Source organism: Leuciscus leuciscus (assembly GCF_965113295.1).
Source record: "Leuciscus leuciscus genome assembly, chromosome: 1".
NCBI lineage: Eukaryota > Metazoa > Chordata > Actinopteri > Cypriniformes > Leuciscidae > Leuciscus > Leuciscus leuciscus.
Window position 1 is genome coordinate 73,743,749 of NC_138725.1, and position 72,089 is coordinate 73,815,837.

At 38.8% G+C, this 72,089-nt stretch overlaps 2 protein-coding genes and 2 long non-coding RNA genes across 6 annotated transcripts in view; 2 read left to right on the forward strand and 2 right to left on the reverse strand.

Annotated features, from left to right (window-relative positions):
• The first annotated feature begins 568 nt into the window (after window positions 1–568).
• On the forward strand, window positions 569–34,112 carry radil2a (Ras association and DIL domains 2a). 2 transcript variants are annotated; one of them, XM_082185051.1, is made up of 16 exons: window positions 569–1,055; window positions 2,432–2,740; window positions 3,198–3,433; window positions 4,784–5,112; window positions 9,470–10,144; window positions 11,236–11,273; window positions 12,562–12,737; window positions 12,913–13,025; window positions 17,777–17,996; window positions 18,495–18,667; window positions 25,736–25,880; window positions 26,550–26,794; window positions 27,524–27,872; window positions 30,109–30,236; window positions 31,675–31,814; window positions 33,004–34,112. In XM_082185051.1, exons 1-16 carry the CDS (start codon window positions 928–930, stop codon window positions 33,089–33,091), a joined length of 3,492 nt encoding a protein of 1,163 aa, XP_082041177.1. In that variant the 5' UTR covers window positions 569–927; the 3' UTR covers window positions 33,092–34,112. The 2 variants fall into 2 exon arrangements, with proteins under 2 accessions (XP_082041177.1, XP_082041178.1); XM_082185052.1 differs by having other exon boundaries at window positions 571–1,055; window positions 26,550–26,728; window positions 33,004–34,110.
• Window positions 34,113–56,047: 21,935 nt separating this feature from the next.
• LOC309512968 lies at window positions 56,048–57,209 on the reverse strand. Its single transcript, XR_014211234.1, has 2 exons — window positions 56,651–57,209; window positions 56,048–56,588 (listed from the first exon to the last, which is right to left on the reverse strand). It is a non-coding gene; the product is annotated as an uncharacterized lncRNA (long non-coding RNA).
• An 87-nt stretch (window positions 57,210–57,296) lies between these two features.
• The window catches only part of LOC309499923 (uncharacterized protein), a 389,370-nt gene continuing 374,577 nt past the window's right edge, over window positions 57,297–72,089 (reverse strand). Inside the window, exon 27 of the mRNA XM_082171466.1 lies at window positions 57,297–57,899. Within this exon, the coding sequence (XP_082027592.1) occupies window positions 57,310–57,899 (590 nt within the window). The 3' untranslated portion in view covers window positions 57,297–57,309. The remainder of the gene's footprint in view (window positions 57,900–72,089) is intronic.
• On the forward strand, window positions 57,906–59,176 carry LOC309512620. 2 transcript variants are annotated; one of them, XR_014211107.1, is made up of 2 exons: window positions 57,906–58,943; window positions 59,019–59,176. It is a non-coding gene; the product is annotated as an uncharacterized lncRNA (long non-coding RNA). The 2 variants fall into 2 exon arrangements; XR_014211108.1 differs by having other exon boundaries at window positions 57,906–58,922.

The following is a 72,089-nucleotide window of genomic DNA, read 5'->3' on the forward strand; positions in this document are numbered from 1 at the left end:
TGGCTTGAGAACAAGTCCATCAGGCTCATATTATTGCCTAGAGTCCAGATTTGTGCCCTAAAGTGAATTTTTGGTCTCACATTAAACTGAATTTTCAACTAACGTTACTCATCTGTTTGAAAACATTGAAGAACAACATTGCCTCTAATTCCTGTAAAAAGCTGTGTGCAAATGGACCCTCATGGCTTACACATTTAAAGAAAACAAAGGAGAATGATATTTCGTGCTAAGTTACTTTATGTAGCCTACAGTATTTGTGCAATTCATGTTAATTTCCTGACCAGTGATTTGAGATTAAGTCATTAAAATACCAGTAAATATTTCTTATTTTTTTTGGCTTGGCTCTTTTTTCCCACTACAACTACACCCTCTTGAACACAGGAGTGTGTGTTGTGTTCAAACTGATGATTCCTCCTCGTGCGTCCAGTCACATAACCCAATATTCATGAGCTAAACCCACACCATAGTAGGATTCGACTTCCGGTTAGAGTTCCCAAACGCCCTCATGACGTCAGTATAGTATAGTAGCGCTTAACTTTTCAAACGGGACCCAAACACACACACACACGGGACAGGACACACTCAACACGGGCATTGGAGCGGACAGAAACGCTGTGGTTTACTGTATCGGATTATCTTTCGTTTTAATGTCTAATTAAAGAGGACTTCTTCAAACCGGACTGCAACAATATTTAATGTTTTTTTCATAAACGTCGCAATGGAATATATTTATAGAAGCGTTCACAGGACATGAGGAAGGACGTCTGGTGATGTTCAGCGCTTAAAGTTTCTAGTAGAGCGACTTCTAGGCGCAACATGTGTTTCACTGACGCGGGTTATTCTGACAGCGCGCGCCGCAGTCAGATATAGCTTTGGGAAATTATCTTGGCATTTGTAATAATACATGATATTTGTGCACATGTTAAAATGATCTCGGAGGAGAGAAGCAATCACATCTCTAAGCAAGCTCTCGGCTTCCCTGTTGGGTTATTGATCCGCTCGCCCAAGAGACGCCTGGCGATGCTGACCAGAAAGCCGAGCAACGGATCTCTACAGTGAGTTATTAATATACTCTCGTGCGTTGATTGCATTCATTTACTTATAACACAAATAAAGAAAAAAGTGACTTCTAAAGTATGTATGGGGATTAAATCACACTTAAACATGTATGTGACAATCATGGCATTAGATAAGAAAATAACAAATCAAGTGCCATTTATTTTTTATTATTTTATTGATTATTTATTTCACAAAAAGACATTTGTTAGAATTCAATTATGAAACACACAGATATAGTCTAGAGAATGCATTGTCTCTGGTCCTTGACTTGGAAAACACTGCTGTAAAGTTATAGAAATTACTGTACATTTGAGACCTGGCACTATATGTGCTTCCTTCTGTAATAACAGATCAAAAATACATACACCATTACAAAAATAGCCATCTTTTGGTATAAGAATTGAAACATACACGTGTACTACCAGTCATACTCATATTAAAATATTTACATATGAGGAAAAACATAATCAATATGATTGATCAGAATGTCACATTGGCTTATGTAACAAAAAAAACCTACAGAATCTCACATAAAATAATGCCTTATAATAATACGATTATTATATAATAATAATAATTTAATTTGTTAACGTTACTTTAGGAATTATTTAGCATGAGCTACAAACAATGTACAACTGGATTTTTAATAATTAACATCAACATATGTTTATAGATGCTGTAAATATTTATTGCTCATAGTTCATATTAACTAATGTTAACAAATGAGACATTATTGTAAAGTGTTACCAATTATTTTTTAATACTTATTCATATTTAATATTTATACTTATTTTTCTTAATTGTATATTTCTTTAATGTAATATTAATATCTATGTATAGTTTTTGTCTTTATAAAGTATTTATTCCTTTGTTTGTCAGGAATAATACAAGTTTAAAGCAAACATCTAAAAAAATATGTTATTACTAAAATACATGAATTAGCTGATGAGTCCAAAAAAAAAATCTCATAGATACTTTAATAAAACAATATTTATTGTCCGATTTTTATCAAGTGTTATAATTCATCCAATCTTGTACAGTAGCTACTAGTGATAAAGTGAGCATCTGTCATTCATGTTACATTATAACCAACAACCTAGAGATAACATTGATTCAAGTTTAAATTGACATGCAACTTAACTGTAAACATCATACGAATAGTCTCAAACATTAATATATATTACATTTCTAACAGTATTAAACACTTCCAGCTCTTTTTCTCAAGCAGTGAACTGTCTTCTTACCAGGGGTTTGTATTTGATCTGCCGCCTGTTAAACTCAATCTGCCATTGTTGCGTCTAAAGTCGACTGTGTGCAGATGTGCACATCTTTACAGTGATGTTAACCGTGTGTGTGTGTGTGTGTGTGGCAGGTCCAGCGCGTCTGACAGCACGGCTCAGTCTGTGGAGAGCACCGGAGTCAGGCAGCCGGCCAAGAGCAAGATACGCCGACACAACAACAAACTGACCACGGTCTTCAACCGGAGTCCTATTCTGCCAAACGGGCGACAGGAGGGCGGGACCCTGGAATCGGACGACCCTGCAGAGCTGTCCAGTCAGAGGACCGTCCCAGGGATACTCAAGATATTTGGCAGTGACATTTGTCAGGGGACCCACTATAAGAGCGTTCTGGCCACCGGTCACTCCAGTGCCAAAGAGCTGGTCAGAGAGGCTCTGGAGAGGTGAGGATGAAGGGCCGGATGAGTCGGTGTGTGCGATTGGATGTCGCATCACTGCACTCTTAAAAATAAAAGGGCCATTTTGGGTTCCTCAAAGAATCTTTCACTGAACAGTTCTTAAAAGGACTATTTTTAATAATCTAAATCTACCATGAAGAACCTTTGCAGAATGGAAGAGTTCCATGGATGTTAAAGATTCTTCATGGAAGCATAAAAGACCATAAAGAACCTTTGTTTTTAAGAGTGTATGCGTCGATGTAGTGATGCGCTTAACTGTTTTTAATTTTTTTACCAATACACTGAAACAGAAATTAAAGTTTTCATTTAGCTAAAGAAATCGAAAGGCTACATTAATCGTGATACATTTGAAAACAACCTCATGTCACTGGTCGCTTCCATTGTTCCCTGACTCGTTGTTAGTCCAGCCAGTGAGTTCAACTACTGTTCTCCGCTCACACAGGTACTGCTTGGAAAAGGAAGACTCCAGTGCATATGTGCTCTGCGATGTGATTGGCCGAACTGGGTTGGACCACGAATGGAAGACTGAGTGCATTCGGGTTGTCGGCGACCATGAGAAGCCCCTCGTGTTGCAGTCGCTCTGGAAACCCAAAGAGGGATTCTCCAGGCGCTTCGAGATCCAGAGAAGAGCAAGCGTGGAGGCGCAAAGTGCCAAGGATACAGACACCATCACTGCAGGTACTGCGGCAATATCAGTTTGGCTGAGTGAGTGTGAGTGGTACTTTCAATAGTTTGAAGGCCCCTTTACATCAAGGACGATAAATAGGGCTGCACGATTTGGGGGGGAAATCTAATAATAATGTTTAAAGCGACTCAAATCTAGAACAGATGCAGAGAGGGAATTTATGTGGAGCAGCATTTCAAGTGTAAAAGAACACAGTGGCACGTTTCATGCGAAAACACACTGCGTAAATATTTATTTAATTAAATCACAGCAGTTTGTTAATCATCATTCATATCATGATTTTAGTTGTATTTAGATTAATCCTTAGATTAGCCCTAACGTTAACTATAACTATAAAGTTTTAATAAACATTGTAATTCTGTGAATATACGACTATAATGATAACAAACACAGAGAAACAATATTGTTGGAATCACTTTCAGACTGATTTTTGCCAAGACATTGTCAGCCAATCAGAATCAACCTGACTTTAACGAGCTTGAGCTTTTAAAGACGGCATAACAGCACCACACTCACAATAAACGAAATGGTATTGTGTACTGGTGTGGACGCTAACATAGCTATCATCATAGTTATCGGCATTGGTGTGATTTAGAGATGTTTTGACTAGCTGACCTTTGATCTATGTTCCAGTTGACACAATTTAGGAATGTTTTAACAGTCTGAGGTGCCTCGTAGCTTATCCCAACAAAAGCTCGTCAGCAAGAAGCTTAGTGAAATTGCTCTCTCTGAAGTATGTTTTATTGGGATAGTCCTATCAGCACTCACACTGCGCTTTCCCACCGCGCTCCGGCCCGCCAACATCGAAATGGCCGCTTGTTTTTCTTTTCTGAGCGTGTTTCCTGCACTCTTGAGGGTGTTTTTTGGCGCGGGGCTGTGCTGTTCCACAGGGTTCTCTTGAGAATCGGTGACGGGGGGGAAGCTGTGTGTTCTGGCAGAACAATGTAGACGACCGCCCATTTCCACAGCTGATAACGCCCAGAGTGCCTATGGGTGTGAAAGCCTGACCTCTGAGAACCTTTCACAGCACTTCAATGCTGTTTATGTTTACGTCACTTCCATCCAACCAAAGAGTCATCTAATAGCCGAGCATCTGAAAGAAATGTACAGCTATATTTAGAAGAATGTATGCAAGCATTATCTCAAAGCATTTAATAGTATTTGCCTCATCATTTTAGGCAGTTATGACATTGCTCATGCAGTAATGAGTCTGACTAAGCCATAATCAGTGCTATTATCCTCTTCAGCAAATATGCTCCATCTTTTGTCTTTATGACACTGTGAGAATGTACGCATTGTTTCTGTGCAAATCATAGTTTTTAATTTTTGATTTGATCCCCCAGGCCTCAATGCGCTGGCCCGAAAGCTGCAGCACGGCCGTTCGCGGGTCACCTCCCTGTTCGTGGATGGGACGAATGAAGGGGTGGATGCTCTGGGTATCTGGAGGAGCTTGAGTGAAATGGATGTCTCCACTATGGGAAAAGAAGCCAGTGAGACCCATAATGCACCTCAGCAGGAGGATCCAGAGGCAGAGGCTGATAAAGAGGCTCACCGCCTCAACGCAGAGAAAGAGGAGACGGAGAGCAGCGATGACAACAACACCCAGTACTCCATCCACCTGCCCTTTGATTTCCCATATTTCCTTCTGCTGCAAGGATACAGCCACAGACAGGTACGACACTGGCTCTTTGGACCCTCGGTGATGTTGTTATTTGGATTAGGGTGCTAGTTATGGTTCTGAAACTGTAGGTAATGCCGGGTTCAGACTACACAATATCTTTGTCTGTTACGATAGTAACTGTGTCGGATTATGCGATTTTGACTCCTAAATTCTTGTTGTGTCTTCGACAAGATACATGTCAACTACACATTGCTTCCCGACCAATCATCTCTTGCCATCTTTAATGATGTGCATGATGTCTAGAGAAGGCGGAACTAGCGACTGACTTCTGGAAACAAGAGCCTAAAGCAAACAATGTTTGTACTAGCCTAATGCTAATTCCAGTACTCACCGGGTTGCTGAAGCGCCTCCACTATCGTTCGCCAGTATTTATCTTTTTTCACTCTCTTGTGGTTGTCCCTCAAGGAAACACCATAGAGGTAGGAATATTGTTGACATACTGTTGACATAAGTCCACCTAGCAGCACCAATACCAATCTCTCTTTCGTTTCGCCATGTTTGAAAGGTTGTGGAGGGCCACATTTTTTTTTAAACATGCTAGGTTTTTAGTCGTGACGTCGTGAAGCATATGCAGCGCCACTACACGAGATAAAACTATCAATTCTTGCGTCCCCACAGCCATTGTCGTTTATGAATCACCATGAAACCCTACATCAAACATTGTGCTAAAATATCATGTAGTCTGAACCCGGCATAAGACTAGCACAACTTTTTCTGGTACTGGTACTCTTATTAAGGATTTATTTCTGTAACCTTAAACCTAAAGAATCGAACTTTGGAACGCAGCTCTTCCCACACAGTTGGCATTATGGACATTGGTGATTTATCCAATCATGTGGCTCAATGTAATTTGCCACGTTGAAATGACGTGATCCGCAGTGTTTTGCTAAACGTTGGAAAGAATCCTCATGTTCGTCTGCTGCCGCATCCGTAGATACGCTAGTGGCGTAGTGTTGGATGCTAATGCAATCAATTAGGGTCAATTTCGAACCAAATAGGCATACAAGGGCTAGTGACCAGAATATCATAGAGTATAGGCTCTTTTTATTAGAGCCAGTAAGCAACTACATTACATTTTTTCTAAACTGAGGTTTGTGGCTTGTTTTTTCAACAACGACTCAAGTGTAAAGACCCTTGAAGAATAATTGTTTGGCAGCAGAGAATGGGAGAATGAGGATTTATTTTTGTGACAAAAGTCATTGTGTCTATTGTTTTTGTACACCATTGAACCATTTCAGTGTTATTAGCCTTGATATCTTTGCAGCAGCAGTCTGAGATGCTACATATGTTTCATATAATGGTCAAAAATCCCAATATTTGTCAAAACAATGATTCTAATGCTCTATGTGTATTCTGCTAGTACAAACCTAACAAAGTGTTGCTGTTTTATTGTAAATTAATCAAAGAAAGCACAGTATCCCTGACAGCAGATCTCAAACCTTACATAAGACATTGGCACATTCATCCCTTGTTGTTGACAGTGGTGTAAAGTCTTGACTTAAGCACAGTTTAATCTGGAGCCACTCACTGTGGAGAGAGTGTGTGGTGTGTGTGGTAGTTTTCTATAGGATTAGCCCAGGTCAGAGCAACATGATTTGGACAGGCAGGCGGACATATGGACGGCAGATGATCCATGTGTCTCAGGGCATCCTGGGACTGGCCATCAGTGAGTGAGGAGCTAAACTGGAGCTCTGCTCAACATGAGCTCTCACACAGGTGGAGAAGATTTGAAGAAACCACAACACGCCGAAGTGCGTGAGACACACATTAAGAACACACACAGAATCCCAAAAGCCCTTAATAAACCCAGAGATCCAACAGATTAAAGGCAACAGTGAAGGGAAAATAGTGTTAGGCCTGTTTCGCACATCAAATGTCCACATTTTGAGTTATTTTTGTGAATTGTTTTTGCATGAAAAGTGTGCTTGTGCCATTTGATTCCATCACAGAACCAAGATACCACGACAAATCAATATGATCTATTAAGTTACAAAAAAATGTGTAGTTCATACAACAACAAAAAAGGACAAAAGGTGTCAAAACCGACTACAGTAGTTTTCTAGTGTTTGTAGAACATTTTAAACATCTCTGTGGAAAACTGTGTGGAAAAGCCACACATGTTTTCAGAGACAGGAAATCTGCTACCCGGCTATTCCTCACAGTCAGTGTTGCTGAGTACGCATTGTCAAGGGTGTGTGAGTTTTTGCATGTACACACTAAACTGGAAAACTGCAACCTTAGAACATAACCACATTTTTTAGCCTTTTCAATGCGAAATATTCACAGTTGAAACAGAATGTTCAATGATAATCCATCTACAGTTGATTGGATTGTGAAAAGTGGGCATTACATACCAGAACAGAGACTGATATCATCCAGATAAAAATTAGCAGAGGCACAAAAAAGTTGATAAAAAATTATGAAGACAAACATTTAATTTGCTTTCTGAAAACATGCATGGGAGAGAGGAATAAACAAGCTTGCGGTTATAGCAGTAATTATATGAGTATTGTCTCGTTAAAATGCTGAACTATAATCAGGAGTAGAAATTCCAGTGCCTTGAGGATACGAGCAGCACTGCAGTTTACTGTAGGTAATAATCAGCATTGTTTACTAAGCCTGCGGTCAGTCAAGGCAGAAACACAACTCACTCTGCCACGCAGTACAGTTTCTCTTTATTGTTTTTGCTCTTTGTCCCTTGAGTCTCTACATTTTTAGCTGGAAATGTCATGCACAATGTCTTTTCTCCCACTATTGAGAGCAACAGTCGGGTTCTGGAGAGTAAATACTTCATTCATTTTATCCATAGGGAAATAGATTTTTAATGCTTACTTATAAACCGTTAAAGACAGCCCTACTGTGAGATATGAGGTTATTAATCTATGGTATTTGTTTCAGTTGAAGCTGCCAGCCCGCATAAATTCAATTACTTTTTTTTAAATAATCACTTTCAGCAGCAGAATTAGTGGTGAAAAACTACATTACCCATAATGCTGTGGGGAAAGTTCCACCAATCGGAGAGTCGACACAAACAAAACGCACAAAAAGAGCGCTTTAGCTCCGCCTACTCCCATGAAGCACTGCGAATGACTTTAGTGGGATTGTAGTTCTTTCCCTCACTAAGGCCGTTAAGTACACAGTCTTGTACCTCTGAGTTTGTGTCTAATTTTCAATAACGTTTTGATTGGAATCAAAGTTTGTAATGTTGTGATTCACCTCTTAGCTGGTTTGGCTTGTTTCATGCTTTATGGCGCTTTAGCAAAGACCTTTTTAAAAAATCCCTATGGGTATTATTTCAGGAACCAACGATGCTAAAAAAGTGCACTAATGCACTCTATAACTCGCAACTGAAGAGATGTTTAATTAATAAATAAATAAATACATAATACATTCAGTCACATATGAGGTTGTTTTTTCCCCCACACCATTTTATTACTGTTTGTATATGAATTCAAAGAAATGTTGATCATGTGATTTTGATATCAGTGATTTTAAATGTTCCAACAGCTAAAGTATAATAAATGATGATGATTAAGTACCAAAGGATAATTCATTGTGCATAAAAACTCTTGACATTTACTCTGAACCTGGCCTTAAACATGGGCTTTAATTTTGGTTTACTTTAGCCTCAGTCCTCAGTCCATTTCCACAAGTAACGAGTGATGAGTAGAGCGTTGTGAGTGACAGATGTTTTAATTCCGAGTTGCTCTGCTCATCACATGTTTCTCACGTCAAGCAAAAGGGTTTTGTAAAGGGGTGAATGAGAGTGAGTTTTTGGCCTAAAGCAGGTGCTTGGGAGATTATCTCTTGTTAAGGGACTTAGAACAGCTCTATGTCAATCACTTCCCATAGTGCTGAGAGGTGCTTCTTTCAGATCAGAATAATCATGTGGTTTAGCAGCACAAAGTGGATCAATCTATTAACAGTGCGGTCTGTTTTGACACCACAATAAGCAGATGAAGAATTTAGATAAGACCGTCCTCACTCTTCCTTCTTAAATTCTGTTACCAGTAGTTGTCAGTTCACTCTTATTACATAACACATTGATTCTTGAGACATTGAACAATGAAATCCCACACCTTTAACTGCCATTAGTTTTGAAAATAACAGAGACAATGAAAGATGCAGGAAGTTTCACCAAAACAAAGGTGAATACGTTTTACAGATTCATCCCAAAATCTCTAATCCTTGGTATATAAATAATTTCCCCTTATACTGTTTTGTCCCAGTACTCAACCATTAGTGAACTCACTGCTTGCTTGTTAGTTTGGTTTAAGATTCTATTAGCCCAAAGTTATCTTGTTTAATTTATCGCAATCTCCTGTTTCTTCTGCTAATCTCTTGTCAGGACTTTCTGATCTATCTGATGAGTGGGAACAGTTGTGTGTTTGGCTGCTCCAGTGAATCCTCCGCTGGTAAGAATGAGGAGACCCTGAAGGTGGACGTCCTACTCTTTGCCCCCGACATTCTACCTCAGCATTGCTGCGTACAGCGCCTAGACGCCGCCAAAGACCAAACTGAGGGCGGCAGTAAGATGCAAACCGTGCTCAGACCCCTCCACAGTGCATGTGTAACACACAACGGCGTCCCTCTTGATGACGAGGTTGAGTTGTGTCCAGGTGACTTGGTGGGGCTCGGTCAGCACTATCTCTTCATGTTCAAGGACCCTACGGCCTCAGGAGCCTTCCAGACCCCGTCCTGGATGGCCACCCTGTGTCCCCCTGCCACGACGTCACCCTGTAAACTGTGCGGGACGTCTGTCAGGAGGAGGAGGACTCAAAAAATGGCCGCCCGCTGGAGGGACTTGGATGGTAAGGTGGTGTCGCTGTCCTATCAGGTGCAGCACGAAGATCAGGTCTTGGAGAAGATTCTCAATATGGTGGATTCAGGAGGGGAAGAACCTAAACTCACTCCAGCCTTTCTTCTGTGTCTGTGCATTCAACACTCCGCCACCAACTTTGAGTTGGCTCACCTTCGGAAATTGCTGCTCTCTATTGCCAATCAGATCCAGCTCACCATGTGGGTGAGTGAGAAAAAAAAAAACACATGCCATAACCAAGAAAAACACACTATTATAATGTTGTACCACAAGTAATTGTGTTTTTTTGGCCATATACCATGGTATTCTTTGAAACACCTTTGAGTACCACTTGAGGTACTGTAGGGCTTTTCACACTGCACTTAACCCCGGGTAGAGGACCATTTCACACTTATAATTTATAAGTGGAATTAACCCCACATTGTGGTGCGAAACGTGTATGGTGTAAAAGAAAAGTGGTGTTAGATTGTTACGGCTAGATGCTTAGCCACAGAAAACCAGTCGCATGCTTCATATTCACATGCTCTGGACAATCACAGAAACACAGCGCTTTGTATAAACAGTAGTTTCAGCATTTAAAGAGAAATATTTAAAATGGTGACAGAAAACGCCACAATTGAATTAAAGAAGATGTTTAATTCTTACCTTCATAGTCTGAAAAGTCCATTCAGGAAAAACTTGATTGTACAGTCGACAATATACATTATGATGATGCGCAACACTAGAGCCTTTGTGTAAACAGGTCGCCTGCTGCGTTCATCAGTGACACTGACACCGCAAATATTAATGTTAACCCAGGGTTTAGGAATGCACAGTGTGAAAAGTCAGCGCATGGGTTTGAGCTATTTGTACCAGGATTAATTGTTAACCCAGGTCAATTTTGAGCAGTGTGAAATGTGAAGCGAGATAACTCAGGGTCCCATTTACCCAAGGTGTACTATTTCAAATGTGGAAAGCCCTTCTGTTTATGTTTATAACTCACTATGTGGGGTGGTGGAATAGACTATGAAACAGCCAACAAATCCACTAACTAACAAGAAAGTGCAGTGAATTGCATGAAGCTTTGGAGTAACACCATATATACCATATATATATATATAAAGTTCATGATGTCCATATGATGCATATTTACATTTACCAACAAAAAAGAGTACTGGACACAAGAACTAACCCTGTTTGACACCCCTTTTGGAGAGCTAAAGTAGGTCAGTATTGTCATCAGGGGATTAAAGGTTGTGGCACACTTAACAGAGCTGTTCTTCTGAGATTCTTCTTTTTTTTTCCCTCCTCCACAGGAAAGAACAAAAGAACTTGCAGCTCTGCAGCCAGACATGTGAGAGAGCTTATTTCTTCTTGAAACCATTCTTCTTTCACACGCCTCTGAAATAAGAGCAGGGAACTTAAAGTACGACTTTATTCATTGTGGTGCCCGATCTCGACCCGGGACAGGGCCACTTGAGCGCGTCATTAACTGTTGAATTGTACAGTAATAAATCTGTCTGCTGACAGACAGCAGTGTTAAAGCGTTTCAGGCTCTGATTGTCTTGTGTTTAAATTGTGAATTTGGCAAGCAGAGAGCTGGTATTTTCCTCTCAGTCCACATCCTGATTTTTAGTCATTTCCCTCCAAATTGTGGTGAGATTAGTAGTTAAAACGTAGGTATTAAAGGGGGAAACTTAACCTCAAATCCTCAATGATTTGAACTTTGATTTGGATTGCTGCTATTCAAAGTATAAAAAAATAAAAATAAAAGACAGGTTTTACAAGCATAGGTGTAGAAGGTTGTTAATCCAGTGACATTTAGACAAACAGACAACTGTATGGACAGACAGACAGATGATTGGTTGGTTGTTGGGACATACAATTGAATAGATGGATGAATGGTTGGTTAGACAGACAGATAACCATAAATGCTTAGATATGGTTGGTGATCGCTTTTTTGGTTGGACAGACGTAAAAATACAGAATGGTTGGTTGGTTAGAAAAACTAATTGATAAATGCTGTGTGATTGGTTGGACAGACCAATGAATTGGTGTTGGATGACTAGAGATGGTTGTTTAGTTGGTTGGATGGACAGAAATTTTGATAGATAGATAGATGTTTGGTTAGACAGTAAGATAGATTGATAGTTGTTTGTTGGGTTGGTTGTACAGACAGACAGACAGGCAGACAGAAAGATAAATAAATGGTTAGAGGGATGGATGTCAGTTGGTTTTCTGAAAGGATATTTAGACTGACAGGCAAAAAGGTAGATGGTTACCCAGACAAATTAATAGATTTATGATAGTTTGTTTGAACGAGCAAGCTTATACATAGGTGTACATAGACAGAAAGATGGTTGGTTAGTTGGTTGGACAGATATTTTTATGGATTGACAGCTGGATGGTTAGTAAGACAGATGAGGGATGGTTGTTTTATATGGTTGGTTGGTTAGACAAATGAATCTTGGTTTCTTGTTTGGGCAGACAGGTATATAGGTGGATAGATGGATGTTTTGTTGGTTGGTTGGCCTGATAATTAATGGATTCTTGGTGTGTTGTATAGACTCACACAAGTTTATCCATCTGTCTGTCTGCCTATGTTGTTATAACATGTGAACATTGTGCTCTTTATGCAACAGAAGCTCCAGTGATATGTCAGCAGAGTTGCATGTGTTGAACATGAAGGATCTGATCCCAGGCCTGGAGCCGCTGGTACTATGGATGTCCAACTCCATTGAGCTGCTTCACTTCATCCAGCATGAGGTCCCTCTGCTCTTAACATGGAGACAGCAGGACAGACAGGAACAGGACAAAGGTATCAGCCTTCCCTATGTGTTGTCCTATATTATTCGAAATATGTGTTAGACCACTGGCCTCGTTGGCTCATTGCTATAGTTATTGTTTTATCTTTTGATCTACCAGCCACTGGTGGATCAAAACTTGGAGGTCTCTTGTGAATGTGCAGTAACATCATGTCTCCATCTGCTCAGAATCATTGGATTGTCAGATCCAGTCCACGCGTGCTGCCAGTGAGGAGGCCATGACGGTCCTAGAGGAAGTCATCATGTTCACCTTCCAGCAGTGTGTCTACTATCTCACCAAAGTAAGTATAAATTAAAGGCCATTAGGTCTGCCAAATGATTTAAATATTTGCATATATTTCTTGTGGTTAAGTACTATATTTATTATATATTCATTCCAAATATGTAATGTTTATTTTACATATTATGTTAAATATTATTAAATATTAAATATTTAAATATGTTCATCATAGCCCTGAAAGGATGTAAAATATGTGAAGCAGGACATAACCATGTAAACAGCATTTTGTACTTCCAGTCTGTAAGCCAAAGTCAAGTCATAACAAAGCAGTGGAGACACGGGGATTGGCCATAGCTATTGGTGAGCGAGATAACTTGTCCTCTCGTTCACAAAGAATCAAAAACAAACACATTAACAGTGTTTTCTCAAGGCTCAAGTTAATGGCAAATCCCTGCCCCTCTCAGATGATGTTTTGGAACATTTATTTTCTTGCTGGATTTGTCTGTTGCTGTACGTGGTGAATGTCTTAAAGGAATAGTTCAATCAGACTGAAATTGTTATTTTCTGTCCATTGTTATTTTCTCAATGGAACATAAGGAGAAGTGTTTACTTTTCTATGAATCTTTGATGTGCCTCCATGGGAACCTCTCAAGGAAACCAGTGTTGTTATGGTTTACTCTAAAACGATTAAAAATCGCTAGTTGAAACTGAAAGGAATCATTGTGAAACTCATTCTCCATTATATTACATCAATGTTACATCCATTTCGACGGTGCGGAAAATCCACGCAATAAAGTCACCTCAAGTTGGAGACAAGAAATATGTGACGTGTTTGTTGCAGATTAACTTCGTGGATAAATAGTCAGTGAAGAGGTTAAGTCCGTCACGGTTCAAACACTCCAGTCCTAAACTAGAAAACAACTGGCATGTAAGGGGTTAAGAGGCATTGTAGCGGACAGGAAGGACAGAGTTACCCATCCTCTGCCTGATGGGGAAGCAGATGTGCACCTCCACATTTGGACTCCGAGAGTTCATCTGTTTCCTGACCAGGAAATATTCTGTTCTCATCACCAGAAAGGGAGATGAGTGTCCAGTTAAAGCAATCATTATGCCTACCAGAAAGTTAACGGTTATCGGATAATTAGCATGTAAATGTCGTTTAACAAGCCATGAACTCTATCTTTTTCTCTTACCTGTGATGTCAGACTGTGTAAGGTGATTGGTTGGTGTCAGGAAATTGCATTTTTTCCTGTTAAAAGAACGTACGTAATATAAACAGGTTATAATAATGAAAATAAACTGCTTTCCTGTTGACACATGTTTTAATGGTCTATGTTTCATCATGCATTTAGATATTTCAGTCATATATCAATTGTTAATTGTTGTGAATGGTGTGATTCTTCCATGTCTTAGTCATGCCCATGAATACTGTGATGTCATGGATGTTTGAAAGGCAATAATGTGTCAGTCAGTGATGAGTCATCGGAGGCGGGACCTTTGGCTCTGGTTAGTTCCTCAATGACCTCATATGACTGAAGTGCGTTGAGTTTGAAGCACTTATTTCAGCTTCATTAACTTCTGCTGTGCCCTGACAGACTGGCAGGGTGTTTATGTGTGTTTCAAAGTCGGCATTGAAACGGAAGTTGCCATAATCTTTTGTGACGGCTTCTAAAACAAGAACAAATGTAGGAACTTTTGTCCATGGGGAATTAATTGGACGGTTGGATGCTTGTGGTTTGCTATTGGTGGATCTCATGTGAGTGACAGGTTGTCCCGCCCTCACTCCAGTAAACACATCATCAGAAAAGGGAAGAGATATCACTGCAAGTTATTCTGATTACAAAGGCACATGAATTAAAAAATAAATAAATTACGTGCATAGATAAATAATTTATAATCAATACTGCAATATTTCATTAAAAAACAAGAACTGTCCATTATGATTTCACGAAGACTTTAAAGAGTTGTGTTAAGGTGCAGTCGCATTTATGATTGTTCAATGGATTTTCACAAGCGAAATGCAGTTTCAATAGGAATCCACATTGGAGAATTTTGCGAAAGATCTCAGATTTGCCGCATTTACCAACAGAAAGACTTCTTCGTGAGCTGTGCTTTATACATAACTGCACTATTGATAGTAGACAATATTGTCAAATTTTCGCCAACTTTTTGCCAGTGTCACCGCATCTTTAAATTGAAATCTGATGTTTTATTCACAAATTATGATCATAGTGATGATAGTGATGATGAGTTGTGCTTCACACATTGCTACACTGTTAACAATAGACAATGTATTTTTTGCCCCATGAAATTTCGCCAAAATTTAAGTAATGTGACCACATCTTTACATTGAAATCTGACGTTTCCTTCGCAAATCAATGGTTATAGTGATAGTGAGCTGTGCTTTTTACATAAATACACCGCATGGTTAATTTGGTTGGCAATTTCACCAACATTTCGATAATTTGACCTCACCTTTAGATTGAAATTTGGCTGTTTCTTTCGCAAATCATTGGCCATAATGATGATGAGCTGTGCTTCATACATCGCTACAGTTCTGACTATGGAAAATTGTCAATTTTTGCTCATGAAATTTTAATAGTGAGCTGTGCTGCATACTGTATATCGCTACACTGTTGATAAGAGACAATGAACCATTTTTGCTTGGAAAAAGTTAGTAATGTAACCGCACCTTTAAATTGAAATCTGACGTTTTATTGGCAATGGATGATCACAGTGATGATGAGTTGTGCTTCATAAATTGCTACACTGTTAACAATAGACAATAGATGAAATTTTGCCAAAATTTTAGTAATGTAACCACATCTTGTGAAATATGACGTTTCATTCGCAAATCAATGGTTATAGTGATAGTGAGCTGTGCTGTATACATAAGTACACTGTTGATAATAGGCAATGGACCATTTTTCTCTTGCAAAATGTTGCCAAAATTGTGGTAATGTGATCATACCTTTACATTGAAATCTGATGTTTCATTCGCAATGGATGATCAAAGTGATTGTGAGCTGTGCTTTATATATCGCTACACTGTAATGGACACTTTTTGCTCATTAAATTTAGCTGAAATTTCGCTAATGTGCCCATACCTTTAGTTTGAAACCTGACGTTTCATTAGCTTCTATGGATTGTCATGATCTCTAAAACATTTAGACATAATTTGGCAAAACCTTTGTCTTTTCTTGTGCTTAAAGAATCATCAATATTTTCCTTTATTTCAGGGTTATAGTTCAGTTTGCTGTGTTTTTGTCAGCTTTGTGATAAAACACGTTCCCTGTAGGCTCTTAGCCTTGCCCGAGTTCCCGTCTGGCACAGTTATCTGCATGGCCCTTATTTGTTTACAGAATCCTTTTATCTCTTCCAGCAGTGGTTCAGTCAGTGGGAAAAGTGAGTGTGGATGTGAGATTCATCTGCTGGTTTAGTCTTATCTGAATGATTCTCAAGACTCTCACTGGTGCTGTAACAATGGCCAGTCAGAGCCGAGACATTCTCCAGAGTCCAGTCACAGTCACATATCTCCCGCTGAGGGGAAGCCGGCCCGTGCCGCTCTTCCTGTCGGCTCAGACGGGACGCTCAGTACGTCCTCTCTACTGAAAGCACAGAAAATGTGACCTGCCTTAATCTCTCCTGTGTTTTCTCCTGTGTTTTAGGGTTGCATTTGCACACTCAGCATTTACATATATATTCGTAGTTACATATGTGTGTATTCCACTGTACATTCAGGATTTATAAATAATTATTGAGCTTTAAACTTTATATTTTGACTTTTAAACTTTATATATTGACTTTTAAACTTTATATATACTCCCGTTCCAAAGTTTATTTGATCAAAAATACAGTAAAACAGTAATACTGTGAAATATTATTACAATTTAAAATATTATTTGTAAAATGTAATTTATTCCTGTGATCAAAGCTGTATTTTCAGCATCATTACTCCAGTCTTCAGTGTCACATGATCCTTCAGAAATCATTCTAATATGATGATTTGATGCCCAATAAACATTTCTTATTATTGATCAAATTATGAAATGTTTATAATTTTTTTGTGTTTAATAAAAAGTTGAAAAATAACAGCATTTGTTTTGACACAGAAATGTTTGTAACATTATAAATACTTTTACTATCACCCTTTAACACTTTAATGCATCCTTGCTGAGTAAAAGTATTAATTTCTTTCAAAGAAAATGTTTTTAAAAATCGTACTTATCCCAAACGGAACAGCGGCATATATTTAGATTTACTATTCAACTATTAAAGATTTTTAAATATAGATATTTTACTACATTTATTTTACATTTACCTTTTGGATACAATTTGGGAGATTATATATATATATCATTTTATTTAGAAATTTTCAGGGTTTTTCACAAGTCAAGATTTTTCTAATAATATATTCAGATTTTCAATTATATATTCAGATTTACAACTCTATACATAGATTTTTCTTTATGTCCTGTGTGCCCCCCATGATATATATATATATATATATATATATATATATATATATATATATATGTATGTTGTAGATATTATATGACTGCATTGTGTGCAAAATAATGCATGCATAATTTTCACATGACTTTGGAGTAATTATTATAACTACACCATTCATGCTCAAAATACAGGGTATATACTTCAGTAAACAACGTGTTATATATGGGGTGGTCCTCTTAATAAAGTTGTTTTTAATAAAGCTACTATTTAAGCTATTATAAGATTCTGTACGGGATACATCAGTTAATGGATTGTTAAGCACATTAATCAGACATTATGTCCCCGTCCCTCTGTTAGAGTATGTATGCTGTGTTGCCGGAGCTGCTGGACAGTAACCCTTTCTCTGAGAGCGGACAGCTGCGCACGCCTGCGGGAGTCAGCCAAATCCTGGACGTCCTGAAGGAGGCCCTGACACTGCTCAAGACGTTCCTGGTGCACAGCGAGATCACGTCTCAACTGCTGACCTACCTGTTCTTCTTCACCAACGCCTCGCTCTTCAACGCGCTCATGGAGAGAGGTGAGCACATGACCTGTCCTTCTGAAGACTCAACAAAACCTGATGGTCATTCGCACTCAAAAATAGAGTCAATTTACTGTGCGTGAACTCTTTGATTATTTTTTTTTCTGCAAATCACCACTGAGGTTTCAGTGCAAGTTATATGGATTCACACACCAAAATAAGACCACAAGAGAAGACGAGAGAGTGTGTTGTAAACTACTTTGTAGAACCGGCTGTTTTCACCCCAGTGCTCTTGCTTCTCTGTTGGGACGTGTTTCTCACAAGGGTGTGAATTTTACAGAGTGAATATTTGCATCCAGGTGTAAATATCATTGGTCTGTTTGCGCGCAATATTCTGCTGAAGCCAGACACAACTATGACAGGTTGAGTTCAAATCCTGCTTGTGACTTTTGATGATTATTTAAAAAATAAAGAGAAGCTTAATATGATGAACATGTTTTACCACTTGCACTAATTGGGAGTTCAGAATAAATATAGTTGTGGTTGTGTTTGCAGGGTCTGGCGGTGGTTTCTACCAGTGGTCTAGAGGAGTGCAGATCCGGGCCAACCTGGATTTGCTGATGGACTGGACTCAAAGCATCGGGCTGGGAGATTTGGCTGCCGACTCCTTCCAGAAACTCTCTTCAGCCGTCAACCTGCTCGCGACTCCCAAAGAGACCCTTCTGCAGGTCAGAAACCCTAGAGATGCTCCACAAGTGCTTGCACAGATGCTGAAGGGTTGTTTTAGGGATGATTCCAGTACCATGATCATGTATTTGCACACAATAATATGTTCTGGCATAATATAAATCAAATCTTTACAGGATTCAAACAACATTAAATTTTATTAACTCACAGCTAAACAGTAAAAAAGACAATATTTGTACATTTAGGAAAGCTCTATTTTGCATACAGATATAAGTGTTAATAATGTGCCTTAACCTGAATTTGTTCGTTCGTTCGTTCATTCATTCATTCATTCATTCATTCATTCATTCATTCATTGCAGTACGTATGAGAAAATTAGAATTTGGGGGAAATGTTTCATTTTCTAATGGCTAAATATAATTTTATAATTTTAATTTCTCTTCAAATTTTGAGGCAAAATATGATTTGAACCATCTGAGGTGAATCTACCCAATATGTTGTGTCCTATTGTCATGGAAAACCTGGAATTATCTGGGACTTTTAAAATTGTGTTTTCCAGGCATGGAAAAGTCATGGGAATTCATTAAATCTAAGGGTGTGTTCACACTTGTGGTTGGGTTCTCTTGGTTTCGTTTGATCCGGATAATAAAAAAAAAGAAGAAGATACATTTAGTCCTGGTTCGCTTCGTGTTTTTAACAACACACATAAAGATACAAAACAAAAACAAAAACAGCTTTTATGACGTATATTTTACGATGGAACTTACCAAACATCCAGAACAAAGCTGTGTTTGGGGATAAATGTGCTTGTTGTGTGTGCGTACACACAGTATGATGGTATTTAGACCAGCTGAGAACTTGTGTAGAGCTTGTGTCATGTGGCAAAACAGCAGCATGAATCGCCTTCGTCACACACACACACAAACCAAGATCTGCTTCAAGAAGAGTGTTTTTGTGCCTGAACTGAACTGTGATTGTCAACATCACGACTATGACGAGATTAAACAGGTTTGCTTGAGCATTCTGTCCTTTTTAAGGGTCACATCTTGTGTCATCAGGACCTGTTTTTGGTTCGTTTAGATGTCTTTGTTCTGTGTTGAGTTCATATTTCAGTCGAGAGTTTGTTTAAATCGAATCAAACCTGCCAAGTGTGAACACACCCTTTACACATCATGGAAGTCTCTATACTGAATATTAATTTGTAACACTTCACAATAATTATTCCTATTATAACATTACTCAATACATTAACTAAGAATGAGTAATACATTTGTTAAAACATTGATTGATCTTACAATTTTTAACCATTTTTATTTTAGTAATGTATTAGTAAATGTTAAACTTCACCCTAACTAGAAAAATGCTTTAGTATTATGTCTAATTGTTAGTTCATTTATTGATCTTTGTTCATTAACAGATAAAAAATTTATTTTAGTAATGTATTAGTAAATGTTAAACTTAACCCTAACTAAAATAGTTCATGTTAGTTATACTAATAATAACAAATTGAACCTCATTGTAAAGTGTTACCTGTGCATTTTTGTTGTTACACACTGAAATATTCCATCAGCTATAGATATTTCTCTTGTGTAGAGTAAAAGTTACTTGCAAACTATAGTGTTGTGAGAGAAACTTTATCTTGAGTTGTTCCCGTGAATGAATAAGTCAAAACAGTTCACAAATCAGTCTGAATGATTCATTAGTGAAGGCTAAATCATTTTAAAGGCCCTCATCCAGAGATAACAATTCACCAGAAAGGAAATGCTCCGGTCATAAAGTGAGTGCACCCTTATATTGTTTGTTCACTTCACTTGACAAACGGCTTGATCGAGTTTCCTTCTGAATAAATAAGGAAATTCTTCAGTTGCAAAGAAGTGTTAACTTGGATTTGACAGCAAGGTGTGCTGGAGGTTGTGATCTGGGTTTGACTGCTGATTGGACAGGTGTGAGTATCAGTTATAGAAACACCAATAAAAACCTTGTAAAAGACATAAAAATGACGTGATGTTTCAAGAAATACAGAGCAAACCTGTTTCACAAGCCAAGTTAATTCAATATAACCTCATGATGGCATCAAACTCATGACAAACGTCATATTTACTTCTTGAGTCATGCCTTTTTTCCGCTCACCACGTAAATAAAAACCCGTTCAGCCTGTCATATAATCCTGAATAATATGCATTATTCTGCTCAGTCATCAAAGTTGAATCATTTTGTAAATACAATGTAGACGGAGGGACTTTAGCACCTGATGAACAGGAAATGGAAGAAGTCAAAACAGCTGTTTGTCTGCTCTTAAACCTGTTAACTTTCTTCTAAAGCCATTGATAGTGGGGGGGGGGGGGGGGGGATGCATTGTTTACTCTTTTGTGCATAAGGAAGTGAGTTTCACTTAACTTATCATACCATAAAAGAAAGGCAGAATAACAGAGGGACAGTGTAAGGTTTACAGCACGTCACCCAAACACATCCTGTACCGTGGGGGTTTACAGGTCTCGTGAAGTCTCTGCAGTAAATGAACTTTGACCGGTAAGCCTCTTAGCCTATCAGAGAGCTGGATTACAGCTCTGGGTGGGAGGGGCTTGTATGATCTCATGTCTTAAGTGACTGAGTTTACTTTAAACACACTCCACACAAACATATACATGACTCACGCTGTCACATGATCTCTGTGTTTATTTGTCCTGCATTACGCAGTCAACCTTAACAGTAAATGAAGGAAATGTAAATATTTCAAAAACTGAACCACATTTCATTCCCAATTGGATTAAGGGTGTTTCTCCGTTATTAAAACCATTACGGACTCGGAAAGATACCCTTGTGAAAAAGAATTACACTTTAGCTTACTTTTAAAAAGAGTACTTATTACAGAAATAATGTAGTAAAATAATATTTTTAATTGCATGTTTGTATATAATTTAATAATACAATATACATTAATAATACAAGATCTTTTTTTTTTTTTTTTTTTTTTGCAGATTTTGCCAAATTGGCAAACTTTTTTCATCCATAGTCCCTAGGAATGTTGAACTTATTAACAAAGAGTAAACAAACAAACATTCTACACACAAATACAAAACTACAATACCAGAATGTCATTTACAAATGAATGAAAATGTGTTATAGTTTAAATTTAAGTATGACTTAAGTACACCTTTAGATGTTTTTTAATTTTTTTTAATTTTTTTTTTATTGTCAGGTTAAAGTGTACTATTGAATTTACTGACAAGCATTTTTTGTAAACTTTTGTAAATTATATTCATTTATATTGAAACTTGTATTTAAATGTATTTGTAATTACACTCTTAAAATTACGATTTTGAAATTAACTTTAAAGATAATTAACACAGTTAAAATTATAATCAAGTACTTTATATGTGCTTTAGTATGTTAGTCAACACATCAGAATAAGTGCACTTTAAAACATGAAAACATATTATTACAACAAGGATTTAAATGTAAATGTACTTAGCTTTACTGAAGTGAACTTTTAAAAGTGTACTCAAGTGTGTACATAGTGACAAAACTCTCTTGAAGTTCACTTAAGTATCCTTTTATTTCATTAATATTATATTATCTGCAAGTACAGTTTTTTATAAGTGTACTTTTCAAAATTATAAGTAAACTGCAAGTGCACATTCAATACAATCAAACACACTTCTTTTTCAGAAGGGTATCTAACCCGTTTAAATATTTATAAGCCAACATATTGATATTTGATATGATTTTATAAAACCATTTATAATGTGCTAAGACTTTAATCTACCAAACTCAGTCTTTCAGCCTGTTCTAACTCTGTATGATTTATTTATTTATTTTCTAACTTTGTGCTGATTTAAGCGGTTTATTTGTGCTTTTCTATAAGCACCACCTACTGTCAGAGAGAGAGAGTTTGCATTTTCATTCAGGCCGTCTGCTGTTCGCTACGAATTAGTCTGAACAGAGAAATCGCATGTGACATTTTTTTGCGTTTGTTTGAACTGGCTGTGACTCTGGGTTAACATCTATTTATACCCCAAGTGAAGGTGAAATTTAACTTTGGGTTCAGCAATGTTTCACACATTTCCACAGATTCCATTTAAACCGGTTGCATGCTCGTCGAGAAATAGTTTACCTAGGATTTTGAATCATCTGGGATTAACAATTGTAAGTGTGAAAAAGTAACCTAAAAACACCCTATCAACCTCTATTGAACACCATAGCTACACCAAAGACAACCGTACCAACCACTCCGAACACTCGAGCGACCAATCGATCTAACCCATAATACTGTATTGATTTGAAACTTTTAGGTCAAGCCAACATCAAAGTTTGTCTTGAGGAACTGTACTTTTCTGGCTAGTAATATGATCACATGTAGCACTTGTTGAGAGTAAAGAGACAGCATGTGTCTGTCAGAATCATCCAGTGTGCAATTAGAGAATGTTAACTTCCTCTATCCGTCAACAAACAATGGTTGCATGTCAAAGTTGCTGGGAGACTGGTTGTTAAGTTTCCACCCATGGCATGAGCGCACAGTTTGTGGTTTGTAAAACATCCATTTCTGCACATAGTTGCAGATGTCTTTTCCCCTTTTCCATCCATCTATTTTTGGGACAGCCATTTCAGTCCAGCCTTTTGTGGGTGTCTATAGCAAAGAAAAATCACAATATGACACAAGTTCTCTCAACAGTCTCTTAAACTGTCCTTCACAGATTTGTCATATATTCAAAATGCAGTCAAAATCAGAGATCTCCAGCATTTCTCATCAAATTATTCCAAGACCAAATGATCTGAGCTTCTATCCACATCCATTGCCATTTGTCTCATTTGTGTGTTAAAAAAAAAAAATAATTTTAAGAAAGCTTAGGAGTAAAATCTGAAACAAATTTGATACATTTCCATTCATTTCCATTTTTGGTCTCTGAGCGATATTTTATTTAATGGTGAACCAAGACGTAAATCCAACATCTACACCAGACCTGTTTTACTCATGGGACAGGTTACTTGTTTAGCCCTTCTACAGTCAAATCCTTGGAGAAACCAAGACCAGACCTGGCTACGGATAGAAGTGAAACGCAAATAATTTGCACATTCAGCTGGAGAAAATGAGTTACTCATAAACATGCGTCTGATGCACATGCACAACTGTGTTGTGGCTTTATTAGCCAAGAGTGAGTCCTGCGGTCCGACAGATCACAGCCCTTCCCAGACTCATGTAACACCACCCATCACATGTGTTTGAGGCGTCTTAAAAATGTCTATGCATCAGCTAAATGATTTATAAAAAATCTCTCATGCTTCATTTCAGGGTATAATAGTGAATCTTGCCACGTGACATTCCTTCCCCAAATCAAAATAAAGATATAAGAAGTAATATTTAGCAATGTCTTCCAACTTATTATCTTAGTGCTACAGACATTGTAACTTTCTCTCAACTTTCACCCTAAATATATTTCATTACTTTGATTTATATTTAATTGGTAAATTAAATTAAGTAACTATCAGTATAATTGGCATGCAACCCTCAAAACAGTGTATTAAATATTTTTAAATGTTTCTGTAATGTTGCTGTTTGAGCATGACAGGTCTGTAAAGTTACAGTGTCACTCCAGAGGGAGTCTTGAGTTTTCTTCCAGGAACAAACATGTCAATATTCCTCATTTAAATAATTCCCACCCAAGGCATACGTAAAATAAATGAGTATGTTGAAACTTGCGGTTATGGAATCAGGCATGGCATTTCTGAAACTTATGGAAAGGAGAGGCTTCATATAGACAGGAACTAAACAGAGTGTTACTGACAGACTAGGAAGAGAGGTGCTGCAACAATGTCACATATATTGTCTTTTGTACTTTCAAGCATGAAAACCTTTTCTAGAAGACCCCAAAACCAAAATCAAGCATAAAAGAGCGTTATAGGTCTCCTTGAAACTTTGTTTTAGTTCAAGGCATATGGACTATATTCTGTATTCAAATTAAATTAAACTAAAAAAAAAAAAAAAAACTCTAAAGATAAACTCTCAGTTGATAGCAAACTAAGCTGTAACTGTAAGGAAATGCCTAACATATCCTGTCAGGTTCAGCAAGAGTCTGTTGTTCTAGTGAGTTTGTACAATGTTCATTCCCAGCCACTGCTTCCTATATAATTTTGTGAAGAGACTGGTTTAATTACATACAAGTAGTGGATGTTATTTTGTTCTGGATGCAAAAAAAAATGACACAGAAGAAAATACTACTCTGTTATTTAGACAAGACACAAGTAAAGGAGAATGAAAAAATAAATGTGGAGTGATATTTGGTGAACTGTCTTTTGTTTAAGTGTTTTGACTGTATTTCCTTTGCGGTATTTTAAAGATGTTTCGTTTGGTCGACAATAGAGTTTACTTGTCATGTGTTGTCAGAGAATATGTACCCTTGTGAAAATATTTTTTTTCATCAAAGTACTGGAAACTGTTGTGTCCACCCAATTATTCTCCTTACTACATAGAAATGTACTAAAACATTCAGACCAAATGATATTTGACCAGGGTTGCACATCTCTGTTAGTGTTACTTGAACTAAGTGCTACATTTGACACATTCATTTTACATTGTGTTGCCATTTCTGGACAGACACTAACCTAGTTTAGATTCTACCCGTTTGTTTGTGTAAATGTGATTGTGTAAAACATCTTTTCGATGGTAAAGGAGGGTACACCACAAGGCTCAGTCTTGGGTCCTTTGCTATTTTCGTTGTACATGCTCCTTTTAGGTGATATTACTAAAAATATATTTTCATTGTTATACAACACACAAATTTCATCTAAATTGATTTGTGAGATGTGTGAATGAGTAAACTAACTGGAAGCAGTTTTTCACCAACAGTTACCATTGCTAAATCATGCTGGGCTGTGTTTCCCAAAAGCATTGTAAGCCATATCCAATTCTGTGCCCATTGTGTGCTGCAAAATCAAGATTACAATGCATGTGACCAATCGTGAGTCAACACATCTCTAAAGACATTTCACCAGCACATTTCTCCTGTCCTGAATAGTTAGCTAACCCTGCTGAGAAATCTGGCTAGGCCTTAAAAGCCCTTTTAGTTTTACGTGAATTTTTCATTCTTCTATGCATCTGTGTGTGTTTACAGGCATCATGGTCCACTCTGAGAGCTGAGTTTGTTCATCTGAACCCTGCACAGCTGCATCATATGCTGAGAGAGTACAACACAGCCCGTACGTGCCCTCCATGCTGGACCCCGTCTCCAGAGGATGCAGCGGCGGCCCTCCATACATGTGAGCTCAAATATGAACACACACATCATCCTGTAATCACAGATGAACAGTGACATTTGACCATTGTCAGTTCCATAATATAGTATACCTACAGCCTAAATTGATTAAATACTGTTTTATATGTGTATTTTAAAAGGTTTGCTTTAAGGCCCTGATATACTCATGACAAAGTTATTTTTCTTTCTTCACTTGGAGGTAAAAAGAAGTTTGAAATACCTTTTCAGCAGTATAATGTAAGCGAATGTCCGCGACACCACCCAAATTGCTGAGAGCAAGCATTTAGATGAATATGTATATGTAATGCAATGCTTTTCTCTCAATAACAAAATAAACATACAACAAAAATGACAGCAGTGAGAAAACATCAGTTAAGAAAGCATCTGATCATAGAGATGTGGATATGTTTGCACCATCTCCGCAATTCAACTCTCCAGTAAAGTCACATCACATTTATTTGTATATCGCACATTATAAAATTGATTGGTTTAAAGCCGGCATCTTTAAAGCAATAAACCTTAAAACACAGTGTCAGTGTTGCTTTCAACTAACCTTTTTAGCATTGGGTGATTCATTATCAGGGGGAGGCCTACGTATAAAGGGCTCAAATGATGTCTTAAATGCTCGCTGAGATTCTCTGTGCCTGACAGCAAAAATATTTTTTTGTCTTAGCTAATATCCTGGAAAGTTTCGACAACCATCCTCCTCTAATCCTGCCCAGCAGCATCTTTCATCTGGAGCTGGGAAATCCCATCACAGAGCCAGGGCTGTTCCCGCCATTGCAGAATCTGCAGGAGTTTATCCAGTCTCTCCCAGAGAGCCAGACACAGTCTGATCATCAGCCCTCACAGGTAAACCTCCTCCATGCTGTGAACGCCCTAGACGCCACACAGAATGCACAGACATTTAGTGCAATGGTTAGTTGAAGAGTGTAGAAGTTTTTATTTAGAAAATTTTGTTAATTTTCACAGTAAGGAACGCCATCACGTTATAGTTTTTCTGCCTCTACTCAGAGACTTTATTAATTTAAATTAAATCCATACCCCATATTTCTCAACACTGTTGGTTCAATTACGGTGAATTTAATAATACAATATTTAACTAGCATAAAACTCTTTGACAACTAGCTATTTTTCACTTAAGACAACCAAATCATATCTTCAATATGATGCTTTTTGAGAATTGTTTAGTCTCGCTTAGAACAAAACGAGTAATATTGCGTTGTAATATGCCTTGCCTTGCCTAATATTCTAAAAAGCATAATATGGGCACTTTACATCTCGTGATAGAACAAAACCAACCAACATTTATATCTCTTGATAGAACAAAATTACAAATATTTATATCTTAATTGCCTTTGAGTGCTCAGATGTCATTATGCCACTGATATATGTGCTAGACAACACTACAAATACAATATAGATAGATCTAAATCCGGGGGATCACTTGTATCCTGGTTTTATATTGTCATATCATCCAAGATCACTTGATTCAGGTACAGCACTAAGGCATTACTGACATACCAGTATGACTTTTTCCAAAGCTGCTTTGAAGTGATGCATATTCTGAAAAGTGCTCTACAAATCAATCGAACATGTCTTGAAATATGAGCTGATAATTATTTTTGTCATTTTGGATTAATTCAGGGCTCCAGCAGTAACTTGAATGAAGAGACTGAACCAACAACTGAACCAATCACCTGCCAGGATTCAGAGGCAACAGATCAACACCCCGTCACCACGACACCTCCTCAGCTCCGGGAGTCTCACAGCAACCTGAGCTCGTGTGAGGCCGTCCTGACCCAGAAACTCAAGAGCCTGGAGCTCCAGAACAGCTTGTCTGGGAGTACAGACCTGGGTTACCACAAGAGTCTGGCCCTCGACCCCTCCTGCCTGCTTACGCCTCCCAACACCCCTCAGAATCTCGACCAGGCCGAGCTGGAAACCGGCCCGCTGGAGGGGGTGACACAGCAGACGGCACGCCAGCACAGGAAAGGTAATCCGCACGTGTGTGAATAAAAAAAGGTCTAGTTATAGAAATCTAGAAATTCTAGAAATTCAATCTAGAAGTTATAGAAATCTAGAAAATCTAGAAAGGTCTAGAAATTTAAGGTTATAAAAAGTATTTAATATCTAAAATGGTAATTGGTAAATTGGTAAAATGATTGTTTACTTCTGGAACCAGACTGTTGCACTCTATAGTAAAACATAAACATTTCAAAATAAGAGTCCCAGTGTATTTTACGCTTGTTTATAAATAAAAGTCCATTATGACTAAAGTTTTTCCTGGTTATTATTGGTATTTTGGTTACACAATAAACTGTATCTGGCATTAAAGTCAACACAAATTTTTGTAGCTTTTGTCTCGGCTGACGTGTAAAATTATTAATTTTAAGTAGGCCTATAATAAATTTCAACTTAAGAGCACATGTGGACCTTGGGAAAAATGTAAGCATCAATCCCTGACTTGACCATGATCAAGCAAGACACCAAGACACTTGCTGATCTGCTTTTCTCCACCAGATTCTGGATAAAGGTCTGTTTAGTCTCTGGGAACAACAACACCAAAAGAATAGTGTTCCTTGCATACGCATGATTTTACACTGATGTAAAGCTACATGAAAAGAGATGTAGCTCTTGTGCTACTTGTCTTCTATTAGTTTGTGAGCTGTACTCTGAGAAACACCTCAGACATGTTCACCCTGTAGTGTGTTCCCTGATTTCAAAGGCAGGGTGTATTGTCTTTGGAGGAGTATTGGGTGGTGCTGGTGTTGATGTGGAGTTGGGTTTGTGTGCTCTGGCTCCATCGGGTGAAGAAGCTGGAAACCAGCATATCTCCTCTCCAGAATGTTTTTCCCACGCATAATATATTTATAATATGAGCAATGGTCAGGTGAGAACAATCCAAATTGTGCCTCAATCTCTCTCTCTCTCTCAAGATCAGGTAAATCATAGAGTTTCTTCAGCGCTTTAACACTTATTGTAGCGGCATTTGGAGGAATATGTTAAACTCTTGCTGTTTCATCAATGACGAGGAATGATTTCCATGATGACAGGTCATACATTTTTAAAGGATTGAGAATCCAATCAACAGGAAGCCTTCATGAACTGAAGCAGCATTCAGATTCAGATCTGAAAAAAAACAACATTTTGTGTTAGTTTACCCAAAAATGAAAATTCTGAGGTATTTAAATGAAACCTAAGACATTTTGTCCTCCATTAAAAGGCCATTCCAACAAAACTTCAAAAATGTCATAAAGGCATTGTAATAGAAATCCATCTGACTCCCATGGTTGAATCCAGATGTTATGAAGCAATGCAAATGCTTTGTATTCGTAAAAAACATTTTATTCACAAAATATCTCAACTTCCACATAGTTTATCTCTGATGTGTGTTGACGTTCTCTACTATATGGCTGTTTATGTTGCCAAGCAAATTGTCACATTTAACAACAGCTTCAAACACAGTCCAATCAGAATATAGAGCCGAAACAAAGAATGAACTAAAATAGTGTGTAAACTTGGACATTTGTACATTTAATATATAGTTAAGGAATGGAAAGCTCTACATGTGGCATCCCGTTCCCACTGGTTTCCCGCCTCCTCTCTCTGAAGACTAGTGTGGGTTTTCCTAATCAAAGGGACTCTGCTTAGATCACACTAGTTTTGGCTGTTTTTTTTTTTGGTACTGGCACAAATCCTATAATCTGGTTCAAGAATTACAGAGAGGTGGTGATGTCAGGAGAAAAAAGAGCAATGGATAAAGCATCATGGGAATTTACAGTTGACTTGCTGGGTGGAATCTTAATGGGGACGGGCATTGTTCAGGACGCGGGCCGGGTGGCCGAGCGCTGGAGGAAAGCCCTTTGTGTTTCCACCAGCCCACAGCAGAAGATCTTCATGGGAACAGGAAAACAGTCATTCTTGTATCATCATCATCATCATGCAGAATTATCTGATGTTTATGTCAGCTCAGTTGTTTACGGGTGACTTTTGACCTTTCCAATTTGACCTACAATTCTGATTTCATTTTGACTTTAATGCCATGATAATAATATTGATAGTCCTGAAAACAACCTTCATTTTCTTCATGCAAAACATAATTCTTCTGATTTTGGGATGATGTTTGGGATGACCTGGACATTCAGTGATATTTGAGTTTGTTTATGCTTTATTTGATCTAGTGAAGGCCCAGAGCTGATGATGTGATGCGTTTGATGTTGTTTTCCCAGTAAAGAACGGCCTGGAAGGAAACACAGACCAAAGAAAGGAGGAAGACGAGGAGGACAGAGATGAGGTGTTCACCGTAGAGCTGATGAGAGGACCTCATGGTCTTGGTCTGGCACTGGTGGATGGAATGGTGAGAAATATCTTTGTCCTATTTTTATATTCTACACTTGTCTACTCTTTCTCCAGTGAATAGTATGTGAACTTTTTTGTGCTTTGCGGTAATGGGAATTTAGCAGGAAAATGCCCTGGACAAGTTTGGTTTAATAGACACTCTCTATTTACTGTAGACGACGTAACATTTGAAGCCGATAAATACATTTTGGTTCCTCTGGTGAGTTGATTGGCATATTGACTTTAATAGTTGTTCCTTCATTGTGATCATGCTTATGAAATTACCCTGTTTTATATATAGAAGGTATTTCATTTATCTGTAGACACACGGTTTTATATGTCGAATGCAAACTGTAATGCCATTTGAGCTGCACAACACCTTCAGATCAAGGCCAGTCAACAGCTGTTATGATTAAAAATAACAGGGCTAGATTAGATCCGGACATGTAGTCTGTGCTCCAAAACCTAGAGAGCTTCCTACATAGACAGCATCCTAATCTGTAAAGGGGAATACACCCCAAAATAAAACCCCTGTCAACATTTACTCACCCTCATGTTGATCTAAACCCAGTGAGTCTTTCGTGTAAATGAGGGATTTCCGTCCCTCCATTGAAAGTCCATTCACCCAAAACGTTCATAAAGACCTCATATAAGGAATCCATATAAATCGAGTGGTTTAATCCACGTCTTCTAAACATGTTTTGTGTAAAATAGATTTTTTAAAAATATTATAAGCTCACTTTATCCACTATCTGGCTAGATTTGTTCACTGAACTTGTTGCGGTGCATTGTGGGATTGTCTTCTCTGCAAAGGATACATGTGTTGCTACCTTGGTTTTGAATTTGGTTTTGGTCGATGATGATGTCTTGGACGGCAGGACGATGCTGTTCCCTAACTTTTCTAACAGATTTTGCATCATGTGAGACCTTAAAATACTGCCTACAAAGGCAGCTTACTATGCTTTGGAACAGAGCCATAGTTACTTTGAGCTATTTTGTTCACTTGCTCAGAGACTTTGGCCCTGTAAATGACTTGGAATTGCTGACTTAGGTGTTAGCTATGAGGTACACATGTGGGGGGGTTACATTTTACGAGAAACTGCTCAGTAGGGGACGAATGGGTTTGCGTTGGCCACACCGATCGTCTTTCGAAGCCAACAATGAGTCCAGAGCTTGACTGAACGTGAGATCTCCTGTGTTTCCCAGAACTGCACTGACATTGAGGTTGATGTTAACAATCAGATGAACTGAGTAAGAACCTGATGACTGTGTGGTTTAGCATTCAGAGACAATAAAACATCTACTTTCTCCATGTGACTCAGGAACGCTCTCAAACAAATGCATCAGTGGTGATTAAGGTGATACAGAAACCAATCATTCACTTCCTGCTGGTGCGGATCCTCATCTAGTCATCGCTAATCTCGAGTCTTCTCTTTGTTTTGTCTTGTTGGTAACAGAAAACTCCCCTGCGAGAGAGCGGGATCTACGTGAAGTCAGTGGTGCCAGACTCCCCAGCAGCGCTCAGCCAGAGACTCCGAGTGGGCGACCGGATCCTCGCTGTGAATGGAGTCAGTCTGGTGGGCCTGGACTACCACAGGTGAACACTACAGTTTTAAGAGACAAACAATGTTCATGTCATGAAGTTATCTTTGAAAATCAAACATGGAGATGAAAAACAAGGATTGTTGCTGCTTGCATTGCTAAATGCTAAACATTCCATAGTTGCAAAAGACCCTGTTACTCATTAGATGAACACAAGTTTTAAGCAAATGCGTGGAGTTAACTTCAAGTTGAGTGATAGTTTGCCTTATTTTTAAAAAAGTTAGCTCTACTTTTGTTTTTACAGTTCCTCTTATCAAAACATTTGACATGCTGACCTTCCGCTGTAATACGTCATCTTGTCTCCATTGATTAAAAAAAAATATTCCCATTATTTTTGACCATATTTTCACTGATTTGGCTGAAATAATTGATCCTCTGATTGAAAAAAAAACACCCATGAGTTTTTTGAGAGCAAATATATAGAATATTGTCAAAAAGCTGAAAAATATTGTATTGTTTTAGTGATATGGCCCAGTCATAGGAAGGACAACTTGTTTTATTTTTGCAATTGCCACTAGTGGTGCAAAAATTACATATTTTAATTATATATTATAACTTCCATTAATAAGAAATGAAGCATATTTTATGACCGTTAAAATGTTTTGCATTTTAACAATAATGAAGTGCCCAAATAATTGATTTTATGTTTCTGAAAGTTTTTGTTTTGTTTGCTCTATTTCACATTATTCTTACATTCTTACAGTAGTTTTGAATGTATTACTACTTTTATGTAAATCAGCATTAAAGCAGCACAACTAATACTAGCATGTGTAAACACTCAAGCTCCCCATTTTCCCACAGAATTTCTTTCTTTTACTTCCCAATTTAAACTATTATTTTTCATTATTATAATCATTATTGTTTGCATTATAGTACAAACATTCTAAATTATTATTTTCTTTAAGCTAAATATTCTTTCTTTCTTTCTTTTTTGGAGAGAAATAATGTCATATGTATGTATGTACCCGGAGCTCCTGAAAAACTACAACAGATTCAGTGTGTGTTTGCACACACTTGGTGGATAAAGATCATTCTGATTCTGAAATAAGAAACTTGAACATGTTCATAAGATTCACTTTATAAGATTTAACACAGGTGTCTGAGGTTTCACAGATGAGATGATGGACGTTCTTGACTCTGAAACGGACAGAATAACCCTCCTCTGCTCTGTCTTTCCCTGTCAGTGGAAGAGAACTCATCCGGACGTCCAGCGATTCGCTGCGATTACTGGTGGCCAAAACCCAATCCAGGAGCTTCATCACCAGATGCTGAGAACCAGAACAGACTCGCCTGGACGCTTGACTCCATCATTGAGCTGATCTTTCCTCATTGATCCATTCAGACAAATCTGCAACTCTAATATTGTGCTGAAACCAAAGTAAAGGCAATTCAACTGGATTCATTCATGCTGTTATTTAAGTTGTTCTTGTTGTTGCTTCTGCTGGCAAACTCTTTGTCTCAAAAGGCCAGAATAATATGTTGAAATCTCCCATTCACAGTAGCGTTTATTTCTCACTTTTCTCTCTATCTTTAATGTAATATAGTTTAGCACATGTTTGAAACCATTGTTTACCAGTGTTTTATTTTGGTTTAGCATCTGTCCGTCTGTCATCTTCTGCTTTGGTGAGAAATAGTTGTGGTCCTGACAGGGTTATTTCAGTTTCCTTAAAGCTCAAACTGGAAACACACAATTACAGCTTCATTCTGTTCATAACATCCAAATACTGCTGTAAATATCAGCCAGAACTACATTAGTTTTTAATATTTAACCAAAGTATCACTATGAAAGTGCTGTTTTAAATGGTTCATGTTGCTGATGTTATGAAACTACACCTGTACCGTTTTCATATTGATGACATTTCATATTGATATTACTTGTGCGGTTCCTGATGTCAGTCATAAATGATGATATTCTCCCTCAGTGCCAGAGAAACAGTGTTATAGTGTCATCTGTGTTCATGATGGCATTCAAAAACAATCTGTTGTCATATTTATGTGTTATTGTACAAGTGTAAGAAATATAATTTTGATTTCTTCTTAAAGAAAAGAGGTAAACTGTGTTTTTCTGTCGAGTGTTGCTGTATTTCCTATTGAACGGGAAGTTGTGTGTTGCACAGTCATAACAGCTTTCTGGCTTTAGGAGTTTTAAATGTGCAAAAATATAATTTTGTCAATGTTTTGGAGAACACAAGCTTATCAATGGCTTCAGAACTAACAGACATGGACTAAAAGCCAGAAAACTCTAGTTTGTCGTTCACAGGGTGTTGAACTGAGTCTCGTCCTGCTCTGGGTCTGTTAGTCTGAAGAGGGTTTAGAAATCAAATCTAAATAAAGTAACAGCACACTTGTGTGTGAACGAGGAGTCCAGCTGCTGTGAAGTGTGTGTGTGTGTGTGCAGGGGCGTAGCACCAAATTTTGGGCCCTGGGTACAAACCATCTTGCTGGGCCCCCGTACCAAATACCATAGTGATACCAATGGGTGGGGTATTGCATTTTTATCATAAAAACACTTAAAATGTAAACAAAATAAGCCACACTCTGATTAATATATATTTGTTTTATTGTCAAAAGTACAAGTTAATTGATGATTATTTGTCTGTTTAAAATAAATGCAGACTATAGAATCACAGGGTACACTAACCGCCAAACTAGACATTCAGTCTTTGAATTACGTTTTTAAAATAAGTCATTTTCAATCATTAAGATGTGCATTAAACTGAGAACAATTCAGTACTTAATGTAAGAACGTGCGCGAACTAATTTGCATAGCAATGCGGTAAAATAGGCGCTAACGATCTGTGTTTTTGCGGGTGTTAGATTTTGACAATGGAGGGAAATATACAGTGTTTTCATGTAAACTTCTGATTTTTGCAGTGTAAGATTACGGTTAACACCTTTAAATATTACATAAATGTATTATTATGTATTTTTATTAAACTTATTGAGTGTATAAATCAGCAGCAAAAAGTAATTCTTGAAAAAATCTGCACAGTAATTTTATCAAATCTACACGTTAATAAAAACAAATTGCTATTAGTACTCTTATAAAATTCAATCAGGCAATCATACATTTCTCAATTTTATATTTATTAATGTCAAGAATTTAGAAGTGTATTTATATAGCCTACGCTACACTACACAGAAATAATACACAATTAAATTATGCTTATTTTAAATGTATTGAGCAGGCTAGGTATAAAAAAAAAAATAGGCTTTTAATAATCTTTCAGTGCGCAAAACCATGATAATATGAAACGCTTCAAAACAGAGCGCGTATGCGCATCGCGGGTGCAGAATGATGTGCTCAAAGCGACATGGAGTCACAGCAAGTGTGCATTTAAAAGTTCACGGCACAAAGCGAAGACATGTCGAGCACACAAATCCTAGTGTATATCTGTCCAACAGTTTATTGATCATTTGTTTCTTCAGTTTTAAATTCCAGTTATTGTGCGTTTGATGCCGATTCATAGTCCTTGTGATGTGTGATCTAACAGGCACACGGTAGCGAGTCGTTTAAAAACAGCAACAAACTCCAACAAAATAAAGTCATTTTATGCAAATCCACAGCCTTTTCTCTACAGATCAAGCATTATAATGATAATATATCATATTGGAGAGAGTTTTACCGTGCATCCTGCTGTAACCGGCAGAGGCGCGCGCGCTGTTTGAATAACGTTAGCTGTTACTGAATGGAGATTGACAGCCGCAGAGGAGGGAAAACGAGTTTCCGTAAACTTTAATGATGTATGTAAATAGACATCTGTCCCTCACATTAAGCTATGGAATGGCCTCAGATGACTTTGTCACCCAAACTGACGTGAAAAAAGCGCGAGGCGCCGAAAAGCGCGCTGTTTGCATCCCTGTATGTAGGGTGATACTAAAGTATTGGTATATTATTCAAACAGAGTACGAACATAAATGTATGCTATTCTACCTGGAGTAAGTTAGATATTTATGTTAAAACAATGTCAATGCTCGATGATGCATTTGGAGCTCACCTTTCTTTTCAAAAAACTGAGTGAGCAACTGCTTGCCCTCATTTGCCTTTCTCTCTTTAATCTTCTTTTCTTTTCGTTTTTGAGCCCCTTATTTTCCTTTCTTAAGGAAAGACATGACTCTTCCCCTGTCTTCCTAATTCCTATCACAGCTCACTCCAGCTCCTCCTGTCTCTCATCAACTGATTCACCGCGGGTCCGTAGCAGAAGCACCTGACCTGCGGGTCGTACCATTTACATTGATTCGAGAGGGGTGGTGGGGCCCTGCACAGCATGAAAATGACTTTTTTATACCAAACCAGTGCCTAACTACAAGTTTAGTTTTGCACAGGAACTTTTTTATTTGTACATAAATGCTATACAAATGTTAGTGCATGTATATGTATGTATAGAAAACTGACTTCTAAGGGCCCCCCCCCCGCCTCGGGCCCTGGGTACTCGGTACCCTTTATCCCCCCAGTCCGACGCCCCTGTGTGTGTGTGTGTGTGTGTGTGAACGAGGAGTCCAGCTGCTGTGAAGTGTGTGTGTGTGTGTGTGTGTGTGTGTGAACGAGGAGTCCAGCTGCTGTGAGGTGGAGTAGAAGAACATGGAGAAGCTTAAGTGTGTGTGTGTGTGTGTGTGTGTGTGTGTGTGTTAGAGATGCTGCTCACCGCAACACTCAAAGACATTTATAGAGCATTTAATGAGTGAGTTTCCACTGCGACACACACACACACACACCATATACAGGAGCTCATGCTGAGACGTTACGCTTGAACATGATCTTTACACACGTTCATCTCTTTAAAGAGATTTAACAAATGCTGCAAAGCTGCTGAGTCGAGTTAGTTTGATTATTCAGAGAACAGTAGAGCTAAACTCACTCTCTCTGTCCTCTTGTTTTCTCTCGCTCTCCTCTGAGTGTTCAGACTCCTGCTGGTTTATTTACCGTACTTTCCGGACTATAAATCGCTCCGGAGTATAAGTCGCATCAGTCAAAAAATGCGTCATGAAGAGGAAAAAAAAACATATAAGTCGCACTGGACTATAAGTCGCATTTATTTATACATTTATTTCACAAAATCCAAGACCAAGAACAGACTTTTAATCTGGAAAGGCAAGTTATTCAACTCAGGGCTCCAGACTGCGACCAAATGGTCGCATTTTGCGACCAAAATTTGAGAGTGTGCGACTGAATTTTTCATCCAGTCGCACATGTGCGACCAGTAAATTTGTTTTGTTTTTACACGTTAAACGGAAGGGGCGCGTCAATGAATCCGGAATGTGTGGCAGGCCAATGAGTGTGAGAAGAATTGGGAATGGCCACTGTAACTGGCTAATGTGTGGAGGGGGAGGGTCCTAGAGATAATCGAGCGCGCGTAAACGTCCGTGGGAAGGAGACGGAGACAAATATCAATGTCACAGACACAGCCGGATGATGATTCAGAATCAGAGGTTTGTGAGGTGATAAAGGCCCGAACCCACCATTTTCGGGAAGACTGGCTGCGAGAATTCAGCTGGTTGAGGTACTGTAAGGAGACGAACTTAATGAACTGCGAATGTTGCAGTCGCTATCCCAGAACTGCGGGGAAAACGAAGTTTGCAGACAGTGCAGGCACTTCGCAGTTTAAACACAATATGCTAGTTAGACACATTCTCAGCCTCAAGCATAGAGTATTCCGTGACATGTTAATAAATCAAAACAAAATGAAAGCGGAAAAAAACTGCGCTACTCATTTCTGCGTCACGGACCGTTTAATAGTTCGAACCAATAATAGACAGCGCAGAGCTTCTCTCGCCAGTCGCGGGCGGATCTCGATCACGCAACACCGTCACATCGTGGACATCCAGTGAAGAAATCCATTGAGTTCGCGACAGAATTAATAACATCGTTGCGAGATCCAGTGAGAAACATTCAGATTCAACGCAGAATTCTCTGTTATAAACCATATCAGATAGGGATGGGGCCGATCCGATCCAGTATCGGTATCGGACCCGATACCAGCGTAATTCACGTATCGGATTTTCCCGATCCAACCTGCGGAGATTTCCGATATCCATGAGTCATGTCTGCGCTCGCTTTAACGTCTGCTGAAATGACTCCAAAAGTGATTCCCGCGGGCGAGTCTGCTAGCTGGCTGCAAACTGTGGAATGGATTTCCTGAACGGAGGCGCGGCTCAATGAGACACAGAGTTATGAGACACGCTCCCGCTCAGGAAATCCATTCCACGGTTTGCGGCTAGCCAACAACGTCCGCTGTGTGGAAATACTTAACACTGGAAACACCGCAGAGCAAGACAGCAAAATGCAATGTTTGCAAAGGTGTAATTCAGAGTCCTTTGAAGCTGCCTCGCGTCATACAACACAACGAACGCAATCAAACATTTAAAAAAGCACCACGTTACTGTGCGTTCACACCAAACGCGAATAGCGCGTCAAATTCGCGTCTACCGCGTCTAGTTGGACGTTTGAATATTTTGAATCCATTCGCGCGTCCAGAGAAAAATTTACGTGCGTAAAAAGCAAAAGTTTGAAGCGAAATCGACGCGCGTCTGAGGCGAAATCCGCTTGTCTGTTTGCACGATGCTGATGTTGATCGAGCATTTACTGCATCGGAGCGAGGATCACCCTTCAGATAGTGTGTGTGTAAGATTTTTACCCTTGCACTTTTCTTATATTTCAAGATGCAAGTATTTGACATTTTGGGAATGTAATAAATATTGACATGACAACCAATTTGAAACCCCCAGTTGCATATTTGTTTTCAAAATGGGATTTTTCCTGTTAACAGGATTTCCTGTTACTTACTTACCTCAAGTTGCCTTTTGGGACATAAATGCATGCATACATAGGCTACGTACATAACATATCATTACTTGCCTGTTGAGAGAAGTTTATTTCAGCATCATATAAAATAAACAATAATGATAATAATAATATTAAAGCAAACACAGCTCTGGTATCGGAATAGTATCGGTATCGGCAGATATCCAAATTCAGGTATCGGGATCGGATCGGAAGTAAAAAAATGTGGATCGGTGCATCCCTAATATCAGATCAAACAGCGCTAACGTGGAAACCAGGAGAAACATGTGCCATGAACGAACAAGTTATAGAAGGCTTTAGGTCCACAGATCAGCAACATTCACCATGGATTTAATGTAGTAACACTAACTGTAACGGTATACTGTGGTTATAACAGTAGCCTACACATATCTTTTTCCAGCACTTCAAAACTATAATATCATATTTAAATGTTATTTTTAATGTGTTGACCAAAACATTTTTTGTTCAACCTTTAAAGATTGTCTCTATTTATAAAACTAAAAGGTTCAAGAAGTAGGAAAACTCACACTTATTTAAAAAAATAAATAAAATTAAATTACCATTGTAAACATAGCTGCTGAGGGCGCTTATTGGCTATTTTCAATCCCTAATATCTATTTTGTCACTCATTTTGCTATTGAATTAATATTAAGACATTATGAATGATAATAGTTCAAGTTAATTTTATCTACACCTCAAATTAAGCTCAGTGCTTTGTCATCCCACAGTGCTACCAGATACTTTCTGTAGAACTTAGTGCCGCTGCCCTCAAATGTTAGTCTGGAGCCCTCTGAACTTAAAATAAAACTGCACATTGTAATTTCTGTACGTTAAGTCTATTTATTATCAAAGCATTTGTTAGTAATACAGTTATTTTTGGGGGAAATGTGAATAATTGCATTGCAAGGTGATTTAAGATGTGCCCCTAAATTTTCTGCTTGCGCTCCTAAAATTTTAAGTCAGGGGCTACAGCGCTCCTAATAAAAAAAGTTAGTCTGGAGCCCTGCAACTACACAGAACAACAGGCTGAATATGTGTCCGGTATGTTAACGCAACACACTAACAGTTCTTCAGCTACACAATAGCATAAAGAACATATACCTGGGAGGCTGAATAGGCTAAATTAACATAAGCCAGCGAGTCCAACAAGCAAGTTACCAGTAAACAAGTTCACCAAGCTCCCGCGATCTCATTCCACATCATTTTCTTCATACTTATGTTATGGAATTAATTTTGATCCAATAATAATGAACGTAACTTTTCAAGAAACTAATGAAAATATAAATTGAAACTGAATAAAATATCTTTGAAACTGAAAAAAGAATAAATCGCAGGCAAATTTTTTTACTTCGTTTTTAATACACTGCATGTTTTGCTAACTATTTCTCATATTTCGATCGCTGATCTGAAGTTACAAATGCGCTCCCAGAGTTTTCATTTACGCTTCTGAAGTTTTCGTTTACGCTCCCAGAGTTTTCGTTTGCTGTTCTGACACATTTCTCTCGTGGGGGCGAGGCTAGTAGCAGTGTGCTCTTATTGGCTACTGAGTTTTTGATTGACAGCTTCTTCACCTGGAAGTGAAGACGTCAGTGCTGTGTTTATGTGTGGATGTGAGCGTCTGTAAGCGCAGCTTTCTATTTCATTTTAATGATATTAAGTTTATATCTGTATTTTTTTGCTGCTAGACTATATTGTTGAGATGATTTCTTATAGAAGGAATAGTACAGACGAATGATATCATTATCATTAGCCATGAATAGTACAGACGAATGATATCATTATCATTAGCCATCGTCGCTATAAGGTTACTGGATAGCCTACTCGTGGTAAGTCAGATTTATTTATTTTTAATCAATACTATAGCCTACTAATACTATTTATAATACAGTACTGGCTTTTTTCGGGTGAGAGCCCATAACATTATACAGCTGTGTTGTCTTGATTTAACTTAGCCCAATCATTACATGACTTGTTTATCTACATTCGGTTACAGTCTTCGATTATATCATATTTCCCCCCAGCCACCCCAAACAACATTGTGCTAGAGTACTGTACAGTATATGTACTGTAGCCTACAGTACAAAAAGTACTGTATCAGTCAATGATGCCATTGGACCAGAGCGCTGTCAATCACTGCCTGATTCAACTTTGGCAATGTAAAGCCTTTTTTTTTTACCATGCCAATAAAGCTATTTAAACCTGAATTTCTCAATTGCTGATTAATTTGCGATGCAGAGTTTTTGAAAGAGGAGAGAAACGACTTGACCACAGAACACGTCTCTGTTCATAATAATAAACACTCAATTATTTTGAAGTATCTTGAAAATTATTTAATTACTTTTGTGTGATAAAGATGACTGATAGATAAAGCTATTATATGTAGCTAGTATGAGTAAATGCTTTTTCTGTGTCCATATTTGACTAATAATAATGCCAAAAATTGCACTTCAAATGAACATTTCTGAGAAAAATGTTTAATCTTTAATAGTCTTTAATAATAAATATATGTCCAAAACCTTAATACATGCAAGTAATTATGACTGAAAACATCCAGCAACTGGGGAATACACAGCCATGGATATATGTTTATAGGGGTATACAGCCATCTACTGGTTACACAACAGTATTACATTTGATAAATGCTTCATGACTCCCGAGGTAAATATTTAAGCTAGTACTGTAAAATCCCTTAAAACATTTATATAATTTGTGTTGGCGCACATTTAAGTCGTTTTTGCACGCGTGTTTACCGGCGTGCTGTTTCCTTGTAGCTTAAAATATAAATAATACACTTTCAAAACTGTGAACTTAAAGTTGGATATATCAATCCATTTAATAAAATAACAAAAAACATAAACAATTCAGTCTACAATTCGCCGTGTCTCACGGCTCACGCATGGGTTTCACGGTCAAAAACCATATGCCTCGCTGTACGCCACACCTGCACTAATTAACCCCAGTGTTAAATAGACCTGTGGCAGAAACAGCGCCATGCCATGGCATTACTCAGAATGGCTCCAACACAACCGGCCCCTAATTGTTCATGGCACTTCAGGACATAACAATTATAAACATATTCATGTATGGAGACATTCATACAAAAAAAAACATTTTGCAATAAAAATAATAATCAAATAAACAAACAAATAAACCCCTCCTTTGGTGTATTCGTTCACTTTTATATTGACTGCTCTACCAATAGTCCTAGTTTTGTAACTGGTCTTTCAATTACATTTGTTTTGGTTTTGATTTGCACAGATCTAACTAGGCCTGATTTGTCTGGAAAGCATTTAATAATCCTTCCAATTATCCAAGAATTTCGGGGTGCTGTAGCATCTGCAATAAAAACAATATCTCCTGCTGTAAGATTACGTTTTGTTTTGTTCCACTTTTGTCTTTTCTGTAGAGTAACAAGATACTCTTTTGTCCACCTCTTCCAGAATAGATCTGAAAGATACTGAGCCTGTTTCCATCTTCGTCTTACATATTGGTCCTTTTCATCAAACAGACCTGGGGGCAAAACTGGCTTCCTTTTCAAAGTAAGAAGATGATTAGGTGTTAGTGGCTCTAAATCGTTAGGATCCTCAGAAACTCTCGTAAGTGGTCTATCATTTAAGATTGCTTCAGCTTCGCATAAGACTGTAACTAAGGTTTCATCGGTTATAGTCTGTAGATGTAACACAGATACCAAGACCTTCCTGACCAGTCTGATCATGCTTTCCCAAGCACCGCCATGATGGGAAGCTGCAGGTGGGTTGAACGTCCACTTGATGTTATCATGAATTAGAGCTTTCTCAATTGATTTGTGGTTTAATTCTGCAATTGCTCTTTTTAGTTCCTTTTCTGCACCTGTGAAATTTGTGCCATTGTCGGAGCGAAAGTGTGCTACAGGTCCTCTTCTGCATATGAATCGACGAATAGCACTAATGCAGGAGTCTGTGTCTAAGGAGTGTGCCACTTCTAAATGAATAGCCCTGCTAGCCATGCATGTAAAGATAACCCCATAGCGTTTCACATAAGAACGTCCTTGTTTTACCTCAATGGGCCCGAAATAGTCCACTCCCACGTTAGTAAATGGAGGTAAGTCTGGAGTAATCCTTTCTTTGGGCAGATCAGCCATTTTTTGATCGCACAATTTTCCTTGGTGACGTCTGCAAAAAGCACAATTTGACAAGATTTTCCTTGCTGCTGCATTGGCATGAGTGACCCAGAACTTTTCTCTCAATTTGGAAAGGATGTAATTTCTTCCACCGTGCCTTGTCTGTTCATGAATATTTTTAAGAATTAACATGGAGATGTGCTGATCTTTACATAGGATGACTGGATGTTTGCTCTCTTCGGGCATTGCAGTCCTGGACAATCTTCCACCAACTCTTACCAGCCCATCCTCAAGAACAGGATTAAGCTTGTAGATAGGGCTACACCCTTTTACAGGTTTTCCTGTAGTTAGTGCACAAATCTCGGTGTCAAATCTTTCTCTCTGACAGAACTGAAGGATAGCTTTTTCTGCTGCTAATAGATCCTCAGTTGATACACGTTCACGTTTCAATGACTTTCTGACTTCCAATATTTTCTTGTTAACATCAAGATTAGGCATTCCATCTTTCACAAGTTCCTTCCTTCTTTGACTCAACTCCAATAGAGTCTTTTTTATCTCGAGTAACCATGCAACTGCGACCTTCAACCTTTTCCAGTCAGAGAAATAGGTGATGAGTTGGCTGGTCGCATTATCCTCTTGAATGGTTATTGTGTTTGTAGAGATCTCCATTTTGACCTCTGGATCATCCTCCTCCAATGTGGGCTCTACTTTATACTGTAACCATGTTTTTCTTGCTCTCCACAGGAATTCTGGACCTGATAGCCACGTTTTGCTGTTCAGAAGCTTATGGACTGTCAGTCCTCTAGATGCGTCATCTGCAGGATTTTGTTTTGTGTGAACATACCGCCACTGTGCTGGGTCTGAATCTTCCCTAATGATGGCTATTCTGTTGGCCACAAATGTTCTAAACCTTTTGTTTTCATTGATGATGTACTTCAAGACTGTACTACTATCAGTCCAGAAACAGGATTCTGACAAAGAAAGCTGTAACTCTGATTTTACATTTACATTTAGTCATTTAGCAGACGCCTTTATCCAAAGCGACTTACAAATTAGGACAAAAATTCAGCGAGTCATCATAAAGAGGCAAAAACAACAACAACGCAAGAAGTGCTCAAAATACGAAGTTCAGGTATTATTCAGAGTAGCATAAGCCTGATAAGTGATGTTTCAAAGGGAAAGGATTTTTTTTTATTTTTTTTTTATAAGGTTAAGTGCTCACGGAAGAGATGGGTTTTCAGCTGTCTTTTGAATGTTGTCAGGGATTCTGCATTCCGGATGAGGGTGGGGAGAGCGTTCCACCAGCATGGAACTGTGAATGAGAATGTTCTGGAAAGTGATTTTGTGGCTTTCTGTGATGGAACCACGAGACGTCGCTCGTTGACCGATCGTAGGTGTCTGGTAGGGATGTAGACTCGTAGGAGTGAGTGAAAGTAGGAGGGAGCTGAGCCTGTGATGGATCTGTAAGCAAGCGTCAGTGCCTTGAACTTGATGCGAGCAGCGAGAGGTAGCCAGTGCAGAGAGGTGAACAGAGGAGTGACGTGGGCCCTCTTGGGCTCGTTGAAGACAAGACGAGCTGCAGCATTCTGGATCATCTGTAGGGGTTTGGTCGCACATGCTGGAAGTCCAGCCAGAAGAGCATTGCAGTAGTCGAGCCTAGAGATGACCAGGGCCTGGACGATAAGTTGCGTTGCATGCTCAGTTAGGAAAGGCCTGATCTTCCTGATGTTGTGCAGTGCAAACCTGCATGATCGAGCTGTCTTTGAAATGTGATCAGTGAAGGTCAGCTGGTCATCAAACGTTACTCCAAGATTTCTGACCGATCTTGATGGGGTGATTAATGATGACTCTAGCTGGATGGTGAAGTCGTGCTGTAGAGACGGATTGGCAGGGAGGACGAGAAGCTCAGTCTTTGCCAGGTTGAGCTGCAGGTGATGTTCCTTCATCCATGTGGAGATGTCCGCCAGACAGCTTGAGACCCGTGCAGCTACTGTGGGATCATCTGGTTGAAATGAGAGGAAGAGCTGCGTGTCATCAGCATAGCAGTGGTAGGAAAAACCGTGTGCCTGTATGATGTGTCCCAGTGATGTGGTGTAGATGGAGAAGAGGAGGGGACCAAGAACTGAACCCTGGGGAACACCTGTGGTCAGCTGATGTGCTCTGGATACCTCACCTCTCCATGCGACCTTGAAGGACCTACCTGTGAGATAGGACTCAAACCAGTGGAGTGAAGTTCCTGTGATGCCCAGTGATGAGAGGGTGGACAGAAGGATCTGATGATTCACAGTGTCGAAGGCAGCAGACAGATCCAGGAGAATGAGGACTGAAGATTTGGAAGCAGCTTTTGCGATCCGTAGGGCTTCTGTGACTGACAGTAATGCAGTCTCAGTTGAATGCCCTTTCTTGAAGCCAGATTGGTTGACATCCAGCTGGTTGTTTAGAGACAAGAAGGATGTTAGTTGGTTGAAGACAGCTCTTTCAAGTGTCTTCGCAATGAATGGTAGGAGAGAGATAGGTCTGTAATTCTCTACAAATGATGTGTTTAGCGTTGGTTTTTTGAGCAGTGGAGTAACCCGAGCCTGCTTGAATGCTGTAGGGAAGGTGCCAGTATGGAGGGATGAGTTGATGATGTGTGTGAGTGATGGTAGAAGTGTGGGAGAGATGGCTTGTAGAAGGTGTGAGGGGATGGGGTCAAGAGGGCAGGTGGTGGGGTGACTGGAGAGGAGAAGTGTAGATACTTCTTCCTCGGTTAGTGAAGAAAAGGAGGACAGAGGGATATTGGCTATGGAAGGGGTCGGTCTGGGTTCCTGTGTGTGTGGAGCTGAGAACTGACTGCTGATAGCTGTTGTTTTGGTGGTGAAGAAGTTCGCAAAATCGTCAGCAGTTAAGGAGGAGGCGGGTGGTGGTGGAGGTGGACAGAGGAGAGAGTTGAATGTCTTGAAGAGTAATCGTGTGTTGGAGGAGCTGTTGATCTTGTTGTGGAAGTATGAAGATTTTGCAGCATGAACATCAACAGAAAAGGAAGAGAAGAGAGATTGATACATACTCAGGTCAGATGCGTCTTTTGATTTGTGCCATTTCCTCTCTGCTGCCCTGAGTACGGTCCGGTGTTCCCGAAGAACCTCAGATAACCAGGGGTTAGAGGGAGTAGCGCGTGCTGGCCTGGAGGAGAGAGGGCAGATAATGTCTAGAGAAGAGATTAGCATAAGGTGTCCGTTGCGGTATTCACATCCAGAGATGAGAATTGTGAGGGTGGGGGAAGAGAGGATGACACGGCAGAGGAAAGATGGGAGGGGGAAAGTGAGCGCAGGTTTCGTCTGAAAATGACTGGTGGTGGGGGTGGTGGTGCAGGGGTAGAGAGTTGTAGACTGAAAGTAATGAGGAAATGATCTGAAACGTGGAGAGGTCTCACCAAGATGTTGTCTGTGGTGCAGCTGCGTGTGTAAACCAGGTCCAGTTGGTTGCCTGATTTGTGAGTACCTGCGGTGATGAGTCGTTTGAGATCGAAAGAGGCTAGGAGAGAGGTGAAGTCTGTTGCATGTGGCTTTTCGAGATGAATGTTGAAGTCACCGAAGACTAGAAGTGGGGTGCCGTCCTCAGGGAAAGTGGACAGCAGCACATCCAGCTCATCTACAAAGTTACCCAGCTGACCTGGGGGGCGATAAATGACTACAAAATGGATCTTAATGGGAATTGTAAGTGTAATAGCATGATATTCAAATGAGTTGTTGTTGCATAGAGAAGAGAGCGCGGAGTATTTGCAATTGTTAGAAACGAGAAGCCCTGTACCCCCACCTCTCCCAGACTGGCGAGGGGAGTGGGAGAAGGAGAAATTGCTAGAGAGAGCAGCAGGGGTTGCTGAGTCTTCTGGACGAATCCAGGTCTCAGTCAGGCCCAAGATGCTAAGAGTAGAATGAGATGCAAAGGCTGGAATGAAGTCAGCTTTATTGACTGCTGACTGACAATTCCATAGACCCACGGAAAGAGAGAGAGGAGTAAGTGAGGATGTAAGGATGGGACGCAGATTGGCAGTATTGCGCTGCCTATTGCGCGTGATGAAAGGACGTTGCCGAGAGATAACAGGAATGTATTGAAAGCACATGTTGATTAAGGTGAACAATAAGATAAGTAGAGGGAAGAAAAAGGGAAGAGGAGATACGTAAGTGCCTTTCTGGTGTCCTTGCTCGGTGGAGTCGCGCAGGTAGAGTCGCTGGTCTTTACCCGAGTCGGTCTTCACACGAGGAGGCTGAACGCTTCCGCTGACGCTTCCGCGACAGCGTGCAAATTACACAGATATACAGATAATGCTCTCACCGCTTGAGTGAGTACAGCTGTTTCGTTCGGCCAATTAAGTCAATAACGCGTGAATGTGTCAAATCGAAAGTGCTTAGGAGCAAGGGCTAAAGTTACGTGCAAATTAGATTGCTATAAAAATTAAAATTTGTTTCACTCGCGGCTATTTCTCTAAAGTGCCAATGCGTCTAACTGAAATACAGAATTATGTTAAGTTAAAATGAGAAAAATAAAAAGAGAATCGAAGATGGCCTTACCTGGACTAAAATACAACGCTGCAATAACGGGAGAACAGTGTATTCTAGAGAAAACCACTTGCGAGCTGCGTGCCTCTAGTATGCTGCCCGCTTGTCCTTTTTTTAGTTCCAAGATTCCAAGTCTTGGAGGTAAGGTAAACTCCAAGGTAAAATTCCAAGATTTTACCATCTTGTCCACCCGAACAGCCAAAACAGCAGCAGTGAGTTCCAAACGAGGAATGGTTACAGATTTAAGAGGTGCCACTCTGGACTTTCCAAGAAGAAATGAAACATGAACTTGACCTGTTTTGTTCTGTAACCTCAGGTAAGTTACCGTGCCATATCCCCTTTCGCTGGCATCAGCAAAGTGATGTAACTGGGCATGGACTGGTGTTCCAAAGTCGTGGGGTTTCAAGCACCTACTCACTCTGAACTCTGAGATCTCCTTCAGGTCAGTTAACCACTTTATCCATTGCTGTTTTAATGTTTGTGGAATTTCTTCATCCCAGCCATAATTCCTTCTGCACAACTCTTGTAATATGTGCTTAGCTGGAAGAAGGACTGGCGCAACGTACCCTAAGGGATCGTACACTGAACTAGTGACCGATAGAATCCCTCGTCGTGTTTGCATCCGTTCTTTGCAGTTCACATGGAAGTTAAACTTGTCATTTTCCAGACACCAATGTAGCCCCAATGCTCTTTCAACTGGAAGCTGGTCTATGTCCAAATTGAGTTCACTCACGCTTTTAGAATGTTCTTTCTCAGGAATTGTTTCAAGGACTTCGCGACTGTTACTTATCCACTGTGTAAGATGAAACCCTCCTTTCTGGCAAAGGTCAGCAAGGTCATGGACGATCTTTACTGCTTTCTGCACAGATGGTGAGCTTTTCAGACAATCGTCCACATAGAAATTTCTATGTACTGTGTCAATCACTTCATCTGAATAATTCTTCCGATTGTCGTCTGCAGTCTTCCTTAAAGCATAACATGCACAACTAGGCGACGACACTGCTCCAAAGAGATGTACAGTCATTCTGTATTCTTCTACTTGCTTGCACAGATCTCCATTAGGCCACCACAGGAACCGTAGAAAGTCTTTGTGTTCCTCAGCCACTCTAACTTGATAGAACATAGATTTCACATCAGACATAAAAGCAACTGGTTCTTGCCTGAATCGTAGAAACACTCCTATTAAGGAACTTGTGAGGTTCGGACCCTGCAGAAGTTGTTCATTCAGAGAAGTTCCTTTAAACTTAGCTCCACAATCGAAAACAACTCGCAACTTGCCCTTTCGTGGGTGATATACTCCATGATGAGGAATATAGAACAGGTTATCTTCTCCACAACGCAATTCATCCTGCGGTACTATTTCTGCATAGCCACTACTGATGACATTTTCAAGAAAGCTTGTGTATTCTTGATGGAACTTCTCATTTCGTTCCATTTTCCTTTTTAGTCCAATGAGGCGCTGTTGAGCAATACAACGATTGTTTGGCAGAGTAACCTCTTGGGCTTTGAATGGCAACTTTAAACTGTAATGTCCGTCCTTTAACTTTACAGATTGGTCCATTATTTCAATAAATCTTGCCTCTTGCCTTGACATTTCTTCTTTGTCGTCTGCGACTTTTTCATTGAAGTCACTTTGATACTGCTTCTCCAATAGCAGCTGAAGTGATTCTACAGATATTCGGTTTACAGTAACAGTAGGATAACCAATGTCATTCATGTTGTCTTTGGAATCCTTTCCTAAGCCATTGATCACCCACCCTAATAGGGTTTTAACAGCAAAGGGACCCTCACCTTGGCTATTCACAATGTCCCATGGTTCTAGCAACTTTGAAGCATTAGTACCTATTAATAACTCCACGTTAGCATCAATTTCAGGGATTTCAATGTGATCAAGGTAAGGCCACTGAGTAATGTCCTCTTGTTTTATGATGTTTGCTGTATCAACTGGCATTGTTTTCTGTGTGTAAACATCTGGAAGACTGTAGTACCTTGTTCCATTAAGGCTTGCTACTTCAAGTCCATTTACAATGTAGGTTGACACTGATGTTTTTGGGCTCATCGTTAACAAACATATTTTTGACTTTGTTCCAGTGAGATTAAGTCTACGCATAAGAGCTTCAGAGCAGAATGTGGATGTTGAGCCATTGTCCAGAAAAGCATAAGTCCGAATGACCTTGTTGCCTTTTTGTGCTTTTACCTGAACTGGGAGGATGGAGAGCATTCCATTACTACCGGCCCCGGTCTGACTCCCAAATGTCTGAGCTGACACAAGTGTATGGTTTACAGCTGGTTTAGGTTCAAAGATGTTGCCGCTGATGTTCATCGATTTGTCTTCTTGTTTGACGTAAATGTGTAAAGCTGTTGGATGGCTCTGTTTGCATTTTTTACAGGTTTTACGCTTATCGCAATTTTTGCTCAAATGCCCAATGTTGAGACACCCAAAACATACCCCTTTTTCCTTTAAGAAGTTGATCTTTTCACGATGTTTGTTCTTTGCAAATCGTTGACACTCATCCATACTGTGATCTTGTAAACAGAATAAACAATTGATGCTGATGTTGTGGTCTCTTGGTTTACCTTCTTGTGTGTCCTTGTGTTGCACTTTGCTAACAGCACAGACGTTTGTAGCAAAGTTATCTCGCTTCAACTTAGACTTGGCTGTATACACATCCCTTTTAACCTGCTTTTCTCTTTCAGTAGTTTGAATATCACCAAAAATAGGATCAGACAAGATTTTGACTTGATATTCCACAAACTGTACAACGTCTTTAAAGTTAGGTCTGTGGAGGTGTCGCTCCCGAATATCACATGCAGAACTTCTAAATTTTTCCCTCAATTTAAAAGGAAGTTTTGAAACAATAATTTTGAGGTTAGCCGGCAAGTCCAGCTCTTTCATGTCCTCCAAATCTGACATTGCATTATAGCATCCACGTAAAAATAATGCATAATCCTGTAGTAACAAAACACTTTCAGGCTTCACCACAGGCCAGTTGAGAACCTTTTCCATATATGCTGCTGTAATCTTGGTTTCATTACCGAAGTGTTCACGTAGGAGAGCTTTAGCTGTTTCAAAGCCTCTCTCCGCACTCACATGTAAACAGCTTTGCACAAGGTCGTGAGGGCGCCCCCTGGTGTACCTTTCTAAAAAATACATGCAATCACCTTTAGATGCAGCTTTCTCCTCCACACAATGCTTAAAGGCTTGCATGAACATTTTGAACTTCAGTGGATCACCTTCAAAAACAGGTATTTGTCTTGGTGGCAGTTGGCTTGCTTTGTGTTGTTGTAAGAGCAGCTCGGATATTTCATTTTGCCTTTGCAAAATCTGTTGTGTAGAATTGTCATCAACTGCATGTGCAACATTAGCAGTGGATCTTGCAACTGCAACAGGTACATTTTTACTACTCATCAATCTGGTAGATTTCTCAAACTTTACATCAGAAATGTCAGATTTTTCTTTCAATTTTTGCTTCTCAAAGTAAGATTCCATTCCATCCTGATCTGAAAATGTTTGCAGTACTGCCAACTCTGCATCTGAGGCTTCAATCTCAGCATCCATTTCCACTTGTTCCAGTTTTTTACGTATTGACTCCGCCTCCTCTTCCAATTCATGCTTCTTTTTCAATGCTGCTGCACGTGCTATGAGTGCAGCTTTCTTGGCTTTTGCTTGTGCATGTGCAACTTCCAATGCAACTTTGCTTGATCGACTTGATCTTTCACTGGTGCTGCTTTTAGTGCATGATGATGTTTCAACATTTGATACACTGTCCGTTGGCTTTATATCATCCACAAGGGAAACAGTTTCAGTAGTACCATTTGTACTCTTAAAATGATTTTCTACACACTGGCAAAATTCATTCACACTTAAAAGCTTTGCTTTGAACCAGGTTTCATGCTTTTCTTTTTCATCCGCAGGTAGCAACTCAAGCAGCTTGTGTGCAACTTTTGCTTCTTTAATCAAGGCTTGATATTTGCTGAAGCTACTTTTTATTTCAGTTTTATAACCAGACTGACATATTAAACCCTGAACAGTTTGTTTTATGTTGGCAGCTTTACTTAATTTAGATTTTCTTAACGTCTCTAAGTCACTTAGTTTAGAAAGCAGTGCTTTTGCTGTCAGTTTTATAGATCTTTTCCTCACAGAGGCTTCATCCTCATTAACCTTTTGTAAGTCAGCTGAAACCACATTTGTTACCTCAGTACTTTGACTATTTTCATCCATTTTACCTCGTTTTTAAATCAACAACCCAAAAACAACAGCAATATTTAAAAATATCATGGAAACGAGCATCAGAATCAGAAATAAAGCATAAACACTTTCATCATCTTTTTCTCTTTTTTTTTTTTGAACACAAATGTCTCTTATTTCAAGTCCTCGTTTGAAAATGTCAAGTTCAATAAATCAAATGTCAATGCATTGTGTTCTTGTCACTCTTGCCGTTTACACTTTAGTAACTGCAGGCAGTTCTGGTTCATGTGTCTTCTTACGTGTGTGTTATCTGCTCATACCTCATTTACTCGTGCAGGTCCAACAGAACTTTCCTTCACTTGGTGATGTGTCCAATCCTCACTGACCAATGCGAAAACGCTCACCAACCTCCGTCGTGACCTTGTCCGGACAGCCACACCATCCACTGTGAGGCTCAAAGCGTTTTAATCCGTCATCCGCTACCGATCACCGCTCATCCGTCCATCCGTCACCGACCTCCGCCCATCATCACTGCGTGGCTGCCTCACTGTCCAGTGTGAGACCCGCTGCGCCAGTAGTATAGGCCTACTATATCCAATGCACGCGCTTGCGTTTCCACTCAGCCGATCGCCGTCAAAGACAAGGTACTCACACCGCACAAGGATCGTGTCGTTAAAACTTGATCAGTCTTTTTCTCTTACAGAGGGGGTTTTTGACTAATTGTTGGCGCACATTTAAGTCGTTTTTGCACGCGTGTTTACCGGCGTGCTGTTTCCTTGTAGCTTAAAATATAAATAATACACTTTCAAAACTGTGAACTTAAAGTTGGATATATCAATCCATTTAATAAAATAACAAAAAACATAAACAATTCAGTCTACAATTCGCCGTGTCTCACGGCTCACGCATGGGTTTCACGGTCAAAAACCATATGCCTCGCTGTACGCCACACCTGCACTAATTAACCCCAGTGTTAAATAGACCTGTGGCAGAAACAGCGCCATGCCATGGCATTACTCAGAATGGCTCCAACAATTTGTTTGGAAAAAATATTGTATATCTGCAACTTGTTACTGTATGTGGGGGTTCAAAGTAGTTTGTATTGTTAGATTATAATTCATTTCCTCTCTCATTTTCCAGGAGTGGAGCAACTTTTCCATAAACAAAATTCTGATGCTGACACAGAGGATGGAGTGATAGTACCAGAGATGTCCCTATCAGACAATAATCTTACTTTGTTCAGACACATCAGCTTTGAATGACTGGGATCTTGATCTTCAGACACCTTGCACTTTATTCTTATTAGTCTATGCTGATCTTGGATTAGCATACCAACAGCATATGAATGTTAAGGGCATAGTTCACCCAAAAATACAATTCTCACTTATTTTACTCACCCTCATGCTGTCCCAGATGCATTTTACTTTCTTTATACAGATAAACACGAATTAAGATTATAAGGAAAGTAATTCATCTCGGTGAGTCCTAAAGACGCTTTAAAAACCACACACAGTGAGCGTGACGGTAATCCATGCGTCCTCAGTGGAAGAATCAATGCCTTCTGAAGTCAAACAATAGGCTAGATAAAAGAAATACTAATAATGTAAACTGTTTTAACTATTAAAAATCACTTCCGACCAACTGTCTTGCGTACATGGGTAACAATCCACTTGTATTATGGACTCACAGAGATGGATTATTTCCTTAAAAATCTTTGTCTGTTTATGTGAAGAAGAAAGTCATATACATCTGGGATGGCATGAAGGAGTAAATGATGAGAGAATTCTAATTTTTTGAGTGGACTATCCTTGCACTGCTTGTGTCCAGTCACTGCTTTGTTACTTGAACTGCAACAGGAACTGCTCAAAGAATCATTGCAACATTTAAAATGTATATGAATTTTTAAAATGTATTCTGTATTTGTAATTTTTCATTTTGTATAGTAATGTATATGAGAATACTGTACATGTAGGCCTATATTATGCAGTTAATGTTTTGTGGATTCTGGTCTTTCCTGTCACAACATAATTGCATCCAAGACCTTCACTTCGATACTTGTGTATATGCTTTACTGACAATAAAGAATGTAAATTTAATTGAATTCATATTTTCAATTACATTAATTTAACTGGTTGTATAAGTCACAATTGAAATGGTTGATGATTGTTAAAATATATTTACAATTTTAAATCTTAGAAGGTAGTATTAATTAATTAAGTATAAATGCCAACAAGAACATTCTTTGTGTGACATATGTAATGAAATGCCCTTTGAGGACTGTATCATCTGACAGCAGGCCACGATTGTAATTTTCATATTGTTTAAATTCCTCTTATTTAAGTGATAATTAATTTTGATGGTGTAAATGTATATCATGCTAACAATGAGTAGTGTGATGGCCATGGTTGCCAACCTTGATTAACATTACCTGAAGTTTGACTTTCTTGACGGCTGAATATATCACACACGTTTGCTAGTATTCTCTTTAAATTGTAACAGCTCAACCTAATCAGAGCCTAACATGCAAAAGAATCATCAAGAATAAACAAATATTCTCCGAAAACATTGGACACTATACAATATTTTAAGTATTATATACAGTACTTTAATGTAATATTACACTTGAATAGACTGAATAGATCTTTTGTGCTCCTAAAAGCTTCTGTCGACAAAGTAGTAGCAGCAGGTAAATACAGATAAAATTAAAAAACAAACCTAACTTAATATCATTAAAATGAAATAGAAAGCTGCGCTTACAGACGCTCACATCCACACATAAACACAGCACTGACGTCTTCACTTCCAGGTGAAGAAGCTGTCAATAAAAACCTCAGTAGCCAATGAGAACACACTGCTACTAGCCCCGCCCCCACGAGAGAAACGTGTCAGAACAGCAAACGAAAACTCTGGGAGCGTAAACGAAAACTTCAGAAGCGTAAATGAAAACTCTGGGAGCGCATTTGTAAGTTCAGATCAGCGAACGAAATATGAGAAATAGTTAGCAAAACATGCAGTGTATTAAAAATGAAGTAAAAAAATTTGCCTGCGATTTATTCTTTTTCAGTTTCAAAGATATTTTATTCAGTTTCAATTTATATTTTAATTAGTTTCTTGAAAAGCTACGTTCATTATTATTGGAACAAAATTAATTCCATACCATCCTTGGTGTCGCTTCTGAACAACTCCGCCATAGAGCGCCCTCTCGCGGCTGTAGACGGTAATGTTTTCTCTTGGTTCATCTCAGTCTGAATTCATTTTGATATATAAGTCGCACCTGAATATAAGTCGCAGGAGCAGCCAAACTATGAAAAAAGTGCGACTTATAGTCCGGAAAGACAGACATTGGCTTTTGTGGCTGTCATGTCTGGTCCAATATGAACATAAGAGTTACATCCACGGTGTGTTTTTAATAACTACTCTTAATATTCAGCATGTGAACTCGTAGCACATTATGCACATTTTCTGTTTGGATTATACAAATGATCAAATACATTTGCTAGAAGAGCCCACTGAACTGAAGACTAATGCACTGTGCTTGACTTGGACGATTATGCAAATATAGATTTTGTTTTTTTTAACTCGAAACTGAATAATGCAAAATAATTAATTTCCGAGATGAAAACTGGACTCTGAATTAAATATGAATCATAATGAGGTCATGTGACAATATTCTACTATTTGAAATGTTTATTGTCGAATAATTCCCACTGATTCACTTAATAAAATAGTATTATATTATATTATTATACATTCCTCCTTGATTTGTTGGATTAAAGCGAATGGAGAGGAATTGCCTCACTCTTTGCCTCAGTGACGGCAGGATAGTGGAGCTCATGTTGTCTTTCTCTAGTATTCGCTGCTGTGTGAATAATGTTTGTCTCCCTCTGCTGGATTGAGTGGATCAAACCTTCAGCCCGATCAGACACTTGAGATTGAGGACTGGAAAAGACACCAGGAGTGACTTTACAGTTTCTGATCATGGCAAATGCTTTCTTACCAATGATGAACAAAAGACAAACGCAAGACTGTTAAAGCAACAATCATTGCTAATTCATCCACTAATTAATGATTTTTCAAATGATCAAATACATTTGCTAGAAGAGAAACAGAAAATAAAGACACACACACACACACACACACACACACACACACACACACACACACACACACACACACACACACACACACACACACACACACACACACACACACACACACACACACACACACACACACACACACACACACACACACACACACACACACACACACACACACACACACACACACACACACACACTCATGATAGAGCTGTTCGTTTAAGAGAAAGTCTTCCTGCTATTGGAAATAACAAATCACACATTTACAGCCGTTAACCTGAACAATCACTTCTGTACAGAAACTATTATACATATTATTGTTAGTTTTATATGTGATTCACTTTCTCAGTGTCGTCACCGGAGTAGATGAAGTGTGTTATGAATGATGTTTAAAGAAATGTATTTAATAAAATAAGACATCTGAACTCTCATTAAGAGCATTTCTCATTTATATCAGAGAAAAGAGAAACACTAAATATAAAATACACTTGAGACACTGATTAATATATACAATTTATTATAAAGTTTCAAACAGGAATACATGATAACTGCTATATAGATTTGAACCAAGTTTTAATAATTTTATAGAATGTTTTAACAAAATACTAGACAAATCAAGTTTGTAATGTATTAATATATATTTTGTCATATTCAAAACAGATTTAATAGAGTCTAGAGTTCAGTCATAAACACGTGTTTCTCTAGCAGTGCTTCTGAATGCTGGATCATTCTGTGATTATAATACAGTAAAATTACATGATCTCCTGAAAATACATCCTGAGAAATATTACACAATATTAATGTTGACAATACAGTGAAGCCGGAGCATCAAGTGTGTCTCTGTGTCTCTTTCCTGTTAGACTGACAGAAACATCTTCATCCTGACGCTGTGTGTGTGTGTGTGTGTGTGTGTGTGTGTGTGTGTGTGTGTGTGTGTGTGATCCTGAACCTGTGATTCTCTCTGGAGTTCAGTGTGTTGACTTTATTATACACTTTATTTAATACATGTTCAAGTGTTTCCATTTAAACTCTCTCTCTGTCCTTCTCTCTCACACACACACACTCTCTCTCTCTCTCTCTCTCTCTCTCTCTCTCTCTCACACACTGTCTCTCTCTCTCTCTCTCTCTCTGTCCTTCTCTCTCTCTCTCTCAGGCTTCAGATCAACACAAGAACTCAACAACAAAAGTGAGCAAACAAATGAAACTGGAAACAGAAACTCAGCGGCTCGTCTTCCTCTTCTGGAACCAATAGATGATCAAATATATTTAAAGAAACAACAAAAACCCAGAAAACATCAACATTCTTAATATGATCAACAAGATCTTCAAACCAACATCAACAAACATTCAGACACGACACGACACGACACAACACACACACACACACACACACACACACACACACACACACACACACACACACACACACACACACACACACACACACACACACACACACACACACACACACACACACACACACACACACACACACACACACACACACACACACACACACACACACACACACACACACACAACAGGACAGTGAGTTTATACACTGATCACAGAAAACACACGAGAAAAGAAACAAGAACAGCAACAGTTTTTAATGCGTGTTAATCTGTGTTTGTGTGTCAGTGTGTGTGTGTGTGTGTTTCAGTCAGTGTGTGTTTCCGTCGGTGTGTGTGTTAGTCAGTCAGTCAGTCAGTGTGTGTGTGTTAGTCAGTTGTGTGTGTGTATGTTTCAGGCAGTGTGTTTGTTAGTCAGTTGTGTGTGTGTGTGTGTGTGTGTCAGTCAGTTGTGTGTGTGTGTGTTTAATGTGACACAGAGACACTGAAGAGTTAACATTATAAAGACTAAATCCAGCACAGAGGGGTTCAGTGAATGTGTGTGTGAATGTGTGTAAGTGTGTGAGTGTGTGTGTGTCAGAGACGCTGTAGAAGGACAGAGTGCCGGCCGACACGTCCACACACACTCCTACTCTCTTACAGGATCCTGAACCAGCAGAAACAGCAGTGCGGTTATTATTGTGCCAGACAGTGAGTCTGTGATCAGAGCATTCAAGACTCCAGGACTTCTCATTATATCCAAACCCACAGTCACACAGTCCTTTCCTCTTGATTCCTTTATATGACACTGATATTTCAGGATAATCTCCACTCCATTCAGCCTCCCAGTAACAGCGTCCAGTCAGACTCTCTCCACACAGAACCTGAGGACGATAATCAAATCTCTCTGGATGATCAGGATACGACTGACTCTCTTCCACACGCGTCACCTTTCTGTTCTCCTCAGACAGAGCGAGATCAGTGTGTGCTGTGTTTGGATCCAGTGTGAGATCAACGGCATCTGAACACAAGAACACACACATTACAACACAAACATTTACAACTAGATCAAAAAGTTCTTGATGTTGATTTGACATGGAGTTTATTAAATGATTTTAATTTGAATTGTGTAAATTTGAATTAGAAGTGTAATTAACAAAATGTAATATTATGTGGAATTTTAAATAGTTCTGAAATAGATTTCTTTATACGTATATTGAATATTTGAAATTTAACGAATTGAAATGTTTTTATGGCTGAATTTCATAGACATGTATTTTCAGACAGCTGTTTTTTTTTTTTTTTACTTATCCAGAGATTTATTGAGAAAGACTGGCCAGAAAGTTTGAGGGTCTTGAAAGAAATACAGTCTTGATCACAGATAGATAGATAGATAGATAGATAGATAGATAGATAGATAGATAGATAGATAGATGCTAGGTCACTAAGTGTTTGCTAGGCAGTTACTAGGATGTTCAAGGTGGTTGCTATGGTGTTATGGGTGGTTGCTATGGTGTTCTGGGTGGTTGCTAGGCAGTTGCTAGGTGGTTGCTAGGTTACTGTAAGCCTTTGCTAAGCAGTTACTAGGATGTTCAAGGTGGTTGCTATGGTGTTATGGGTGGTTGCTATGGTGTTCTGGGTGGTTGCTAGGCAGTTGCTAGGTGGTTGCTAGGTTACTGTAAGCCTTTGCTAGGCAGTTACTAGGATGTTCAAGGTGGTTGCTATGGTGTTCTGGGTGGTTGCTAGGCAGTTGCTAGGTGGTTGCTAGGTTACTGTAAGCCTTTGCTAAGCAGTTACTAGGATGTTCAAGGTGGTTGCTATGGTGTTATGGGTGGTTGCTATGGTGTTCTGGGTGGTTGCTAGGCAGTTACTAGGTGGTTGCTAGGTTACTCTAAGCCTTTGCTAGGCAGTTACTAGGATGTTTAAGGTGGTTGCTATGATGTTCTGGGTGGTTGCTAGGCAGTTGCTAGGTGGTTGCTAGGTTACTCTAAGCCTTTGCTAGGCAGTTACTAGGATGTTCAAGGTGGTTGCTATGGTGTTCTGGGTGGTTGCTATGGTGTTCTGGGTGGTTGCTAGGCAGTTGCTAGGTGGTTGCTAGGTTACTCTAAGCCTTTGCTAGGCAGTTACTAGGATGTTTAAGGTGGTTGCTATGGTGTTCTGGGTGGTTGCTATGGTGTTCTGGGTGATTGAAAATTGAAATAAAGTGCACAAAACTTTTCTAAAGTGCACAAGTTTTCATTAAAAGTTTTACAGAAAAACACTTATTTTACAGGAATTTCCTGAATTATTACTAACAAACACATTCACTGTAAAATACACACACACACACACACACACACACACACACACACACACACACACACACACACACACACACACACACACACACACACACACACACACACACACACACACACTAACAGATCTCTCAAGATCTCTGCATCTCCACTTATTACAGACTTTATTTCTTTCATGCTAAAGTTCTTATTGAGAATGAACAGTTTAGATGTTGATGTTTATGTAAGGGATAATCCACGGCTAGCCATGCAGTAGAGGCGAAGAACCACCCGACGCGAAGCATCAGATTGCTTTTATTTGAATGAATTATCACATTTATTTAAATTCATTATTAAAAGAGAGAGAGAGAGAGAGAGAGAGAGAGAGAGAGAACTGAAAGAAAAGGAACAGAGAGAGAGAGAGAGAGAGAGAGAGAACTGAAAGAAAAGGAACAGAGAGAGAGAGAGAGAGAGAGAGAGAGAGAACTGAAAGAAAAGGAACAGAGAGAGAGAGAGAGAGAGAGAGAGAGAGAGAGAGAGAGAGAACTGAAAGAAAAGGAACAGAGAGAGAGAGAGAGAGAGAGAGAGAGAGAGAGAGAGAACTGAAAGAAAAGGAACAGAGAGAGAGAGAGAAGGAACAGAGAGAGAGAGAGAGAAGGAACAGAGAGAGAGAGAGAGAGAGAGAGAGAGAGAGACTTTTGACTTTTAAAACACCTTTTTATTTGACATTATAACATTAAAACAAAAAAGGTGTTTAATATACCTTTACACCTTTCCCATTACTACCACGGGAAAAGTAACTCTCCATCCTCCAAGGAAAACAAATTTGTGCTTAAGCACCACTTCATTCCAAAACTCAACATATCATCATTCATTTTATAATATTCATATTCTAATTTAATTCTAGATTTAACCAAAGCTTTAAACAAGGCTAATATATTAATATTTTTTCCTTCATTTTCAATTTTATATGCCTTCCAAATAGATAGTTTTGCTTGACCAATCAAAAAATTTGAGAGAGTACAGTTTTCTCTTTGAGAACGTGAATATTTACACCCAAAAATAAATATTGTTTTTGAAAAAACCCAACCAAGACTTGATAACATACCCTCTAAAAAACTAAAGAGAGCACACAGTCTTTGACATTCGCAAAAAGTATGAAAAACTGTTTCTAATACATTGCAAAAACTACAAACTGGTAATATTTCAGAATTACATTTAAACAGAAAGGTTTTTGTTGGCATTGCACAGTGCAAAATACGCCACTGCAGGTCTCCTGAGCGCTTCGGTAAAGGACTTTTATAAAACAACCGCCAAGAAGGTGACTGTTCTTGAGATACAGATAAGAAACTTCTCCATTTTGTATCTTTCTTCTCTATTAGTTGTTTAGAGAATGTAATTTTAACACATACAATATACAATTGTTTTTTATTTATTTCCAGAAATGATTCATGTTCTAGCTCTCGAAAGGAAAGGAGCGGTCTTCCTTCTTTAACATCTTGATAACTATGTGGAGTAATAAACACCTCAGGGAAGAGGCATTGTTTTAACCCAGTAGACAAAAACCTCTCAATAAACTGTCTAAGTAACACTGGAAAGGATTCTTTCAGCTTGTTTAAGATGTTTCCAACAATTCTCTCAGATTTTCCCCCAACTTGTCTACAAATTTCTTGTACTGAAATCCATTTTCTTTCTTCTAAATCAATTAAATCTTCTACTTTTGAAATACCTCCTGAAACAAAATTCTTAATTTCGGTATCTGACATTTCTTTTTGGCAAAACCATGAATTATAAAAAAGTGGTTCGTCAAGACCAAAATGCTCTTCTCTGTCTGTTTTAAATTGATTCCAGACACTTAGAACATTCTTATGGAAACTAGTAAAAGATACATTTTTAAACATTTCGTTTGACATCAAAAATAACTGTCTGTCAAGTCCTCTTCCACCAGTGTTCCGTAAAATGGCTAAACTGAACATAATCCATGGCTGAGGGTTTCGATCATAAAGCAGTCTTTGAGCTATCTGTAATCTCATTGCTTTCACTTTTGAGACTAGATGGATAAGGCTTTGACCGCCCTCAAATACTGGCAAACACAAGACTCCTGAATTCAGCCAGTGATATCCTCCCCAAAAGAAATCCACAAAGTGTTTCTGGAGTAGTTGTAAAAGGTCTGTTGGAGGGTCTAAAACGGACAGACGATGCCACAACATCGAAGCAGCCAAATTATTAATAACTAATACCCTTCCTCTATAGGACAGCTGAGGTTGAATCCACTTCCATTTCTGAAGTTTCCCCAACACTTTTTCTGCTATTCCATCCCAGTTCTTTGTCATGTATTGATCAGTACCAAAGAAGACTCCAAGAATTTTAAAACCATCTGTTTTCCACTGACACATTTGAGAAAGATGAGGTGGACTTTCTTCCTGCCAATGGCCCAGAAGTAGTGCATTGGTTTTATTCCAGTTCACCTGTGCTGAAGACGCTTCCTGATACAGGTCAAGACTCATATTCAAGTGCCCAATATCTTCTTGAGATCGTATTATCACGGTGATGTCGTCCGCGTACGCTGTAAGGCTTACGGTAGTTACTTCTGAGATATCAGGATTAAGAACTGAAATGCCATGTAGATTTTTCCTCAAAAGTCTCAGCAAGGGTTCTATGGACAAGGTATATAAAAGTCCAGAAAGGCTGCAGCCTTGTCTGACACCTCTGCACACTGGAAAAGTTCTTGTCAAAACTCCATTAATCTTCAACATACTATATACATCAGTGTATAGTAGCTGAACTTGTGAAATGAATTTCTCTCCGAACCCGAAGGCAGTCAAAGTTTTAAAGAGGTAGTGATGGTCGACTCTGTCGAATGCCTTCTCCTGGTCAAGTGACAGAAGACCAACATCAAGCTTGTGTATGTCAGTTAACTGTAATAGATCACGCACCAGAAACAAGTTATCAAAGATGGAGCGTTTCGGAACACAGTATGATTGATCTTCATGGACTATGGAAGCCAAGCATTCTTTCAGCCGATTCGTCAATGCCTTCGAGAGTATCTTGTAGTCTGTGTTTAAAATTGAGATGGGGCGCCAGTTTTTTAAGGACCTTAAGTCACCTTTTTTAGGTAATAAAGTTATTACGGCTCTTCTGCAACTAAGAGGTAAAACTTTCAATTTTCCACTTTCAGTAAAAACAGAATGTAAATCTGGTCCAATAAGTGACCAAAAAACTCTGTAAAATTCAGATGTTAAACCGTCCAACCCTGGGGATCGTCCAGCAGATTGTTGTTCACAAGCTGTACTTAATTCTTCAAATGACAGTGGAAGTTCTAGTTCTTCCTTGTTATCGTCGCTTAATTTAGGGACATCATTAAGAATACGTTCTACAGCTTTAGGATCACAAGACTGAGCACTGTAAAGATTTTCGTAGAATGACAAGGCTTGTAGGATAATCTCCTTTTTATCTGTTGTCTCTCTCCCATCGGGTAGTTTAAGATGATCAATTGATTTTCTCTCTCGAACTTTCCTTTCCAAGGCAAAAAAGAATTTTGAGGAAGTATCCATGTTGTGAAGTTGAGCAATTTTTGCTCGAACTATTGCTCCTTGGTCTCTTTCTTCGTACAGATTTTTAAAAATAAATTTATTCTGTTCAAGCAGATCTTCACTTTCCCCATCTTCTCCACTTATAGAGCTACTTAGCTTTAAAATGTCATCTTCCAAACGTTTGATCTTCTTTTTAGTTTCATTTGTATTATTTTGTGTATACTGTTGGCAGAAAGACTTCATCTGGATTTTTCCAATGTCCCACCATTGGCTTAAGGATTTAAACTGTGACATTCTCTCTCTCCAAGCTCTCCAGAAAAGAGTAAAAGAGTGCACGAAAGAGTGATCTTTTAACAATCTATTATTAAAGTGCCAGTAAGATTTGTTATGAGTATTCAATGTTGTGACCGTGACAGATATGTAGTGATGATCAGATAGGGGTGTGGGACTAATACTGCTATTAAGAAAATACTGTCTCTTAGTTTTTTGAACATAAATCCTATCTAACCTGGCTCCAGATATAATTTTTGAACTCATCTTTAACCATGTATATTGTTTTTCTTTAGGAAACGATTCTCTCCACACATCAACAAGTGCATGATATTTTAAAACATTTCTAAGTGCTTCTGATGATTTTGGGTGAGGTTCATCGTGATTCCTATCAACTGTATGATTAACAGTGCAATTAAAATCTCCGGCTACAACAATTACTCTTTCTTGGGGAATTCCTTTAATCACTTCTTGTAATTTTCTAAAGCATTCAATTCTGTCAGAACCAACATTAGGGGCGTAAACATTAATAAAAGAAAAAGATAAACCTTGCAAAATAATATCTACTTGTTGCATTCTACCAGGTATAATATCTATCATACTGAAATCCTGTCCTTGGAGTTTATCAGATATCAGAATAGCAACACCAGCACTGACATTTGACCCATGATTGAGAAAAACTTGCCCTTTCCACTCACTAAGCCATTCTGGCTGGTTATATTTATCAGTGTGAGTTTCCTGTAAAAAAATTACACCTGTCTTCTTTAAAGTTAAAAAATTAAAAAGAGCAAATCTTTTCCTTACACTACGGCATCCATTAACATTTAAAGAACCAATGCTCAAGGATGCCATAATTATTAACAGGGAAAAAATAATGCAGCTGAGTACCATTATTGCAAGCTTCATCCTAACCTGTTACACCTTTTTATTGCTACGTTGGATCGTATTTTTCACTTTAGTCATTATTTTTTTGAGGCAATATCGTTTTTGTCTATTGAATTCTTCAAGAGTTGCATTTGTCATTACATATCTGGAGGAGGCAAGAAAGCCTTTCAAATCTGGAAAAAACATTTCCATCTGGGGATTCCTGGTACCTTTAGTTTTATCAAGGAAGACACTAATTTGTTTTACAGAATATAGTCTGGATTTTGTATCACTCGTTTCTAAAGACCCTGCTTGTGAACCGGTTTCTTCCATGTCAAAAAAACTCCCTTCACTTTCACTTCCATCATCTAAATCATCATCTGACAGGATATTATCTGTACTTACATTTGACCACTGACTACTTTTCCCTTCTTCAGATTCATTTTCATTTGTCACAACACTTTGTTTTTCTCTGTCTTTTTGCGGTAAACTCGTATTTTCCTTACTTTTAGACTGAGAACATGCGTTTTCTGACTGACTTACATCAGAAATCTCAGCTCTCTGTTCTGATTGTTTGCCATCGTTTGCATTTTCCTCTCGGTTTTGAGGCTTTGAGTTTGTCTCTTCACGCACATTAGAGCTGCTCTCTCCTGCACTGTTATGAGATCTGGGGCACGTCTGCCGAACATGACCATGGTCACCGCAAACATAACAGCGCATTTGTTCCGTGCTGATAAAGATTGTGTAATCTTTACCCTCGATTGATATCTTTATCGCTACTTCAAGCGGGTCATATTGTGCGTTCGGTATTATATAAGTGAAACGTCGAAAGGACATAATGTGCTTTATGTCAGGATTTTTGAGTCCTAAAGGGATCATTCTGATCGGCGCAGTTATTTTACCGTAACGCTGAAGTATTTCTTTCAAAGTTTCATCTTTTATAAATGGCGGTACATTGGAAAGAACTACTTTTTTGGAGGGACTAGATAGTGGCAGTAATTGTAAAAACATATTGTTTACCTCAAGCCCTGTCTCGATTAGTTCATCAACCATATCAACTTCAGTAAGAAAAACAACAAGTGCTTTATTCATCCTGGCAGCTGACTTAATGTTTGAACCACCAACCTTCTGACTGACGGCTAGCAGAACGTCTTCAATGTTCATGTTCTCCTGCGGCATGCACTTGAATCCGTGTTTGAGAGTCAGACGCGAGAAAGCGTCGTTTGTAGGGGTGGGCAAAAAAATCGATTCACATATGAATCGCGATTCAAACGTTACCGATTCAAAATCGATTCATAGAATTCCAAAAATCGATTCTTGTTTTTTTTTAGTTTTTTTTTTTAAATATACATTTTTTGGTATTGTCCTGAAATGAGTTTAGCTTGCCATTCCCATAGATGGCGCTGCATCGAATTCACACTTACGCCTGCACACTCTTGTCATAGCCAAAAGAAGAAGTGCAGCAGAAGCGAAGCGGAGCAGAAGGAAGGCTGGCTGGCTGGCTGGCTTTGTGGCGTGTCTGTTTTTATTTCGGCTCCCATGTTAACAGGTTAGAGCTTGCACACAGCCTGCGTGACACGTGCGTCTCAGGTGTGGCCCTGAGTCGTGCGGAAAACGTGTGCATGCTAGAAATAGAACCGACGCCTATTTTTCTCGCGACACGCAAGCGTGTTGGAAGCGTTTCCAGGCAAAATAGAATGTTTATATGTCATTTTGACACGAATATTCATATTAATAAATGACATTTTGATGTTTGAAAGTCTAGGTTTTGACATAAATGCAGATATAATGTAGGCTTATTGTATTTTTTTTAATCGATTTTCAAAAATTGCACCTGTCAATACAGAACGAAATATTCTGTAGCCTATTTTGCCGTCAATAGCCTACTCCTTAAACTACATTTAGCAGTATTGTTTGTTTAATCTGACTACAGCACTTTAAAGCTAAATGTAAAAAAAAAAAAAAAAAAAAAGTATTTAAGTTTTAATTTAAACTTGAATTAAATGTATTCGAAAGCTGGCCAAAGCTTGGCACTTTGCACTGTTTAGTTGCAAAAGTTTTTATGAAGACAAAGTAATATCAAACTTCATTTAATTTGTTATTTATTTTCTTTTAAATTGTATGTCTACTGCAATCACACAGGAAAAAGTCAACTACATTTACATACTGTGAATCGTTTTTTGAATCGAGAATCGTTTTTGAATCGAAAATCGATTTTGAATCGAATCTTGAGTCTAAAAATCGGTATCGAATCGAATCGTGAAATTTTCTGAATCGTGCACCCCTAGTCGTTTGACTCCATTATTACTCGCAACCCTGCGCTATGCGCAGTCTGCGGGTAAATACTATAACAATCCTTTCGTTCAATTTATGAATGACTATAAACAATGAAAGTTGAAAAAGGAAAAACAGAAAAGTTTTCGCACGCGTGCTCAAGCACCTGCAATCTTCCCGCTACCCACAATCCCTTGAGAGAGAGAGAGAGAGAGAGAGAACTGAAAGAAAAGGAACAGAGAGAGAGAGAGAGAGAGAGAGAACTGAAAGAGAAGGAACAGAGAGAGAGAGAGAGAGAGAGAGAGAGAGAGAACTGAAAGAAAAGGAACAGAGAGAGAGAGAGAGAGAGAGAGAGAGAGAACTGAAAGAAAAGGAACAGAGAGAGAGAGAGAGAGAGAGAGAGAGAGAACTGAAAGAGAAGGAACAGAGAGAGAGAGAGAGAGAGAGAGAACTGAAAGAGAAGGAACAGAGAGAGAGAGAGAGAGAGAGAACTGAAAGAAAAGGAACAGAGAGAGAGAGAGAGAACTGAAAGAGAAGGAACAGAGAGAGAGAGAGAGAGAGAGAGAGAGAGAGAGAGAGAGAGAGAGAACTGAAAGAAAAGGAACAGAGAGAGAGAGAGAGAGAGAGAGAGAGAGAACTGAAAGAAAAGGAACAGAGAGAGAGAGAGAGAGAGAACTGAAAGAGAAGGAACAGAGAGAGAGAGAGAGAGAGAGAACTGAAAGAAAGGAACAGAGAGAGAGAGAGAGAGAACTGAAAGAGAAGGAACAGAGAGAGAGAGAGAGAGAGAGAGAGAGAGAGAGAGAGAGAGAGAGAGAGAGAGAGAGAGAGAGACTTTGACTTTCAACATCTCTTTAATTGAAATAAAGTGCACAAAACTTTTCTAAAGTGCACAAGTTTTCATTAAAAGTTTTACAGAAAAACACTTATTTTACAGGAATTTCCTGAATTATTACTACAAACACATTCACTGTAAAATAAAACACACACACACACACACACACACACACTTTAAACCCCATCAGAACATTAAACACTCACAGATCTCTCAAGATCTCTGCATCTCCACTTATTACAGACTTTATTTCTTTCATGCTAAAGTTCTTATTGAGAATGAACAGTTTAGATGTTGATGTTTATGTAAGGGATAATCCACGGCTAGCCATGCAGTAGAGGCGAAGAACCACCCGACGCGAAGCATCAGATTGCTTTTATTTAAATTCATTATTAAAAGAGAGAGAGAGAGAGAGAGAGAGAGAGAGAGAACTGAAAGAAAAGGAACAGAGAGAGAGAGAGAGAGAGAGAACTGATAGAGAAGGAACAGAGAGAGAGAGAGAGAGAGAGAGAGAGAGAGAGAGAGAGAGAACTGAAAGAAAAGGAACAGAGAGAGAGAGAGAGAACTGAAAGAGAAGGAACAGAGAGAGAGAGAGAGAGAGAGAACTGAAAGAAAAGGAGGAACAGAGAGAGAGAGAGAGAGAGAACTGAAAGAAAAGGAACAGAGAGAGAGAGAGAGAACTGAAAGAAAAGGAACAGAGAGAGAGAGAGAGAGAGAGAACTGAAAGAAAAGGAACAGAGAGAGAGAGAGAGAACTGAAAGAAAAGGAACAGAGAGAGAGAGAGAGAGAGAGAGAGAGAGAGAGAGAGAACTGAAAGAAAAGGAACAGAGAGAGAGAGAGAGAGAGAGAACTGAAAGAAAAGGAACAGAGAGAGAGAGAGAGAACTGAAAGAAAAGGAACAGAGAGAGAGAGAGAGAGAGAGAGAGAGAGAACTGAAAGAAAAGGAACAGAGAGAGAGAGAGAGAGAGAGAGAACTGAAAGAGAAGGAACAGAGAGAGAGAGAGAGAGAGAGAGAGAGAGAGAGAGAGAGAGAGAGAGAGAGAGAGAGAGAGAACTGAAAGAGAAGGAACAGAGAGAGAGAGAGAGAGAGAGAGAGACACTTTGACTTTCAACATCTCTTTAATTACATTCTATACCACAACTGTATACACCTTTAACACATTACTACATTAAATTTAAATAGCATATCCAGATAAAAAAAAAGTCTTAAAAACAATAAAAAAATCAGCTTCTTTTACATCAATAGATTACATCCTCCCTCTTCATTGGGTTTACATAAAACATTTTCAATCCCCCATAAGTAGAAGAAAGAATCGGTATCATTCACCAGTTCATAATACTTATACTCCATAACCAGCCTACTCTTTACCAGAGCTCTGAACATGTCCAAAGGGTCATTTTCACTATTAAACTGCATTTTTCTCTTTCTTGTCAGCCAGATAGCCATTTTTGCCATCCCAAATAAAACATTTATCAAGACAATTTTGCTTTTATTTGAGGTGCTATATTTTGGGCCAAAAATAAAAAAACTATTTGTAAAAATGAAACCAAAATCATGACTCAGGTCTTTTAACACACCCATCATTCCTGCTAGCCTAAAACATTCAATAAAAATATGAGACACTGTTTCTGGTAGCCCACAAAACAAACACTCTTCTCCTTGCAAAGGATTTAGATGAACTTTATAACGGTTTGTTGCTAAAATCCAATGAGAAATCCTCCATTGCAAATCTCCACTTCTTTTCTCGATTGGTTTCTTATACAACGTCCTCCAACATCCTTTTGGAGACGCCCCAGATTCAACTAAATCAGTCCATTTAGTCTCTGGAAGATCTTGCAATGCTCTTAAATTTAAGTATTTTACACAAACATGATAAAAAGCCTTCTTAGATATTGTGTCAAAGAGACTAATTTCAGGTGTTGTAAAAGACAGTAATCTTCCATCCCCCTCCTGCCAGTCTCCTACATTTACACCCACCCTGATGCTGGGGAATACGGTCTCAACCATTTCTGCTTGCACAGGTACAGTAAAAAACTCCTGCATCTCAACTAATAATTTTTCAACAATCCTAACAGAATGAACACCAATCTTCGAGGCCAGTGTTTCTGCAGAAATCCATTTGTCCCTCTGCCGAAGATGACATATTTCACATATTCCTGCTTTAACCAAGCTTGCGCAAACACCTTTTAATTTTAACATCTCACTGGATAAAAGCGGATTAAAAATCAAAGGTTCTTCAAGCACCCACTCATGGCTTATTTCAGACAGCTCTCTTTTAACAATAAATATTTGCCACACATTTAAGACTGATACATAAAAAGAAGAGAGTCTGTTAAAATCTACTTCCTTCAAATTTATTAAGAAAAGGTGTCTATCCAAGTTCATCCGCCCCACTCTTCTTAGTAAAGCACAAGCTATTTCAGACCAGTTCTGCGGCTGATTATACAGGAGTCTCTTCACAATCTGCAGTCTGAACGCAGCTACCTTGGACTTGATGTCCATAAGGCCTTGACCTCCTTCATTTAACTGCAGATACAGTACTGCTTCTCTTAACCAGTGTTGTCCATTCCAAAAAAAACTAACAAACACTCTCTGAATTTCCTTAATGAATCCATCTGGTGGGTTTAACACAATTAATTTATGCCATAAAATAGAGGCAGCAAGATTATTAATGACCAGTACTCTCCCTCTATATGACAATTGAGGTACAATCCAATTCCATTTTGATACTCTATTACAAATTTTATCTTTAACACCTTCCCAATTTCGTCTTTGATATACTTCTGAACCCAAAAAGATGCCTAAAAACTTGAAACCATCTTTTTCCCACCTCACATTTCCAGGGATAACAGGTTTTACATTGACATTACAACATTCCTCTTTTTCATTGCACCAAAAAGCTTCTGTTTTACTCCAGTTCAGTTTAGCAGAAGACGCTCTCTCATATAAAGAGATACTGTGAATGACAACATCAATATCTCTTTGATCTTTCACGATCACAGTTATGTCGTCTGCATATGCTGTTAACTTAAACGCATTGCAGCAACCCTCCACCTTTAGACCAGACAGTTCTTTTCTTAACATACTTAGGAGTGGTTCTGCTGCTAAAGAGTATAACTGACCGGACAGTGGGCATCCTTGTCTTATGCCTTTAAGCAAACTTATTGGTTTACTTAACCCACCTCCTATTTTTAGAACACAAGAGGCATTCATGTATAAGAGTTTGATCCATGACATAAAACCATCTCCAAACCCAAAAGCCGTCATTGTATCATACAGAAAACCATGATCCACTCGATCGAATGCTTTCTCCTGATCTAGGAACAGAAAGCCAACATTCACTTCATGTAGTTTTGAGTAATCTAAAATGTCTCTGATCATAAAAATGTTGTCATATATGGATCTTTCTGGAATACAGTAGGATTGATCTTGATGTATTACATCTCCTAATACAGTTTTCAGCCTATTTGCCAACACTTTAGCTATAAGCTTATAGTCCGTTGTTAGGATTGACACCGGCCTCCAGTTTTTAAGATCACTCAAGTCCCCCTTTTTTGGTAATAATGTTAATACTGCCCGTTGGGAACTTGTGGGAAGGCGTTGTTCTTTAAAGCACTCTTGGATCACCTCATACAACTCTCTTCCGATGTAGTTCCACAGAGCTTTAAAAAAGTCCACTGATAGTCCATCAATTCCAGGTTCTCTCCCAGGCTTCATCTGTTTAACGGCATCAGTCAACTCCTCAAATGATACATCACTGTCCAAAATCTCCCTCTGTGTTTTAGTGAGAGAAGGCAACTGCTGCAATATCTGTGACACACATTCAGGATCCGTTTCTTCCTTTCTGTACAAGTTTGAGTAAAAGTCCACCGCAATCTTTCTCATTTCTCTTGCCTCAAAAGTCTTTTGTCCATCGGGTTTTGTCAGACAATACATTTCATTTTGTTGCTTTGACACCTTTTCTAAGTTAAAAAAATACGCTGTGGGAGCATCTATCTCATGTACAGACATAAATCGTGATCTTATCAGCGCACCTTTTGCCCGCACTTGCAACAAATCTTCTAGATCACGTTTCTTTTCACCCAACATGTCAGCTGAACAAGCATTAGATTTCTGAATCATACCAGATTAGTGTTGCACGGTGTACCGATACTTCAAAAGTATCGCGATACTCGGAAATGAAAAACGTCACGATACCTAAATTTATCAGTATCGATACTTAAAAAAAATAAAAAAAAACGCCTCCCTATGGACGTCTGTGTTTTTTTTCCTGACACACGCAGCAAAGAACCTGCCGCTGTCAGTGTCATGTGACAAAACACTACAGCGAGATGGCTGCATGTGCGAGCACAAGTGGTCCACGACTCGTAGAAAAAGATGACGCGAGGAGTGACATATGGAAGTACGTTGCCTACCTTGCTCTGTTGCACGGTGCACTGATACTTCAAAAGTAAATCGGAAATTAAAAACGTCACGATTCCTTAATTTATTAGTATCGATACTTCTAAGAAAGACCGCCTTCCAGATTTGTAAGGCCGGCGACACACTGGCTGCGTGTCGTGTCCGTTTTTATTTCGGCTCCCATGTTAACTGCCTGCGTGACACACGCGTCTGGGCGCAGCTCGAGACGCGCGGAAAACGCGTGTATGCTAGAAATAGAACCGACGCCTATTTTTCACGCGACACGCAAGCGTGTTGGAAGCGTTTCCAGGCAAAATAGAATAGGAAAAGATGTTTCAATGTCATTTTGACACGAATACATATTAATAAATGACATTTTTATGTTTGAAAGTTTTGACATAAATACAATATGTAATTTAAAAAAATATGATAGATTTTCAAATATTGCACCTCTCAATACAGAACGAATTATTATGTAGCCTATTTTGCCGTCAACACTGCCGACGTTGTCTTTGCTGCTATATATTTATGTTTAACATGAAGTATAGGCCTTCCACAACTCTCTCCCCACATGTCAAATATATCACCAATGAGGCTTATCATATGTTACCAATATTAAACATTGTTTAATATAATCGCTGTTCATATTTTTATTCAAAGTTCAGAATCAAGATAAAGCTCTTATGTTTCTTATGATAAATGAGATAATGCTGCTAAATTTATAAAAAAAATTACCTTGAATGTCATTGCTCTAATTTAT

Coding starts and splice junctions, on each gene's coding strand:
- radil2a (XM_082185051.1), top strand. CDS start 928: ATGATCTCGGAGGAGAGAAGCAATCACATCTCTAAGCAAGCTCTCGGC. Junction 13,026..17,776: donor GTGTCTACTATCTCACCAAA/GTAAGTATAAAT, acceptor TCCCTCTGTTAG/AGTATGTATGCTGTGTTGCC. Junction 27,873..30,108: donor GGCACGCCAGCACAGGAAAG/GTAATCCGCACG, acceptor TTGTTTTCCCAG/TAAAGAACGGCCTGGAAGGA.